The sequence below is a fragment of the Nicotiana tabacum genome, chromosome 1 (assembly GCF_000715075.1).
Source record: "Nicotiana tabacum cultivar K326 chromosome 1, ASM71507v2, whole genome shotgun sequence".
In the NCBI taxonomy this organism is placed as follows: domain Eukaryota; kingdom Viridiplantae; phylum Streptophyta; class Magnoliopsida; order Solanales; family Solanaceae; genus Nicotiana; species Nicotiana tabacum.
Window position 1 is genome coordinate 105,993,068 of NC_134080.1, and position 72,089 is coordinate 106,065,156.

A 72,089-nucleotide genomic window follows, 5' to 3' on the forward strand; every position below is an offset into this window, starting at 1 on the left:
CCAGATGACGTTATATACGCGTATATATGTATATTATATTTATATGGTATATATATATATGTATATATATGTATATGGGATATGGGAAAAGGTTACGACGTTATATACGCACCACCACCTGATCAATTGGTATACGTTGATGATTTGCCCACAATGGCCGAGATGATATGATGGGATGCCCTCAGAGGCTTGATGATGTTACGAACGCATATACCCATGCATGGTATGACATTTATACGCATATGCATGGCATTATAATATTAAATGATTCACAGAGATATTCAGATATACATGTTGAGTCTTTTACTCTATGTTTCTCTCATGTCTATTGTTTACTGATTTTCATTCCTAATATACTTAGTACATTATTTGTACTGACGTCCCTTTTGCCTGTGGACGCTGTGTTTCATGCCCGTAGGTCCCGATAGACCGGTTTAGAGTCCTCCAAGTAGGCTATCAGCTCAGCGAAAGATGTTGGTGCGCTCAATTTGCTCCGGAGTTGCTTATTTGGTCAGTATGATTTACACATGTATTGATTGGTATGTCGGGGCCCTGTCCCGACCTTATGATGTTTATATACTCTTAGAGGCTTGTAGACATATGTCATGTATATTAAAGATTGTATGGTCTTATCGGCCTATGTTCAATGTACGAGTGATTATTTGGCCTTATAGGCCCGTACGTCATATGTATAAGTCAATATATCAGGTTGGGCCGTTTTTGTGATGACCCAAAAGGTCATCACTCGTTTTGAAAGCAAATTCTATGTTCCGAGGCCTTAAAAACCTCCTTTTATCTTACCTCAATTTCCGTGCACGGTCCGGACGTATATCCAGAACGCTTTTATGTGAAAATTTGATTAAAATGCTAATTTTGCCTTTAAAATTGAATTTAAGTTGACTTTGGTCAATATTTTGAATAAACGGATCCGGACCCGTGATTTGACGGTCCCGGAGGGTCCGTAGAAAAATATGGGACTTGGGTGTATGCCGAAAATCGAATTTCGAGGTCCCAAGCCCAAGAAATAAAATTTTGAAGAATATTGTTTAACTGAAATTGTAAGAATTTTTAGAAACTTAAATGTGATTGAATTTAATTGTATCGGGCCCGTATTTTGGTTCCAGAGCCCGGTACAGGTCTTATATGGTATTCAAGTTGTGTCTGCAAAATTTGGTAAAAAAACGGACTTCATATGACGTGAATCGGGCCCTCGGTTGTTAAAAATTTGAACTTAAGAGTTATGGAGATTTTTATTTAATTTTGATGCTAAACTCGTAGTTCGAGATGTTAATTTGGCAATTTGATCGCATGAGTAAGTTCATATGATATTTTTTGAGTTAGTATGCATGTTTGGTTTGGAGCCCCGAGGGCTCAGGTGAGTTTCGGATAGGTTTTGAGGTGTTTTGGACTTAGAATTTTCTAATGTTTTGCTGCTTCTGGTGTGCTGGTGTATTGTTCTTCGCGTTCGCAAAGGAACTCTCGCGAACACAAAGAGTAATTTAGTCTGAGAGAGATTTTCTTCTACGCGAATGCGAGCCTCAGGTCATGAACGCGAAGCATTGGGGGTGTTACCTTTCGCGAACATGACCCGGCTATCGCGAACGCGAAAGCCGTTTGGCAGGGAACTGGGGGAAGGGATTTTACCCTACGCGAACGCGACATAGGTCTCACAAACGTGAAGGTCAGGGGGATTAGCCCTTCGCAAACATGACAGGCTTCTCACGAATGCGAAGAAGACCTGTCCAGTGAATTAAAAACAGAACCAAAAACGAGAATAAGCCATATTTTCATATCTCCTTCCCTAAAATCAGACCTTAGGCGATTTTTGAAGGAAAGTTCCAACACCAAATCATATATATGTATTCTTAAACTCATCTCCTTCATTTTTCATCAACACCCATTAGATTTCTAGGCCTAAACCTTGTTCTTCCATGGTAGAATTAGGGATTTTGTATAGAATTAGGGCTTTTTGAATAATTGGAATTTAGATCTCACTTTGGGGTCATATTTTGGAACTAATTGCATATTCGGGCTAGTGGGTGAATGGGTGATCGAGTTTTGGTCAGAACCTCGAGTTTTGACCAAGTGGGTCTGGGGTCAATTTTTGACTTTTTAGGAAAATTGATAGAAAACCTATAATTAAGCAATGAGTATGAATTCTTTAGCATTTATTTATGTTGTTAAATTAATTTGGACTAGATACAAGTAAATTGTAGGCGAATTCTAAAGGAAAAGCGGTGTTTGAGGCTTGAGTTGGCCTTGGACGTTCGAGGTAAGTGTTTGGTCTAACCTTAGCTTGAGGGAATGCGAGTCGTAGTCTTATTTGCTATGTCTTAATTGTTGAGCATGACGTATAGGTGTGGTGAAGATTATCTATACGTTGGTGTCAAGCATGCCCATCTGTCTTATACTATGATTGTTGCAACTCCGTTATGTATTGTCCATGCTTAATATGATGATTATCAATGTGGAACAAGGCTTATGGAGGTATTCTTAGTAATTGAACATTGTAGACCATTGGCTCAAGTTGAGATTTATGATGTGAAGTGATTCTGGAAATAAGGAGAGGTTTATGATATTGTTTTCCTTGCCGGGATGTTATCGCTTATGATATTGTTTCCCTTGCCGGGATGTTATTGTTTATGATATTGTTTCCCTTGACGGGATTCTATTGTGATTTTTATTGATTCCCTTGCCCGAATTGCTTGTGATTATTGCTTGGATAAGGATGAGTGGAAAGCACGAAGGATGATGCCGTGCGTGATGTTTGGGAGTGAGTGTTAATGCACGAAGGGTGATGCCGTGCTGATATTGTGAATATAAAAGCACGAAGGGTAATGCCGTGCCATGATATGTGTGATAATGTACGAAGGATAATGTCGTGCCATGATTATGTGAGGTAAAAGCACGAAAGATGATGCCATGCCGAATCTATTGATTTTATGGTGAGGATGAGGGTAAAAGCATGAAGGGTGATGCCATGCACTTTTTATTGTTCTCCTTATTCTTGCTTATAGTTGAGTTTTGGTGTTCCTTATGCTTCTTTACTGAATTTCTATTTGTACATGATATTCCCCGTAACATGTTTCCCCTTCCCATCTTTAACTGCTAGTTTCTGTTGTTATTATTTGCTGTATATGATATAACTGCACTGGTTTATTTGGTAGTCTTGTCCTAGCCTCGTCACTACTTCACCGAGGTTAGGCTCGATACTTACCAGCACATGGGGTCAGTTGTGATAATACTACACTCTGCACTGTATGCAGATCCCGGTGCTGGAGCTTTTGGACCATAGTGTGGTTGCTGCTTTTAGTCCAGCGGCGGAGACCCGAGTCCGCATGCCTTGGCATCCCCTTCTATCTTTCTATTCTATTTTTATGTATTTCAGGACAAAGTTGTATTTTCCATTCAGACCACTATTTGTAGTATTCGTAGATAGTCGGTGACATTGTGACACCAATTCTGGGTAGAGTTGTATTCTAGATTTTCATATTAGTATTTGGTTAAACTATTTGATATCGTCTTCCGCATTTTTGTTCATTATGATTATTTCGCTGTTGATCACATGTTAATTCGTAAATGTAAAAAGGTTAAGTAAAAAGGGTAATAAAATTTGTAACTCTCGGTTTGCCTAGCTTTCATGAGTAGGCGCCATTACGACTCCCGAGGGTGGGAAATCCGGGTCGTGACAAGTTGGTATCAGAGCTCTAGGTTACGTAGGTCTCACAATTCACGGACAAGCTTAGTAGAGTCTGAGGGATCGGTACAGAGACGTCTGTGTTTATCCCCTAGAGGCTATAGAGTTAGGAAAAACATCATATCTATTCTTTCCTATAGTGCGACTTGGTTTCTCAATACTAATTGAACTTCCACTTTGTTCTTTCGTAGATGATGAGAACACGTACCACTTCATCAACTGACCAGCAGCCCGATCCCCCAGTAGCAGCTCTTGCGAGGGGCAGAGGCTGAGGCCGTGCTTGGGCCCTAGGCAGAGGCAGAGCTCAGCCTAGAGCTCGAGCAACAGCACCAGCAGTGGAGCCTCAGGTTGAGTTTGACAATGAGGTTCCAGCCTAGACAGTTCCAGCAGGACCAGCTCAGGTCCCAGAGGGGTTTATCTCCACTCTGGTACTTCAGGAAGCTCTGGTCTATCTAATGGGCCTTATGGAGAGTGTCACCCAGGCAAGCTTGCTTCCTGTAGCACCAGCTATCTCTCAGGCTCGAGGAGGAGCCTAAACTCTTGCTACTCGCACTCCGGAGCAGATGGCTCCCTAGTTTCAAACTCCAACAGCTCAGCCAGTTGGGGTAGTTCAGCCGGGTGTTGTGGCACAGACCAGTGAGGGGCCAACTATGTATGCTGATGCCTTGTGGAGATTGGACAGGTTCTCCAAGCTTTTCACTACTACTTTTGGTGGTACAACTTTAGAGGATCCCCAAGATTATTTGGACAGCTGTCATGAGGTTCTGCAGAACATGAGGATAGTGAAGACCAATGGGGTTGACTTTGCTGCTTTTCGTCTGTCTGGATTCGCCAAGACTTGGTGAAGAGATTATTATTTGGTTAGACCAGCTGGGTCACCGGCTTTGACTTGGGATCAGTTTTCTCAGCTATTTCTGGAGAAGTTTCTTTCTATCACTCAAATGGAGAACTATCAGAGGTAGTTTGAGCGTCTCCAATAAGGTTCTATGACTATCACTCAGTACGAGACCAGATTTATTGACTTGGCCCATCATTCTCCTTTTATACTTCCCATTGAGAGAGAGAGAGAGAGAGTGAGGAGGTTTATTGAGGGACTCGTTAAACCTATGCCCCCTTTCTTTATTTAAGGAGATTCTATCCAATTATCAGCCCCGATGCGATTCGATTGCAGATGGCTAAGGAGACAGGGAGCGAAATTTCTTTTTAGGATGCGGCCAATGTGGCCAGGAGAGTTGAGATGGTTCTATCACAGGGGAGTGGTCAGGAATCTGACAAGAGGCCTCGTCATTCGGGCAGGTACAGTAGTGCCTCGTTTGGAGGCAGGGATTCTTTTGGTATAATTGGGGATCTTGAGACCCGAGTAGATATATTACTTTTGGATATGGTTGATTTTGATGTTATATTGGGGATGGACTAGTTATTACCTTACCATACTATCTTGGACTATCATGCCAAGACTGTAACCTTAGCCTTACTGGGGTTGCCTCGTTTGGAGTGGAGAGGGACTCCTAGCCATTCTACCGGTAGGGTTATCTCATACATGAAGGCTCGACATATAGTTGAGAAGGGATGTTTGGCCTATTTGGCATATGTTCATGATTCTAGTGTCGAGGTTCCTTCCATGGATTCTGTGCCTGTTGTTTGTGAGTTTCCTGAGGTATTTCCTTCAGGCCTGCCGAGTATGCCACCCGATAGGGATATCGACTTTTGCATTGATTTGGCTCCGAGCACCCAGCCCATTTCTATCCTGCCGTATCGTATGGCCCCACCTGAGTTGAAAGAATTGAAGGAACAGTTTCAAAACTTGCTTGATAAGGGCTTTATTAGACCTAGTGTCTCGCCTTGGGGTGCACCGATGCTGTTTGTTAAGAAGAAGGATAGATCGATGAGGATGTGTATAGATTATCGGCAGTTGAATAAGGTCACAATCAAGAACAAGTATCCATTGCCGAGGATTGATGATTTGTTTGATCAGCTTTAGGGTGTCAAGATATTTTCGAAGATTGATTTGAGATCTGGCTACCATCAGTTGAGGATTACGGCATCCGATGTCCCTAAGACAGCCTTCCGCACTCGGTACGAGCATTATGAGTTCTTGGTGATGTTATTCGGGTTGACAAATGCCCCAACAGCTTTCATGGATTTGATGAACCGAGAGTTCAAGCCTTAGTTGGATTCCTTCGTGATAGTTTTCATTGATGATATTTTGATCTATTCCCGCAGCCGGGAGGAGCATGAGAAACATCTGAGAGCGGTTTTTCAGACTTTGAGAGATAATCAGTTGTACGCTAAGTTTTCGAAATGTGAGTTCTGGTTGAGTTCAGTTGCATTCCTGGGTCACGTTGTATTAGCAGAGGGTATTCAGGTGGATTCAATGAAGATAGAGGCAGTTAAGGACTGGCCTAGACCCGCATCAGCTACAAAGATCCGGAGTTTCTTGGGTTTGGCAGGCTATTACCGTCGGTTTGTGGAGGGTTTTTTGTCTATTGCAGCCCCAATCTTGACCCAGAAGGGTGCCCAGTTCAGGTGGTCGGGCGAGTGTGAGGCGAACTTTTAGAAGCTTAAGACAGCTTTGACTACGGTGCTAATGTTGGTATTTCCCACAGGTTTAGGGCCATATACAGTTTATTGTGACGCATCTCGTATTGGACTTGGTGCGGTGTTGATGCAGGATGGTAAAGGTCATTGCTTATGCTTCGCGACAGTTGAAAATCATGAGAAGAATTATCAGATTCATGATTTGGAGTTAGCAACCATTGTACACGCGCTGAAGATTTGAAGTCACTATTTATATGGCGTGTCATGTGAGGTGTTCACGGATCACAAGAGTCTACAGTATTTGTTCAAGCATAAGGAGCTAAATTTGAGGCAGAGAAGATGGTTGGAGCTGTTGAAAGACTATGATATTACCATCTTATACCATCCGGGGAAGGCCAATGTAGTGGCTGATGCTTTGAGTAGAAAGTTAGTCAGTATGGGCAGTCTTGCGTATATTCTGGTCGGCGAGAGACCGTTTGCTTTGGATGTTCAGGCTTTGGCCAATCAGTTCGTGAGGCTGGATATCTTTGATCCCGGCCGTGTGTTAGTTTGTACAGTCACTCGTTCTTCATTATTTGAGCGTATAAGAGCTTGGCAGTATGATGATCCTCATTTGTATGTCCTTAGGGACACAATGCGGCACGGTGATGCCAAGCATGTTACATTAGGAGATGATGGAGTTTTGAGGATGCATGGTCGAGTTTGCGTACCTAATGTTGATGGACTTCGAGAGTTGATCTTAGAGGAGGCCCATAGTTCCCGATACTCTATTCATCCGAGCCCCGCTAAGATGTATCATGACTTGCAGCAACATTATTGGTTGAGGAGGATGAAGAAGGACATTGTTGCATATGTGGCTCGGTGTTTGAATTGTCAGCAGGTAAAGTACGAGAATTAGAGACCTGGTGGTTTGTTCCAAAAGATTGAGATTCTTGAGTGGAAGTGGGAGCGTATCACTATGGACTTTGTTGTTGGACTCCCACAGACTTAGAGGAAGTTCGATGCAGTGTGGGTTGTTGTTAATAGGCTGACCAAGTCAGCACATTTCATTCCTATGGCAGTCTCCTATTTTTCCGAGATGTTAGTTGAGATCTATATCTGGGAGATTGTTCGTCTTTATGGTGTGCCTGTGTCTATCATTTTTGATCGAGGTACACAGTTTACCTCGCACTTTTGGAGGGCAGTTCAGCATGATTTGAGCACACATGTCGAGTGTAGCACAACATTTCATCCTCAAATGGACGGGCAGTCCGAGCGTACTATTCAGATTTTGTAGGATATGCTCCGAGCTCGTGTTATTGACTTTGGAGGCTCGTGGGATCAGTTCTTGCCTTTAGTGGAGTTTGCCTACAACAACAGTTACCAGTCGAGAATCCAGATGGCGATGAGGCTTTATATGGTAGGCGGTGTCGGTCGCTGGTTGGGTGGTTTGAGCCGGGAGAAGCTAGGTTGTTGGGTACAGATCTAGTGCAGGATGCCTTGGACAAGGTTAATATCATTCAGGATAGGCTTCGTACAGCTCAGTCCAAGCAAAAGAGTTATGCCGACCGTAAGGTTTGTAATGTGGCATTCATGGTTGGCGAGCGGGTGTTGCTTCGGGTGTCACCTATGAAGGGCGTGATGAGATTTGGATAGAAAGGCAAGCTAAGCCCTAGATTAATTGGTCCTTTTGAGATTCTTGATCGAATGGGAGAGGTGGCCTACAGAATTGCATTGCCACCGAGTTTATCCGTCGTGCATCCAGTGTTTTATGTGTCCATGCTTCGGAATTATCACGGCAATCCATACTTTAGCACTGTCCAGTTGGACAAGGACTTGTCCTATGAGGAGGAGCCGATAGCTATTCTAGACCGACAGGTTCGTCAGTTGAGATCAAAGAGTTTTCTTTCGGTTCGTGTTCAGTGGAGGGGTCAGCCTATTGAGGCAGCGACCTGGGAGTCCAAGTCCGATATACGGAACCGATATCCCCATCTTTTCTCTGACTCAGGCACTTTTCTTATGTCCGTTCGAGGACGAATAGTTATTTTAGAAGTGGAGAATGTGAGGTCATCACTCATTTTGAAAGTAAATTCTGTGTTTCGAGGCCTTAAATACCTCCTTTTATCTCATCTCGATTTGTGTGCGTGGTCCGAGCGTATATCCGAAATTCTTTTATGTGGAAATTTGATAAAAAAGCTAATTTTGCCTTTAAAATTAAATTTAAGTTGACTTCGGTCAATATTTTGGGTAAACGGATCCGGACCCATGATTTGACGGTCCTGGAGGGTCCGTAGAAAAATATGGACTTGGGCATATGCTTAGAATCGAATTCCGAGGTCCCAAGCCCGAGAAATGAATTTTGAAGGAAATTATTTAATTGAAATTATAAGAATTTTTGGAAACTTAAATGTGATTGAATTTAATAGTATCGAGTCCGTATTTTAGTTCCAGAGCCCGGTACAGGTCTTATATGGTATTCAAGTTGTGCATGTAAAATTTGGTAAGAAACGAACTTCATATGACGTGAATCAAACCGTCGGTTGTTAAAGATTTGAACATAAGAGTTATAGAGATTTTTCTTTGATTTTGATGCTAAACTCGTAGTTCGAGATGTTAATTTGGCTATTTGATCACACGAGTAAGTCCATGTGATGTTTTTTGAGTTAGTATGCATGTTTGGTTGGAGCCCGGAGGGCTCGGGTGAGTTTCGGATAGATTTCGGGGTGTTTTGGACTTAGGATTTTCTGCAGTTTTGCTTCTTCTGGTGTGCTGGTGTATTGTTCTTCGCGTTCACGAAGGAACCCGCACGAACGTGAAGAGTAAGTTAGTCTGAGGGAGATTTTCTTCTACGCGAACGCGAGGCTCAGGTTGCGAACGCGAAGCATTGGGGGTGTTACCCTTCGCGAATGCGACCCGGCTATCGCGAACGCGAAGGCCGTTTGGCAGGGAACTGGGGGAAGGGATTTTACCTTACGCGAATGCGACATAGATATCATGAACACGAAGGTCAGGGTGATTAACCCTTCGCAAACGCGAAGAAGACTTGTCCAGTGAATTAAAAACAGAACCAAAAACGGGAATAAGCCATATTTCATGTCTCCTTCCCTAAAATCAGAACTTAGGTGATTTTTGAAGGAAAGTTCCAACACCAAATCATAGGTATGTGTTCTTATATTCATCTCCTTCATTTTTCATCAACACCCATTAGATTTCTAGGCCTAAACCTTGTTCTTCCATGGTAGAAGTAGGGATGTTGGGTAGAATTTGGGCTTTTTAAATAATTCGAATTTAGACCTTGTTTTGGGGTCATATTTTGGAACTAATTGTATATTCGGGCTAGTGGGTGAATGGGTGATCGAGTTTTGGTCAGAACCTCGAGTTTTGACCAAGTGGGTCTGGGGTCAATTTTTGACTTTTTGGGAAAATTGATAGAAAACCTATAATTAAGCAATGGGTATGAATTCTTTAGCATTTATTGATGTTGTTAAATTAATTTGGACTAGATACAAGTAAATTGTAGGCGAATTCTAAAGGAAAAGCGGTGTTTGAGGCTTGAGTTGGCCTTGGACGTTCGAGGTAAGTGTTTGGTCTAACCTTAGCTTGAGGGAATGGGAGTCGTAGTCTTATTTGCTATGTCTTAATTGTTGAGCATGACGTATAGGTGTGGTGAAGATTATCTATACGTTGGTGTCAAGCATTCCCGTCTGTCTTATACTATGATTGTTGCAACTCCGTTATGTATTGTCCATGCTTAATATGATGATTATCAATGTGGAACAAGGCTTATGGAGGTATTCTTGGTAATTGAACATTGTAGACCATTGGTTCAAGTTGAGATTTATGATGTGAAGTGATTCTGGAAATAAGGAGAGGTTTATGATATTGTTTCCCTTGCCGGGATGTTATCTTTATGATATTGTTTCCCTTGCCGGGATGTTATTGCTTATGATATTGTTTCCCTTGCAGGGATATTATTGTTATACCATTGTTCCTTTGCCGGGATTTTATTGTGATTTTTATTGATTCCCTTGCCCGAATTGCTTGTGATTATTGCTTGGGTAAGGATGAGCGGAAAGCACGAAGGATGATGCCATGCGTGATGTTTGGGAGTGAGTGTTAATGTATGAAGGGTGATGCCGTGCCGATATTGTGAATGTAAAGGCACGAAGGGTAATGTCGTGCCATGATATGTGTGATAATGTACGAAGGATAATGTCGTGCCATGATTATGTGAGGTAAAAGCACGAAGGGTGATGCTGTGCCGAATATATTGATTTTATGGTGAGGACGAGAGTAAAAGCACGAAGAGTGATGCCGTGCACTTGTTACTGTTCTCCTTATTCTTGCTTATAGTTGAATTTTGGTGTTCCTTATGCTTCTTTATTGAATTTCTATTTGTACATGATATTCCCCGCAACATGTTTCCCTTTCCCATCTTTAACTGCTAGTTTCTGTTGTTATTATTTGCTGTATATGATATAACTGCACAAGTTTATTTGGTAGTCTTGTCCTAGCCTCATCACTACTTCGCCGAGGTTAGGCTCGACACTTACCATTACATGGGGTCGGTTGTGCTGATACTACACTCTGCACTGTGTGTAGATACCGGTGCTGGAGCTTTTGGACCACAATGAGGTTGTTGCCTTCAGTCCAGCAGCGGAGAGTCGAGGTAGTCCTGCAGACGTCCACAGGCCTTGGCGTCCCATTATATCTTTCTGTTATGTTTTTATGTATTTCTGAGACAGATTTGTATTTTCCATTCAGACCACTATTTGTAGTATTCGTAGATAGTCCATGACATTCTGACACCAATTCAGGGTAGAGTTGTATTCTGGATTTTCGTATCAGTATTTGGTTAAACTATTAGATTTCGTCTTCCGCATTTCTGTTCATTATGATTATTCAGCTGTTGATCACATGTTAATTCGTAAATTTAAAAAGTTTAAGTAAAAAGGGTAATAAAATTTGTAACTCTCGGCTTGCTTAGCTTTCATGAGTAGGTGCCATCACGACTCCCGAGGGTGGAAAATTCGAGTCGTGATAGTTTTATGTTGAGTGTTCCCTTATGTTTTATTCTTATTACCTCATATGGCCCTTTTGGACCATTTAACCATGTTGGTGTAATAAGAAAAATACGTTACGTTGGTACTCAGTTTAGTAAGGAACCGGGTGCCGGTCGCGCCCATCGGTTTGGGTCGTGACAAAAGTGGTATCAGAGTAGTTCTGTCCTAGGGAGTCTACAAGCCGTGTCTAGTAGAGTCTTGTTTATGGGTGTGTTGTGCACCACACTTATAAACAGGAGGCTACAGGGCATTTAGGACTGTCACTCTTTCTTCTTAATGTAGATCGTGTGGTAGAGCTCAGTTGTAAAAACTCAATTTTCTAAATTCTATCTTATTCATAATATGACGATGCCTACATTCTGAAGGACGGTTGGTAAGAGATATAGCCGTGGAAGAGTTGAGTCAGAAGAACTCGATTTTTGCATCATGCTTATGATGAGTATATCTAAGGTCTTCAGTAGATCATGTGTGTATAAGCTTCTTGATAAGGAGCCTTAAGGCAAGGATATCTATCCACCAATATAGTGAAAAACAATGAGAGATTCAGAATATAGATACAAGTTTCAACAAGTAAAAGAAGCAAGGTGAAGAAGGGAATGGGGCACCCAGTTAGTGAAGATGATCATTACCTACAATTCAGGAAAAGAGATATAAGCATTTTGAGTTACCTTTGACAGTAACAAAGGTATGTACAATAGGCCACATCGATCTCAGTTATGCCCTGTGGGATGCAGATATGGTTTAAGACAGGAAGGGATATCAGGATCTGGCTGGGGTTAGAGTAACCCAAAATGATGAATGGATTGTTTTTGTTAGTTGACATTTCCGAAGAATATTACAAAGGTGCTAATAGAACACCTTGTGATACACTCAAATGGTGCACTCTAAAATAGTACAGCTGGATATGAGTACTACAAAGTTAGGCACTAGAAGCCTTGAAGGGATAAATATTACCTTAGTGTGGCTCCCGTCCTTAGTAGAGAAAGAATGTTAGGCAACCCGAAGAGCCAATAGATGGAGCAAGGGGCGCTAAAAGCAAAAGAATGTCTTATTTGATTTTTAGAATAAAGTGATAGACATAAATGTTAGCGGGAAATAAGAAGAAAGTTAATGAAGCATTATGAGTAAGATATGATACATGGATGACAACGGTAGATCAAAAAGATGACAGTATTACAAAGTCTATAGTCAAGTGAGGGAAGAAACGAGAGGTGACAGGCCTTAAGACAACAAAAGAGTATAGTCCATACAGTCATATCCTCATTTCGAGAAATACGTTCGTAACTCTACGCGATTACCAAAAGAAAAATTAGACCCCAGAGTAATAGAAATCAGTATGGACTGGTGAACAAGATAAACTAAATATGAATTAGGGATTGAGTAATTTGATGATATTTGGCATCATGAGAATTTCAGAGATTACGTTCCGACGATAATAGGATGGACAACAGAAGAATAACCCTTAAAGGTCATTCAGGAAGATACTTCCCAAGCAATGTGGGCAAAGCTAAGCTTAAGGGACTATATGTGCCAGTTACACTAAGTGTCACCCTCGTGAGTAAGGAATTTCGTTATTCTTGGTGCAGAAGGATTATCGTAATGCGAGTAATGATCATCAATGATGTGAAAAGACAACAAAGATAAAGATCTAAAACATCTATAGGTAGATCGTCGTAGCTCTAAATCTTAGTACTTCCCTAAAGGGGCAATATGGAGTGATGTGGCATGAAGTCAGAATTAAGTAGTTCTAGTAATCATGGAATAGTAAAGTAAGAATGCGGTAAAAATGAAAAAGGAATGAGATTACACTTATTCAGCTCCTACGTATATGCTACGATTCCAGAACATTAAGAAATAATGACGCCAAGGAGAGGAAGTAGAGGTTCCGGCCCAGGATGTTATAGATAAATAAAGAGCAGCGCAAGATGTAAGTTAAGACACATGAAATAACCCAAGAAAGATTACGCGGAGTATTGATACGAGAATGGAACAACGAGCAGTTAGTAGTTGATTCAGGAGGAGTCTAGTTATGGCTAAACAAGAGGTTACAAATAAATCAACAGATCACGCAGAATAAACATAGTGAACCCCAACATGAGGAGTTTAGTCTCTTAGATATGACATCGGAACCCTTGAGAAATATTCAGATAAGAGTTGGGGTAGTTAAAGGTATCGTATGAGTATTATAGAAATAAAAGAGAATGCCACTGGGAAGACAGTCAAAACTTCAGTGCAAAAGCAACCGCATGAGCACAAGTGCACAGAGGTATGTAACTACGGATATTTATAGGTGAGTAAGAACATCGAAAACTTCTTCGGGTATACAGTATAACAAGCTCGCAACTTTACAAAGTCAGAGGGTCATCCCTAAATACTACAATGATAGACTAGCTGAGAAAGTAAGGAAGAAGGTTTCAACCTAAGCTCAGTAACCTAAGGAGGAAATGGTCTTATAACAATAGTCTCACAATAATATTGTATGCACTCTATAAGAAAATGGCACCTACCGTGGCTAATTAATGAGAAGTAAAATCAGAAGTGATATTCAAGATCATATGAGTTATATGGAATTCCAATATGTGTGAGCACTAAGGTAAGCTAAGTATGCATGTAACAAGGGGGCAGAAAGACCATGAAAAGTAATTGCTTACATTTAAAGAAAGCTGAGAAGGAACAAAAAGAATTATTCGATTAATGATCCAGAGTTAGTTACGGTATGAATGCACTTAAGAGTTCGGAGTTTTATATATGCAACATATATGTTGACAATCATACAGACGTAGAAGACTCCGGTATAAGTTAAAAGAAAAGATTGAGTCCAGGTCATAGAGAAAGGATTGAATTGTTAGAAGATTATATTATGGATATTCCATAGCATCCATGAAGGGCTAAAGTAATAACTCATACCATGAGCCGCAGATCAGAAGATAGCTTAAGCCTATATAAAGGTTGATCAGATGGAAGAGGAAACTAAAGAATTACATCAACTAAGTAAATTAGGAGTCTGATTATTGGACCCAGAAAGTTATAGACATCATGATTGAGAACATGGCAGAATCACTCTTAATATCAGAGGTACAAGAGAGATAGTACAATAGCCATATTCTATAATAGCTCTACGATAAAGTTAGTTAGAAAAGTACCAGCCTTATAAGAAGTCAGTATGAAGCTTCCACCAGATTGTGTATGCACCAAAGATGCAAGTGTTATAATAAGAGCTTCAAGTTGTGGATGTGAATTGTATCTATGTGGAAGAGAGGTCATGAAAGAGATATAAGATATGATGCGAGATATTAAGGCAAAGGTAAACAACACACGAGATATTCAAATATAGAAGTTTATGAACAGTTCACACTTCGGATAGAAGGCTAGAAGCATGGGGGTTCAGTATCCAGGAATGATAGCGGCGTCGTTAGTGGCATATCTTCCAGCCTATGATTTTTAGGTATCGAGAGGTCTAGTTAAAAGAGTAAGAGAAGAGTTAGAGACGAAGTGATGTTTTGCTTGATGTTCCAGAATAACATAAGGAAATCTATGGTGCAAGCAAGTTGAAGCAAGGTTGCGAGTAATATAAATTGATATGTGTTGGTCGCAAGCTAAAGTATGGTAGAGCGAAAAGGTTTTAGGAAGACATGAGTAAGGATAAGAAAAGGCGAGTAATAAGGCAACGACAATGGATAAGTCCTCACGATTAAGCCCATGAAAACAAGAAGAGCTGATGGTTTCTCCAAGTTATACAAAGCTCAGTATAGTCTGAATGAACTCAAAGACTGATGGCATTAAGAAGAGATGGAATGTTACCCTAGTAGTGGAATGAGGGTGTGATTGTGATAGATAAAGGATGACATTTGGGCCTTCGATTGAGTAATGACTTGAAGAGGATTTTATGAATTGTACGAGATTAAAATACCCATGTAAGGTGAGTCATATTGGGATGCTATAAAATACGATTATGGAAGTATAGTATTGCCCCTAGGTGGATCAATCTAATTACTCCATATGTCCTCGATGAGACGTGAGCCCTAGCGGTAGTGTTACATAAGAGATCAAGTTATTAGTGGTAGATGATAGATCAAAATTAAGGTGAATCAACAATGCATGGACAAAAATCACAAAATATGAGGTGAGATTAGGCCATCATTTTAAGATGAACAATAATGAAGAAGAATTAAAGGACTTAGACTTATACATATAGAATAAGCAACGAGAGTAACCTTGAGTTCGGTAACAGACCTCCATAACGATAAATTGAGGTAAAAGTTATGGTATATTATGGCCTAATTAGATGCAGTAAAGCCATGCGGATAGATAACCGGGCCTATGAAATAAGATATAACAATATTCATAAGTTTGGCAAGTACCGAGCAAAAAACATCAGTATACCTAGAGTTGCCCAGAGAGACATCTTGTCAAGCTCTGTATATATTTACAAAGTAAGGCCTAGAGATGGGCTAAAAGCTGGAGAAAAAAGGAGAGAAGAGTCGCATAGGCGCACTTACAAGGTTAGCGTCGTACAAGCTGCATGATAGAAAGTAGCAACAGTTACGAGATTGGAAGAATTCCGACCATAAGTCATGGTGTGAGAAAGAGGCCTAAAGGGGGGAATGTCCTGGCCTTTGGATTTATTCATAGAGCAGTTTCCTAGATGGCAAGGAGAGTACCAACGTATTTGCAAGAGCCTAGGTTATAAAAATGATAAGTGCATCAGTCAATATTCGAGGAAGAATGTTCCAAAGGGGGGAATGATGTTACACCGCGTGATTTTGTACGTGAAAATACGCCATAAATAAATTGACGAAAGCTCGAAAATGAGATGTTGCATCCCGCATTTACGTACGTTAAAGTTTCATCGTAAGTTAATTGACATAAATTTGGGAATGATATTATTTTGAGATTATAAGCATTATGCTATTTCAAATAAGTGATGAGTAAATTCGTGAAGGTGAGAGGGTAAGCAAATTGAAGAAAATGAATTTCGTCAAAGTTTGATATTTTGGGATAAAATACGGCCCGAGCTAAAATACCCAATATTTATGGACTAGTACCATACAAGGTACCACATGACCACAATAGTAAGGTATACAAAATATGTTAAAAGTGAGTAGTACTTTAAGTAGTTTGAGATAATTCTTAATTATGTGGATAAGTGGGTTAATTAATGATTTTGGTGGGAATATTAACTAAGAAATTAATATTTTGGATAAGGCAAAAATGGCCCCAACGTGGCAGCCCACAACTCCAAGTTTGTCACTCTTAAGTCACCTTTCAATGTGGCACAAAATTGTGAAGCTTAGTAACATCAAGTCTTTAAAGTGGGGCCCACATCATAAGATATCTCAAAAACTTAAGTCATTCAAAGTAACGTGAATATTCAAATTCAACACACTTATAAGACTTCTCTAACTTGATAACGTGAGAACTCTAGCATCTTCAACAAGTTCAACATGATTTCATGGCAATTCAACAAGATTTCATAGCGTCTTAAGCAACATGAGATTTTGCAATTGTAAGGGAGCACAATGCAATCTTTTTCAAGAATATCATACGGATTGTTTCCTATTCCGATCTTGCTGTCACGTATTTTGTCACAACTAATGTGTCTTAGAGGGATTTTCAAGAGAATCGACTCAGGCATGTTAAGTCTATCCCTTCTTTCCTTTTGGCATGATCTATACGATACAAACGAAACGAGCAAATGCACAATTTCCATAAATGACTCTATTCATAGAAACACCAGAGATACTTATGTTCTTGATTCCCCATGTGTCATATTATTCTATGATCTGTTCATGGGTCTAAGAAAATATGTAAGTTGATAAAGTTTATTTCATGATATTAATCAAAGGCATAATGGTCTTATGACACTCCGAAAGATTTTATTGACGTACTTCTCATGCATTGCATTCATTTACATTGACCCATGACCAGATGGCGTTATATACGCGTATATATGTATATTATATGTATATGGGATAAGGAAAAAGGTTACGTCGTTATATATGCAACACCACCTCATCAGCTGGTATATGTTGATGATTTACCCATAGTGGCCGAGATGATATGATGGATGCCCTCAGAGGCTTGATGATGTTATGAACGCATATACTCATGCATGTTATGACATTTATACATATATGCATGATATTATAATATTAAATGATTCACAGAGATATTCAGATATACATGTTGATTCTTTTACTCCATGTTTCTCTCATGTCTATTGTTTTCTGATTTTCATTCCTTACATACTCGGTACATTATTTGTACTAACGTCCTATTTTCTTGGGGACTTTGCGTTTCATGCCCGCATGTCCCGATAGACAGATTGAGAGTCCTTCAAGTAGATCAGCTCAACGAAAGATGTTGGTGCGCTCCATTTGCTCCGGAGTTGGTTATTTAGTTAGTATAATTTAGACATGTAATGATTGGTATGTCGGGGCCTTGTCCCGGCCTTATGATGTTTATGTACTCTTAGAAGCTTGTAGACATATGTCATGTATATGAAAGATTATATGGCCTTGTCGGCCTATGTTCAGTGTACGAGTGATTATTTTGGCCTTATAGGCTCGTACGTCATATGTATAAGTAAGTATATCAGGTTGGGTCATTTCATGTCGAGTGTTCCCTCATGTTTTATTGTTATTACCTCATACGACCCTTCTGGCCCATTTACCCATGTTGATGTAATAAGAAAAATACATTACATTGTAATCAGTTGAGTAAGGCACCGGGTGCCCGTCGTGCCCATCGAATTGGGTCGTGACAATATAATTCATAAATAAAACTAAATAACAAATACCAATAATAAACAAGAATTAATATTAGCAACCCATAAGTTTTACACACAACCCTAGATAGAATCTAGCTACTGATGATAATTGACAAAAAAAATAAAAAGAAGAAGTAATTAAAGATATAAACTACAACTAAAGGATAAAAGTAGTTGGTCTTCTCCAATTTTAATTACAACTTTCCCAAAAAGGTAAAATATAATCACTAGAGCTGCTAGAAATACAAAAGTTTCCCTAATAAAGTATTTCCCGTATGTTTATAGCGTCTAGAATTTCATTGACAAAAATTCCCTTTGGGAGGTTTTGCGGCCGCACAATTTGATGGGCGGACCGCACTTCAGCTACTGCTCTTGCAACAAGAGAAAATTTGCGGTCGAATAATTATCTATGCGGCCACACATTTTGATTGTAGACCGCATTCTCACGAGGATTCTCACTTTGTCTTCTGCACCTTCTCTAAACTTTTCAATCTTTCTTAGTGCGACTAGATTTTACGGCCGCATAATTAGGTGTGCGGACCGTGCTTCTACGAAACTCCTTAGAAGTTTCAAGGCTTCATCTGTAGAAGCACTTCTATTTCTATGGAGCGCATGATCATCTGTGGCCGCAGAATTACTACTGCGGACCGCACTTCTGCTTGCATTTATCCTTTTTGCCTTGTTGAGCTGGAGTACTCCTTTTTTAGTTAGATTTCTTCATTAAGCTCCAATCCTCCAACATGTCTTCAATTTACACAATTTCATTAGTTTTGGGAACAAAAATTAATACTTTCAAACTAAAACTAAAGCAAGAATGTACTAATAAGTGGTTAAAATCCACACTTATCAACTCTCCCAAACTTAAGTCTTTGCTTGTCCTCAAGCAAATAGATTAGTTCCCACCTCCTCAAAGTGAAAGGTCATTTCAAAGAGTCAATTGTATGTCATTAGTACTAAGTTGGGACAAACAATTACCCAAAATACTCATGCATTTTAACCAAGGTGACAAAACATATGTTGCGTGCACATAACTCTAGTGTGACAACTTCAATAATTGACTTCACTCATCAAAAACTCCTGTTCTATCATGTAAATCATGATGGACTCCAAACGCTTTCTTCTCTACCTTCCAGTTGCCATGCTCACTACAAGAATTAACACTTAATTAGTTAATTTTTATAAAAATAAAGGATTCACTCTTCTCTCACAAAGGAATGTCACAAGTAAAGCTTCAAGTACCATATGCTTGCCTCTCATATAGATCTCCACTAATGTAAGCTCACTCGGTTCAAAATCAAGTAGGACTTCTTTCGGATTATAATGAAGGCTTTTGGATTGGGGTAGGATACCATATGGGATAAGTTGTTACATCCTTCCTTAAGTACTCCACTTTTTATTTCTTGGCTCACATTAACCAAACCCTTAGAGGTATTTCTTTTTCTTGGGGGCTAGAGAGACTTGCCATTATCTTTATTGTTCATTTCTTCTTTTTCTCCCTTGATTACTAGAGATAGTTGCCTCTTTTCAATTTCATCAGTCTCCTTTTTTTTTTGGCTTTTTTTCTTGCTTTCTCTTTTCATGGAGATCATTTCTTTTCTCTCTTTTTAGTTCCTTAATACCTCTTTTTATATTTCTCAACTTTCCCTCAAACTTAGGCTTTGAGCCACTTATTACATGTGAGTGTTAAGGACGGTTTGGATGCCAAGAGAGGATTATGAACAAAACGTGTTAAGACTTGTAGCATGGTTACCAACAAAGAAAGCTTAAAGGCTCAAAGGAGTTGACTAGGGATAACAATATAGGGTTGCAATAGAAAGCTCAATCGATCCAAGGAAAGCCTAAAATTATTTTTCAAATCAAGTGAACCTAGAATTTCACCGTGAAATACATTCGGGGCAAGTTCTAGATCATTCACTCAAGTACTTGGACTAGCAACAAGAATTCACCTCACCTTTTATGCAACCAGACCGTAAAAGAAGATAGAGTCTAAATCCCACAACGATCACAATAAAGTTAAAGATCACTATGGTCCAATCAACCACCTAATGATTATCAAAGTCAACTCAAGAACCTCAAAGTCACTACACTAGAGCTATTTTTATCCATAAAAAACCTTGTTTTAAACCATAAGCATGCAGTTAAGTATGTTGGTGCCACATGAAGCATGAATAACTCTTTTTAGAGAATGACTTAGTTAGGGATTTTATTCATTATTGCTTACTACTATTATTACCTAAACTTGAAATAGACTCATTCTCTTATGAAAATTGTCACACTATCCATCCTCGGAAAGAGTCACCCGGTTCACATAAAAGACCACCTTTGGAAAGAACCGTGACATTAAAAAACTCAAAGGCTTATTATCAATACTACTAAGAAAAACATAAAAGCTACTAAACAATCGCAATTAAAGATAAACAACTAAAGAAACTAATGAAAGTAACAACTACTAAAGATAAATAAAAAGTAGAATCATCCAATTATTATATTTCAAAGTAGTCATGTATCAAATCATCAAATATGCTCTACCCCTCCCCCCCCCCCCGAACAAAAAGAAGCACTGTCCTTAATGCTTAACAAAATAAGAACAAAAAATAGAGAGGGCGAAGAAAATCCCTGAGTGTCCTTAGTCATCAGTGTGTCACTAGCAGCATCAGTTCCAACCGCCTCAGTTAACTAAATATCATCATCAAGTGTGGGAGCAGCCTGAGAGCTGAACATATCACGCACTCGGCTCGACAGTGTTAGCGGTAAGGGATGACTCCTCAATTTGATCAGCGGGAGCAGCATGAGAAGATGGAGCAGGACGAAGCTCGGAGGGGCCTAATAGCACATCAAACGACAAATCTCTGGCCTTAGCTATTCGAGTCACCTCAGTTTGAAGCTCATCAACTAACTTCTTGCTAGTCTGGGACTTTCTCATTTTCCTCACCTACTTGGTCAACCGCTCGATCACAGCCCCAATCCATGATGACCTTATTGTTGTCTAAGACTTTGCTAAGCTTCTTATCAATGTCAAAGAAATCTAGAAGTGCCTGTGAAGATATCTGCCCTGCAACAGTACTGGAGATCTCAGACAACTTTGAAGTAGCTACCTGCATCCAGTTATTGAGATTCGCCAGTGTTTGGGAGACTTTCAAATCATATAATGGGCATGTAAGCATGGGCAATGGCTTTTGAGCTAGGGTAGGCACTATAGTAGGAGTTGTATTAGGATCTGAGGATGATGGCTCGGGTATAGTAGCTGTTGCACTGGTAGGAGGCTCACTTGAAGTAGATGGAATATCAGACAGAGCAGAAACTACCACATAGGCTCATCAGACTGGCCAACAATAGTAGAATTCTGAGCACTCTTCTTCAGGTTCCTTGGATCCTACAACTTGTACCACTCAAATGGCCTTGTCAGCTTGACCTTAGTACAAATGGCCTGGAACACCTTGGTATCTGTCATATACTCAGTAATAATGCTGGGATAAGGGTAAGAGTTGTTACCCTACTATGCCACAAGGAAGATGTTTGCCGACATTAGGGCACCCACATCGATCGGGTTCCCGGTCATAATAGAGGCCACCAATATAGCTCGCAGAATGGGAATTTTGTTTTCACTCAAGCACGAATCAAGTCTATTGCACACGAAGGTCATCCACTCTTTTGCCTCAAAGCTTAGAGTGTTCTAGAGGATCGGTACCCCAGCAGCAATGTAAGGAAGAGTGGGTCCTGGTGCTAGAATCTCTGCAAGCCACGGTCTAGCCTCTTCTTTCAGAGCCAACTTCTCTAAATACTCTTTCGGCTCCACATTATCAAACCTCAAGTGCACATTAAGAGTATGTTGATCAAACTTCACTTTCAAGTTGCGAACCTTGGTGAACTTTGTCCCTTTGAGAATATACGCTGTGTTGGCATAGAATTCCTGGACAAGATGCTCCTTTACATCCACTAGTTTCTCAATAAACAACATCCACCCCTTTCTTTTAGTAAACTGCTCCAGGATTGTGGAGTTGTATTTGTCAAAATCTTTGAGGAGGAACTGCCGCTCAGGAATCAAGGAGCTCTTCGTCCACCATATTCTGAAATCAGAAAATGCTCACCGACTTAGAAATATATCTTCACAGATAATTTTCTTCTTTATCACCTGTATGTGCACCTTCTCTCCCTTTCCGATCATCTGGGATATCATCAGAATCAGAGCCCTGGCAGCTGCATCAGACTCACGACTCTCACTCGCTGAACCCTAGGAAGTGTTTTGGGATGTGGAAGGCATATCCAGAGGCTCAGACTACCTCTGTGACCTGGATTGTTCCTCAGTGTGCTCCTCAGGTAATGATACATAATTCTCCTCAAAGGCTTCCCTAGACAGGGCATATAAGCTAGACTCTAAGAGGTCTCTACCTTTCCCTCGGCCTGCTGTTGATTTCTTTGAGATTACTTTCTACACACTCGGGGGCAAGGCACCTCTACCCCTACCCCTTGAAGATTATCCTCCTCCTTTGATAGATTCACTTCAACCTCGTGATTGTACAATTGTCTATATATGCACAGAGAGAATTGTCATTTGAAATTCATGTTACAGAACAATGAAGACTCATATAAGTGTATGAGGACAACATAGAAGCAGTTAAGGCTTCAGTTGGATAAGCATGCACAAGAAATGGGGGAAAGTGCGGTCCGCAGAAGTAGAAGTGTGGACCACATAATTTTAAGTGCGGCCGCACTTCTGCACATATGTGTTGGGGGCTCAGATGCACCCTCTACAGTTCGGATGTATTTTATGGCTGAAAAATTTATCTACGGCCCGTACTTAAGAAGCTTAGAGAGCAAGCCTCGGATACAGTGCGGACTAGTTCTGCAGCCTCTCACAAAATTCTGCGATTCACACAATTAAAGTGTTGCCACAAAAATATCACCTACCAGTTGCCCTAATTAGAAGATTGTGGACTGCACAATTCCAAGTGCGGTCCGCACAATCAAGGACATTTACGGGACATGTCTATTTGACCCAGGTCATGCAAAAACTTTGGTCATTTCTACTTAGCAACATGGTATAGACATGAAATTCAGTTAACCCACCCCAATCTAGCATGCTTTATCAATTACTCAGTACAAAACTAACCCACATAGATACATTGAAGGAATATAATAACAGAGGCCTAAAAAGAATTAATAAGAAAAAAAACAAAATTTAAAAATAAAATATTATTAAATATGAAATGAAGCATACCAGATGGTGTAAATGTGCAAAGATCCAAGAATGGCAAATGGTGGTGTGTGTTTGAAAGTGCAAAACCCTTAGGCAATTTCTCATAGCAACAGTAATTTGCAAAGTGGGAAAAATGTAAAATGATGCCTTATGTTCCATTTATACTTAGAGAATTTGGAAGGTTAGAGAGTCTAGTGTGGCCGCACAATTTCAAGTTCGGGCTGCATTCAGCTACATTGCCTTTAGTGGTCAACATACTTGTGCGGTCCGCACAATTTTAAGAGCGACCGCAAAATTCTCTAGAAGTCTGCATTTATGCTCCGGAATGACAGGTGAAAAGTTCAGAGGACCTTTTATTTGGCATCTAAGTTTACTCTTGCATTTGCGGTCCGCTGATGAAATTCGCAACTGCAACAACATTCTTTTTCGGCAGTCGCACAAAGAAAAAGTGCAGTCCGCATTTCCTGTTTTGATGACACAACCTTGTCTACCATTTCTCATCGAACACTAATCCATGCAGCACACTTCAAATCAAGTTAAAAATAGCAAATAACATCCAACTAAAAAAGAGAAAAAGGAAAATAACTTGGGTTGTCTCCCAAGAAGCGCTTTATTTAATGTTGTGGCACGATGCAATGTCATAGCATCCTCAAGTGAAGTAAATACTCTCTCCAACTTTTCTTAAGTAGTGAGTCACCCGGTGACCATTGAATCGAAATATTTCATGGTTCTTTTTCTTCAAATCCATTGCACTGAAAGGTGTCACACTAATAATTTCAAATGGACCGCTCCACTTTGACTTAAGCTTCCCGAAAAACATCCTTAACCTTGAGTTAAACAACATCACTAGATCACCAACCATGAACTCCTTATTCCAAATATACTTGTCATGAAGGTATTTCATCTTTTCTTTGAACAAGGATGAACTCTCATAAGCATGGTACCGTAACTCATCTAATTCATTCAAGTGTGTAACTTGCAAGTTAGCGGCTACATCCCAATCAAGATTCAATTTCTTCAAGGCCCATATTGCCTTGTGCTCTAGTTCCACTAAAAGATGACAAGCTTTCCCGAACACCAATCGATATGGGGACATTCCGATAGGTGTTTTGTAAGTTGTCCTATATGTCCACAGTGCATCATTAAGCTTTTTGGACCAATCCGTCCGATTTGCATTCACCTTTTTGAAAAAAATACTCTTTATCTCCAAGTTGGAGACTTCCACTTGACCACTAGCTTGTGGGTGATAGGGAGTCGTGATCTTGTGAGTAACACTATATTTGCTAAGTAAAGTATCAAAAGCCTTGTTGCAAAAATATGATGCCTCGTCGCTTATTATTGCACGTGGAATACCAAATTTTGTAAAAATATTCTTCTTCAAGAAAGGCACTACACTTATAACCTCATTGTTGGATAGGCAACAACCTCAACCCATTTAGACATATAATCCACTGCGGCCAAAATGTAGGTATTTCCACAAGAACTCACAAAAGGGACCGTAAAGTCAATGCCCCAAACATAAAAAATATCAATCTCCAAGATGGTTGTAAGAGGCATCTCATATTGTTTTGAAATTCCACAGGTCCGTTGACATTCATCACATCTTTTCACCAAGTCATTTGCATCTTTCAATACTACAAATAAGACCTTTAGCGGCAATACAAAATGGCTTTAGCGGAAACAATAATAGCCGCTATATCTTTTACAGGCCATTGGTCTTTTGCCACTGAAACTGGGGTCGGCAAAGCCTTAAGCGTCTATTCTCACAAAAGCTGGTAAACTGTATTTTTATTGCCGCTAAAAGTTATTATCTTTAACGGCAATTATTTGCGGCAATTATAATGGCTACTAAATCCAATCCAAAATGGCTAATTATACTTCTTTAGCGTCCATTATTATAGCCGCTACATTCAAAATAATTTCCGCTAAAAATAGCATCATTAAGGGAAATTGTTTGTGGCAATTATAATGGCTACTAATTCCAATCTAAATGGCTAATTATACTTCTTTAGCATCTATTTTTTATAGACGCTAAATTAAAAATAATTGCCACTAAAAATTCGCATCTTTAATGGCAATTATTTTGTGGCAATTAAAATGGCCATAATATCCCTTCTAAAAACATCTTAGTTTGCCCTTTTAGCTTCCATTCTAATGGCTAATATGTTTAACTAAATTGCCGCTAAACGTCAATATCTTTAACGATAATTTTTTTACATCAATTATAAATAATTTAGCCACAATTAATAATAGTTACTACATTCGTACAGAATATGACTCAAATAATAAAATATATTAATATTAATTAAAAAAACATAATGTATCTCATTAATCTTAACAAACAAAAGAAAGTACTAATCAAAAATATTAGTATCACAGTAATTTAAAACATAAAAATATATTGTTTATACCAAATAGCTAATGTCATTATATGACTAATCCAGACGAATGATGGTCTTCAAATGATTTTCGCAACTTTTCATGATTTTGAAATCTTTCACCCGCTAAATTATCCAATATCAGACAGTATGGCCTGAAATTATAAATAATTGTGTCAAAAGATAAAGTATAATGTGAAAAAACATCTTGAACATTCCATCAACTGTTAGAATAGCCAACTACCTCACCTAACATAATGGTGAACCAACAACAACCAAAGAAGATTACTACCAAGGGGAAAGAAATTGTGCAAAGAAAAAGTAGTACAACAATAGCTCATATGCAGATCAATGCCAAAGCACAAAACAAAGGAAAAGTGACCAAGCAAATCTATATACCAATCAATCAAGTTCCTAGACCACAGAGACAACCTACTACAAGAACAGCTGAGACAACTAACAACATGGGGGAGAACAAGGATAACAGAGGAACTAATACTATAACAAAAATTGTGAAGGAAAAGAATCTCCAGGTGATGAACATGGGAGATGAGTTACTAGCTAGAACAGAACAATTTCCTGAAAATCAGAGAAAACCTATAACAATTGCAGCTGAGACAAATAATACAATGAGCGAGAATAAGGAAAATGGAAGGGCTGATTCTGTAATAGAAGCTGAGAAAGAAAAGAATCTCCAGGATCCAGAATCACCTAGCATCTTCCAGATGATGAATAGGGGAGAAGAACTATTGGTTAGAATGTGATAGCATCCTAGGAAGTTCAACTCTATTCAAGGACATGGATGAAGCTTTTGAATCTCAAAGATGGCCTTTAATAAGAGTTCAAGCTAAGGAATTACAAAACAAGATCATTAGACTTCAAGTGCAAATGAAGAAGTTATTAATTGGGAGGAAGAGCTCAAGGATAAAGGATGTGAATTGGCTAGGTGATAGCATCAAGGACAAGGATAGAGTTTTGGAAGCTCCAAGGCCATATACAAGATCTCAAGCTAAAGAGTTGCAAACTAAGGTTGCTAGACTTCAATGGCAAATAAAGAAGCTTTCAATTGTAGAGGAAGAGCTCAAGACCAAAGGAAATAAATTTTCCAAATTTTACAATTATATGGTGGTCCAAATTGAAGTCCAAGAGGAGGAAGATCGGGTCACCAAATTAGCCCTTGAAATCCATCAAAAAGGGCTCAAAATAAGTTTAAAAGAGGTCCAAAAGGGGGTGTTTCAAAAGGAGCCCAATTGGAGTCCAAACCAATGGCCCAAACTAGTTGTTTTAAGGCCCAAATCTGCCCCAAAGGGTCTTGGCCGCCCTCACCTAATTTTAATGACTTTTCTTACTCCTTAGCAACCACCCTACCTAATTGTAATGACTTTGTATGCCTTAGCAACCACCCTACCTAATTTTAAGGACTTTTATGACTTAGTACTCCTATAAATAGGGAGTTCTTCTCATTCATAAGATACAACATTTTTGATTAAGTATATCATACTTTGAGAGTTCTTTTGAACCTTTGTTACTTGTGCTTTGAGATTTATCTTTCAACCTTTACTAGTTCTTAGTTCAAGGTAGTAAGATTACTTCTCTTTTATGATATCTTTGATTCCTTTGTGGTATTCTTAGAAGGCGATTAATACTAGTTATTAATTGTTGTCTCAAGTTACTCGTAAAGTGGTCAAGATCCGAATCTATTGTTTTGATTTGCTTTTTAAGTAAAGGCGTTTGATTTCTTCCATAAATCAAGACGTTGTTACTTTGATCTTGTCAAGGCTATAGAACTTACGTTCTTGGAAGTTCTTGGAATTCTTTCCTTGAATTCGTCCCATATCCTTTATTTTCATCTCTTTAATTCTAGTTGTTCAATTCCTTGTTGTTATTGTTTCCCCATTTACTTCTCAAATTCTTACTCTAATTTGGATTCCCGACCTAGTTGTTATCAAGTGGTATCAGAGCGGTTTTTATCAAGATTTCGTTCTTGGTAAGTCTTGGGATTTCTTGAATACTAAGAGCAAAGAAAAAAAAATTAAAAAAAAAAAGAAGAAGCGAAAATCAGTTTTTAGAACAAAAAAAATAGAATTGAGTGCTCTCCGGGATATTTTTTTGTATCTAATTTGTTACCAAAAATTAACAAAGGAAACAAGAAGAGGGGATCCTAGATTTTCTTACTCTTTCGAATCTAAACATATAATCCTTTCCTTTTTGTTCGCGTCATGTTTCAACCGAGCCTAATAGTTCTAGGATTTGGTTTTTCTTTCATTAGTTCCCCAAAAATCTGAATTTTACTACTAAGAACTTCATACGAGTTGGTTTAACTATAAATCTACAAAGTATTTTGTTCAAAGGTCATTTCGAGAGAAAAAAAGGATAAAGTGTGTGAGAGAACAATTGAAAAAAAAAACAAAGAAGCCAAATTAGAGAGATTCATATTTCCTTTAATCTATGTCAAGATATCTCAAATAGGTAGTTGCAGTGGAAGGAGTAGATCTATGACTCTTGAAAGGTCGATATTACAATATATCGAATGGAAAGAAGACAATGGTAAAGTTATTTTTCAAACAAGAGCTAAAGTGATGTCTACAATTTATACCCTTAGAATTGACAAAGCATTTAACTATAACTTAATTAGCACTTATATGGTTGAGAAATTGAACTTGCCTTGTGTTGAACATATTGATCCCTACATGTTGAAAGGAGTAAAGGTAGATAAAAGAGTGTTATTACCATTCTCTATTGGAAGGTATGAGGATGTGATCTGGTGTGATGTCATTCCCATGAATCGTTTTCATATCTTGTTGGGAAGGCCATGGAATATCTATAGAAGTGCTTCATATAGTATCGAAAAAAATAGATACTCTTTTGAGGTTAATGGGAAGAAACTCAGTCTTGGACCTTTGACTCCCTCACAAATTTGTACAGATGAAAAGATTGTTAAAAAGAATATGGAAAAATACGAGAGAGAAAAGAATGAGAAGAGTAAGGGAGTGCATGTTGACATTCCAAGAGAGGAAAAAGGAGAGGTTGTCTTGAGTAAAAAGAGTGGGATGTCAAGTGAGGTAAACAATGATCTTGAGAAAAAAGAAAAGAGAGAAAGCAATAAGAGAAACAAAGTTTGTAAGGTAGAGAGAGAGAAACAAGAGAGATTGAGTGAAGGAAAAGAACTCTTTAGTGAGAGAAAAGAGGCTAAGGGTGAGGAAAACATTAGTTTTGCGATAAAAGCCAAAGAGAGTGTAAGCAAGAAAAACGTTTCTTTACTTCCTAACCCATTAACTCTTTCTTGTTTTAGTTCTTGTGATTTTGTGCAGCCACGTGATGAAATACCTTTTGAAAGGAGTGGTGAGGCGCAAGAGATGGTGGCAAAAGATCCAATTGGATTCCAACATAAATTCGGCAATATCAATTCTTGTTGGATGGTGGAAGACAAAAGCTTGATTAAATTCTTTGTTATTAAACCTTTTGACTATTTCGATTCTTATTTACAGGGTTATGACATGGAGTTGCCTAAAAGCATTGCTAAGGTGGAGCCAATGCATAAAAGAATACAAGGTGATGATGTTCCATTGGTAAATAAGTCCAAGTATGGTATGTATAATTGGTTTATTTGCATTCTTGGTCTTTCTAGAACACCTAAGGTATTTTTGGAAGTAATGAATTACACTCTTATTTCTTATATTGGTGACTTTATAATTTTTGTAGATGATGATATTTTGATGCACATCAAGTCATTAACTATAATATCTAAGTTAATGTGTAAGAGTAATTCGCTTCCTTTTGAAATTGTGTATGACATAGATGATTACTTATTCCAACTTGGTGGAAAGAGGCATGGAATTTCTGTGAAGAGGCTTGCAAATGAGTTAAATATTTCTTCTTATCTTATTCAAGTGGCTAATGAGTTTTCATGTGCTAAAGAATGTGATCTTTGTTATGTGATGGGGAGTCATTCTTCAAGTCATGTTCATTGTAAGATTGTACAAGTATTTGTTTCTAGTAAAGAGGATATGCATGATTGTTGTAATACTGGTGATCAAATACTCTTTCATGTAGAGGAATCCATGAGATTTGTAATTGTAGTTAGTAGTCTATATCATGAATGTATCTTGTTTGTTAAATGTGGTAAAGGTACTTATATTAAATGGATGTGTAGTTACTCTCTTATAATTTCTTTATCATGTATACTCATGGACTGCCGTACCGACAAGATCGAATTGCAAGTTCCATTGCATGGTGCATCTAAGAGAGGTTTTTATTGTATTAATCTAGGTAGACATAAATTTTATTGGGATGATGATGTCCATATTCTTTATAAGGGAGTATTTATACCTATTAGGATTGATTGGGTTAAATGGACACATTGTCACTATCTTATTTTATTCCTACTATTTTTTCAGATTAGTGGATACCATTTACTAGTGCGTGTTTTCTTTTTCTTGCAAGGTCAAAATTCGAGGACGAATTTTCTTCAAGAAGAGGGGAATGATAGCATCCTAGGAAGCTCAACTCTATTCAAGGACATGGATGAAGCTTTTGAATCTCAAAGATGGCCTTTAATAAGAGTTCAAGCTAAGGAATTACAAAACAAGATCATTAGACTTCAAGTGCAAATGAAGAAGTTATTAATTGGGAGGAAGAGCTCAAGGATAAAGGATGTGAATTGGCTAGGTGATAGCATCAAGGACAAGGATAGAGTTTTGGAAGCTCCAAGGCCATATACAAGATCTCAAGCTAAAGAGTTGCAAACTAAGGTTGCTAGACTTCAATGGCAAATAAAGAAGCTTTCAATTGTAGAGGAAGAGCTCAAGACCAAAGGAAATAAATTGTCCAAATTTTACAATTATATGGTGGTCCAAATTGAAGTCCAAGAGGAGGAAGATCGGGTCACCAAATTAGCCCTTGAAATCCATCAAAAAGGGCTCAAAATAAGTTTAAAAGAGGTCCAAAAGGGGGTGTTTCAAAAGGAGCCCAATTGGAGTCCAAACCAATGGCCCAAACTAGTTGTTTTAAGGCCCAAATCTGCCCCAAAGGGTCTTGGCCGCCCTCACCTAATTTTAATGACTTTTCTTACTCCTTAGCAACCACCCTACCTAATTGTAATGACTTTGTATGCCTTAGCAACCACCCTACCTAATTTTAAGGACTTTTATGACTTAGTACTCCTATAAATAGGGAGTTCTTCTCATTCATAAGATACAACATTTTTGATTAAGTATATCATACTTTGAGAGTTCTTTTGAACCTTTGTTACTTGTGCTTTGAGATTTATCTTTCAACCTTTACTAGTTCTTAGTTCAAGGTAGTAAGATTACTTCTCTTTTATGATATCTTTGATTCCTTTGTGGTATTCTTAGAAGGCGATTAATACTAGTTATTAATTGTTGTCTCAAGTTACTCGTAAAGTGGTCAAGATCCGAATCTATTGTTTTGATTTGCTTTTTAAGTAAAGGCGTTTGATTTCTTCCATAAATCAAGACGTTGTTACTTTGATCTTATCAAGGCTATAGAACTTACGTTCTTGGAAGTTCTTGGAATTCTTTCCTTGAATTCGTCCCATATCCTTTATTTTCATCTCTTTAATTCTAGTTGTTCAATTCCTTATTGTTATTGTTTCCCCATTTACTTCTCAAATTCTTACTCTAATTTGGATTCCCGACCTAGTTGTTATCAGAATGGAACAGGTTCACATGGTCGAGGAGAAGCAGAACAATGATTTACAACTAATTACCAACCGTGAGAGGGATTCTGAGAAAGCACATGATCCAGAAACTGACAAAACAAGAAAGGGACAAGTACAAGTAGTAATGTGATCGACAATATGAATCAGAATTCCACCATCAGTCCAGATAACTCATCTTCTTACTCCAACAACTCCTATCAAAGTGCTAAAGCTAGAAAAAGGGATAATAAGAAGAAAAGAATGCTGGAAGTTATTAATGTGCAACATGGAATTCCTTTTGAACCTTGCCAATCTGCTTGCAAAGACAATGGGAATATCCGGGGGGAAGGAGTGAATGATGTGAGAGATTTTAATCTAGTTGTCGAGCTATACGGGGAACAAGTAGCATGTGATCTGAATTGTCAAATGAAACTGGTGGATGAGGAAACTGATCAAGAGACTGAATATGATAATCATATGCAAATAGCAACTAAGGAGAATGATTAAGAAATAGAAAATGAGGAAACAGATAGTGATAGAGAACTATACAATTGTAATGCTAGTCCAGAGGAAACTATAGAGATCCTAATTCAACCTTTTGGCATGCGGAAGAAGGTAGATCAAGGAATCCAAACGGAATTGGATAGAGTAATCCAGCAGGGACATCTTTCTCCTAGATATTTCAATAACAAAACCAACACCAAAGGAAAAGATCTCATAAAGGGATCCCAAAAAGTTCCTAAAAAGAACTTTTAATGATTAATATTCTCAATTGGAATATTAGTGGGATGAAATCTCAAGCATCAACAAAAAGAGTAATCTCACTCATGCAAAGATACATAATTTCTTTCTTGGTTTTCAGGAACCATTTGTTGGTGAACCAAATATTAGTAACTACATCAGGACCTTTGGGATGACTAACTGCTTCTCTAATAGTAATAACAAAATTTGGTTGTTCTGGAGTCATGATATCATCTGTGATATTCTGGACAATATGGATCAAATAGTCAACTGTTGACTATCCCATATTACCATTGATACACCAGTGTACATCTCAATTGTTTATGCTAAATGTACTGGCATCGAAAGAGAAGAACTATGGAATGATATGAGATATTTTGCTACTGGAGGGACCTACCCTTGGGCTGTTTGTGGAGATTTTAATTCTATCACTATGAAGGAAGAAAAAAAGGGAGGAAAACCTTTTAACCTAAGGAAGAACCTTCCTTTTATTTCTTGCATCGATGATTGTATGCTAATGGATGTACGTTTCAATGGTAACAATTTTACCTAGTGCAATAATAACAAAAAAAGTAGAAGAAAATTTGGAAAAGATTGCACTGGTAATTCTTAGTCTTTTACTTTATGCGGTTGATTTTAGGCTGAGTTGTCTCTAATCTTAACTTTAGTAACATAGTCTAACCTTCTAAAATACATATTTGACCCTATAACTTGAATGTGATCAGAATTAGTACATTAGTGGACATTACTGGAAATCCATTAGATTGAGTACAGTTCTCTTATGTAGTTTTGTTGATTCTGGGAAACAATGGTGCTGCCAATTAGCAGCATATCATTGAAGTCACTAATATTCTGGGAAACAAAGGTGAGCTGAAGGAACCACAGGAGGTTAAAGTATATTTCATCACTATGATTTCACTTTTAATTTTCATCTTGCAGGTCTCTTGAAGAAGATATTTTAGAAGATATGCAAATCAATATAAGCAGTAAGGGATGGGCGCAATTTTTCGGTGAATATCGTGGGCCTCGGCATTTAGCACTGCTTTGGCAACAAAATAAGGGAATTATGAAGGCATTGAGGTATCTCATCCTAACGCACTTCAGTCATTCTACATACCTACTATGGTGCCACACAAAGGACACATCAACCTATTGTTGGAATTCACAAGAGTTTCACAACAAACTGTGCATGATCAACTATGTGCACTTCTACTAGACACAAGAAGCAATGAGGTTTCTGGACAATTTTGATACCACAAGGAGAGAAAGAAAAGCTACAACTGCAATCTTGGACAATATGCTACTGGGAATATGATGGGATATCAAGAGAACAAGCATAGATCGCACACGAAAACTGGAAAAACAATAGCGACGAAGGACAAAGAAGAGTAGTACCATGAGAAGGTTGAGCATTTTCAGCAACACTAGGCATCCTTGATGTTTGTGGTACTCGTTCATGTCCACTATTAGCATCAGGGATCTAATAAATATTAACATGTTAGATAACAATACTTTTATATTATTAGAATTTCATTAAAAATGTCTAAAGCTTATGAAATGGAGTTACCTGTTCACCTGAGGTGCCATTGCTACTTTGAGGCATAGATGCATCAAGAGCATATTTGCGCATGAGTTATCTCATTTCGAGTAATTTTGATTGCATCATCTCCTGATTTTGTTTCATCATATTCATTTCTTTATTTTGTTTCTCCTTTAACTCGATTATCTTCTGTTCTAACCTTTGTATAACCTCATTAGAAGAATCATCTGCAATAATATTTCCTAAGGAAGACCTACTACCCCATAGAACAGAAGGAGTTGGACCAAGTCCTAAACCACGAACATACCCACTTTTTCATTTCCCAACACCTGTGAATACACATCGCCTTCCCAAGCAACACTATGAGGAGGTTGCTCAGTAGATCTCTCATTATTGCTCATCCTTTCATTTATCATTTCCTGACCATGGAATATACAACAAATCAATTTTGGAATGCATGAACAAGAAAAAATGCACATTGTTTGACGGAGTCATCAAACCAACAAAATAAAAGAAAGAGTAAATCTTACGATCGTCTTGACAAAATCATCATCCAATGGAAAAGAGTAAATCTTACGATCGTCTTGACAGAATCATCATCCAATGGCCGACCATCCTTACGTTTTTATGAGTTAATAAGAAAATTTCTGCTCGTGTAGGCTCAATACCATTTACAGCCTAATACAATAAATACGATATCAGATATGCGTGAAAAAATATTTAAAATATTATAGTTTGTAATTTTCACAAGTTTACCAGCTCATTCATCAAGGTAGCAATACTTTTGAATCCTCCTTTATGAGGTCTCATTTGCTTAGCCCTATTATTTCTATTTGCTTGTGTACGTCTCTGTCATTGAAATATTAAATGACATCTTACAAATTACAAAAAAAAATTGAACATAACTAAAATCAAAACGCTATAAAAATAAGCAGACTAGGAGTGTTTTGAAGGTTGATACCTTAGCTTTATCAGAAAGCCAATAAGAGACAAGACCACTCCCTTGATCCCTCGGTATGCGACTTGGTCTATTTTTTAGCAAAGTGTCTTTAGTCTTATATTTTTGCGCATACTCAGCCTTTAAATCGCACTTGTAATCTTTCCATTTCTTTTCTAGTGACTTTAAGATCCATGCTTCTCCACGTTTTGGGATAGAGAACTTCTTCTGAAAATATAAAAGCCAACATTTAGAAGATAACATCATGCATCAAAGATTGAGCTTTTTCACATAATAATAATGATAATAACTACTCCATACCCTCATAAAATCCACCAATTTCTTCTTTTTCTCCTTGTTAAAATTTCTCCAATCATCTACATGTAGAGGTGTTAGTTCTGGAGTTCTGGAGTTCTGGCAATAATTCCTAGAAAGCTAGCAAGCTTACGACCCTCTTTTCCAATAGCTTGGTTACGATTATTGAATGGTACATCAATTGTCTTTCTCGGCGGAAGTTTTCAAATATCTTTTAGTAAAGTAGGCCCACGAACCTTTCTTGCTTCCGAATTACCTAGAATGAAAAATATCTGAATCATCTGGTGATTTAAAGAATCCACAGTCAATCTACGTTAGCATTACGCTACCGGAAGAGACTAGTAAATCATGAATATTACTGTAAATGTCAGAATAACCAAAAAAACAACAACGTTCAATTTCCATAGATGACGAAATAAGAACCATGCACCTGCCAAAATTATTTTTCGTACAAACTTGGTTAGCCTCAAACTTCATTAAAGCAGAATGTGACAACTTCACCACTAAAAGTGTGAATTATAAAAGTGACAACTTCATTGATTGTTGGGAACATTCAAAATTTCACCAAAGATATGATTGTTGATTTCAATAATATGATTTCAGTAATATGAGCAATTCAACAATTAATAGATTACATCTCTATGAACAACAACAACTCCATAATGCTTGAATGGTGTGCTATAAGCCTCTGGTGTCCAAGGGAACACATAACTAACTCACTTCCAATTGGTTTATAAAATTAAAGGTATGCTAAAAATAGAGAAATGCTAATAATGTTGTGCCTAATAGTTATTCATATTTACTTTACTACCTTCTGAAAGTTATGGGTTCTTTCATTAGTATGTGCTTCTAATTTATCATGGTGTTCTGTATAGGGATATGTTGCATATAAGGGCAAGCAGTGGAACAAAGCCGTGAGATACTACACAGAGGCAATAAAATTGAATGATAAAACCACATACTATTGCAATACTAAAAAAACAACAGATTGCATACTAAAAAAGTATTACCTGAATCCTCATTATGTTGAATCTCATTGCCACCAGCAGAACGATTCGACTCATTAGATTGACCATCACGTGCTTGGGCTTCAAAGTAGTTCTGATCATCCATCAACTGCTCAATATATGGTTGGGCTCTAAAGTAATTTTGACCATCCATCAATTGTTCAATTACCAGTCGATTGCGACCTCTAGTTTGCATTGTTCCTTTTCCAAGATAAAAAAATTATCTAACTGCATTAAGTTATCACATGCAAAACACGAGGAAGCATCACCCTCATCTCAAGTTATGATAGAAATTCGTGCATACAAACAATGCCTTGCGATATAGATAGTTCTAGAGAAAATAGGTATTGATGCACCATAAAAAATAATTGTCCAATGATAATAAAACCTTAGCATATTTCAATACAAGGCTACAACCAACAAAATATAAGTAAAAAAATCACAAATAATTCACTCAAACATCCGATCATCAGCCAATACAAACATGGAAAATACAGAGATGACTAACAAGCATCTTTTATAAAATGACTTAAATTGAAAGAAAAAGATTTATTTATTAAAATTTCTGAATTAAAAAAAAACAAATTCCTATAAGTTCTTAAATAATGCTTGCAAAAAAAATATTTCATGAGTACCACCTATCTTATTAAGAATTATCATTTTCATTTTCAATATCATTTCCTCCCTCAACAATAGCTTCACCATCATTTGGAGAATCTTGAGATTGTATGTTCCTATCAATTAATATCCCATCGACTCCACTTCTTACCCAATCATTATACTCATCTTCTGGAATACGAGCATTTTCTAAGAGAGCTAAGTCAGTGACATCACTCTGCATTAATGACTCAAACTGATCACTATTTTCCTCTCCCATATCAAAAATATCTCGAGGTTTAATTAACCTAGGGACAAACCATTCATGTTCTTGAGGATCTTGCACAAATATTACTTGTTGAGCTTGTTCTGCAAAAATAAAGGGCTCATGATGTTCTCGATCGCCAGAGTCTGTCAAGCGCGAGAAGTTCACAAGTGTGAAACCCAAGTCGTCTTCCTTAACTCCTCTACCTTTGGTTATATCCACCCAATCACACTTAAATAAGACAACCTTAAATTCTTCATAGTAGTTTAACTCCACAATATCATTCAATCTGCCATAGTATTTGATATTTGCAGACTTTGGAGCATTGTCACTTGTACTTTCATAACTTTCAGTCTTTGAAACGACCATAACACCACTATTTTGTGTCTCCTTAAACTCTTCACTTTGCTTCATTCGAAATCAATACCCGTTATTTACATCGAACGCATTAAATTTTTTCGCAATAAAACTAGGCCCTTGTGCAAGGACTTTAACATCCTTTAAGATGTTAGATGTGGCTTCCTGCTCCTTTACCTAACCAAATAGAAAGATACAACTATAAATGTATATATTTCTACAAGGACAATAATTAACGTAGCCAATGATTTGATCACTTACTTTCTCCTTGAGCCACTCATGAAATGTATCGAAATGCACACGGTCAAGTTGATGTTGTGTCAAACGATGCTTACGATGTGATCTTTTGATTTCAACTATATGTTCTCTATTGATGTAACTCGCTTATATTATTTTGTTATCAAATAAATCATACATATATTCAATAGTAGATATAACACTTAATTTTTATAATTCTCAACCACCTCTGAATCGCAATTGAAAAGCACATGTCGATGTGCTTGCAACCATATTTTCTCATCCAACTCAAATACATCTACTCCACCATATGACTCCCCAACAGTAGGAAAAAGACATTTCTCTTTACTAGTAGCATGCTCAATGTCGTCATCGCATTTTCTTGAGCAATAAAATCTTGAATCTCCACCCTCCAGATATCGTGAGCAAAATGTCAAGCATTCATTTGCTATATATGCCTCTGCTATTGAACCTTCTGGGCATGCACAATTATGAACATATGATTTTAACGTAGCCAAGTACCTATATGAAATAAAGTAATGTTATTAGTTTGATATTATAATATTTAATAACTAAGTATATCTAATATAAATTCACTGATATTCTGCATACCTCTCAATTGGGTACATCCAACGATAATGTACTGGCCCCGCATGTTCAGCCTCAGCTGCCAAGTGAATAACCAAGTGTACCATAATAGTAAAGAATCCTGGGAGAAAGAGTTTCTCCATAGTAGACAATATTTCTGAAATTTTTTCTTCAAGTAACTTTAACTCATCTAGTTTTAGCTCTTTGCTACACAGAGCACGAAAGAATGTGCATAGCTTAATTATAACTGAATTGACTCTTTTATCTATTGATCTCCGCAAGGCAAGAGAAAGAAGTTCTTGCATTATAACATGGCAATCATGAGTTTTTAGCCCAGATATATTTCGTTTGCGAATGCAACGTGAGATATTAGATGCATAGCCATGTGGAAACTTGGCATTTTGTAGTACTTCAAAAAATAACTCTTTTTCCTTCAGAGACATTATGAAGAAAGTAGCAGGAAGATATGCTCTCCCACTAGCTGGATATTGAGGCCATAAGCTTGGTCTTATTTTCATATCCTTCAAGTCTAGTCGAGCTTCTAAGTTGTCTTTAGATTTTTTACCAAGACCTAATAATGTATAAATTAAGTTATCACATACATTTTTTTCTATGTGCATCACATCAAGATTATGGCGCACCAAGTTAGACTCCCAATAAGGAAGATTGAAAAAAATGCTCCTCTTTTTCCATGTATTTTTCATCACCCCACTTACCCCTTCACTAGACTGGCCGACAATAAACTTTATATCTTTAATTTGATTCAGCACTAGTGACCCAGATACTAGACAAGGTGCAAGTCTTGTTTCCTTAGTCCCATCAAATGATTTTGCATCATTCCGATATTTATGTCTCAACTTCAAGAAGCGTCGATGCCCCATGTAACAAAACTTTTTGCCATGTCTGAGCCTTCTAGATTGAGTGTTTATGTTGCAAGAAGGGCATGCAAACAGATCATAAGTGCACCATCCAGAGAGAGTACCATATGCTGGAAAATCATTTATAGTTCTCGTGAGAGCTTCTCACATTTGAAATATCTTCTTAGCAGAGGCATCATATGTTTCTACCCCGACATCACATAATTCATTTAACTCTTCTATTAAAGGTTGCAAAAAGACATCAATATTACTGCCAGACGCTTTCGGTCCAGGAATAAGTAAGGACAGAATGAAGAACTCTTGCTTCATGCATATCCATGGTGGAAGATTATATGGCATTAAAATAACTGGCCATGTACTATGAATAGTTCGCATTGCACCAAATGAATTAAACCCATAAGAACCTAATCCTAGGCGGATATTGCAAGGATCTCTAGCAAATTTGGGATATTTACTATCAAAACTCTTCCAAGCTTCAGAATCTGCAAGATGTCTTAGAACTCCATCTTTGTTTCGCTCTTCATGATGCCATCACATTGCTTTAGATGTTTCTGAAGACATAAACAATCTTTGCAGCCTTGGCTTTAAAGGAAAATACCTTACAACCTTGGCTGGAATTTTTTTAACATTATTTTTCCATCTAGAAGCCCCACAATTGCACTCATTGACATCCTTATTAGCAAACTCTTTCCTAAAAAGCATGCAATCGTTCGGACAAGCATGAATCTTTTTATATTTTAAGCCCAAGCTTTCAACTATCTTTTTGGTCTCATAGAAAGAAGGAGGCAATATTTCCCCTTCAGGCAACACATCCTTCAATAGTCCAAGGAAAGCATTAAAAGATTCATTTGACCATTTGAACATGCATTTTGTACGATAGATATGCAGCAAAAAGGACAGTTTTCAAAATTTCTTGCATCCAGGATATAGTTCTTCATTAGCCCCCTTCATGAGCCGTTCAAACTTATCCACCTCTGAATGAGGTTGATTTCCAGATGGATGAGCAGTATTTTCTTGTAGGTTTGGTTCCATCTGACCTCTTTCACTAACATAGTCTCCATGAATTGTGTAAAGCCTCCAAAGACATCATGTATCATTCCTCTCATATCATCGCCCCTTAAAGTTGATTCGCTGCAATTATTTACTTGAATATTATTTGATGCCTTTAGAGACTCCCCATGACAAAACCAAGTATCATATGAAGATATAATACCATTAACCGCAAGATGATCATATGCTGTAGCCCAATTTACTTGATGGATAAGGACACATTCACACAAGGACATAAAATTTTCTCTCCATCTTGTTTTTCAGAAAAGGTGTGGTTTAAAAAATCTTCTACCCCATTCAAGTATTCTTTATTAACTCTGTCACAATACATCCATCTCTTATTTCTAGGAACGCCCATGACATTCAAGATATTTTTTTCTTTTCTGTAATTATTATAAGAGCTAAAAATACATTAGTAAAAAGAGGAGAAATTCTTAGTGAATTAAGAAATGAGGAAGAAGAAGACAATATAATAGATAATCGAGGTTGATTCCATCATACATAACTAAATGCAAATAACAAATGCATGTAACTCCTTTGAATTGATTTAAGTTAACAAATTTGAATGAGTTATTTATTCAAACAAAGTATTAAATCGCAAAATCCTCATTCATATTAATAGCAAGGATGAACTCACGGAGAAAACGAACTGATTTTAGTAACGAGAATCTAACAACTATAATGTCTTTGCATTAGAAGGATTTATAAAAATAAAACTTATATTCTCTTGCTACACATGTAATTCAAGTAAATAAGAGTTTTCCTCAAAAGTATCACTTCTAATTTATAAAGTGAGACACTTTAAACTGCTAACTTAGATTCGGTAGTTTGGACATGCAATATAACTCTAGTTTTAATTCAAAAACAACGACTGAACCTATGAACAAGATACGTGAGACATAAAAAAAATACATATTAAATTAACATTTGCATTACTAACTTACGGTAAGTGAGCGAACAGAAACTAACTTATCATTCCAGCTAGAGAGTTTAATATTTAAACGAGTAGATTTAAAATTGATCATTTTTTTTTCTTAACAAGTAGAAATCTTAAAAGACATTCACCTAGCACAACAATCATTGAGTAATACTTTCGTGATTTAAAGTGCAAAAGGCGAAACTAGAACTAACGATATTTTTATAACAGAATCCAAGTAACAAATATATCTGGATAAAATTAACATAGTCAAATCAATAGAGCATTAACACAAAGAGATCTCGAAAGCTAACAAACCGAATAGTTCACATCCATTCAAATCCACAATTCAAATAGAATTACTTTATGCTTAAATTAACAGGATTATCTTTAAGTATAGTATGCTATAAATAACTTTTAACAATCGAAAGTAAACATATAACATTAGGAAAAACAAAGGAATCAATTCAATCAGTTGCCCGTCAATGTAACAACATTCAATCATAAATCACAACATAGCTGACACAAAAAATTATTACACAAACTGCCATAGTTAGACATCACACATCGGCTTAGGCTTTTGGGTACCTGCTAAGCAGAATACTTTAACGATGAAGATAAAAAAGTGAACGAGAAGATCAATTTCACCAACAATCTCAAAACCTACATAAAAAGAAAAGATTGAGAGTTAAACAACAGCGATGTCTCAATAACTTTTAAAGCAATAGTACAAAAAATTAGACATTTGACTGATTAGAAATAGTTGTTGGAACCAACAGATGCACTATGCAGATATTAGCAGAGAACTACCAAACATTCAGATTTAGAAATTACATAAGCACTATGGGAAGTTTTTATTTTTTATAATCGAATCGAATGTCTTGGAAGGGACAGTTCACATCAAAGTTTCAAAAACTTGACGTTTCTCTAAATATGACATGACATGTGGACAGAATTGGCATCCATGAAAATCATCTTCTTCTTTTTTTACTATCACTGTGGAATTAACATTAATTTTTACTTATCCATCTGCACCGGAGAGGATTGGTATTGCAATTTCTATCCTCTTGGATAAGGCCAGTTAGTTCTTTTTGCCCCCTGTCACTCTTTCATATTCCATTGAACCCACATTTCTTTTTCTTTAATAAAGTTTTAGTTATTGACCATTTTTGTCAGATTTGTGCTTAATATAGGTAGTAAAATATTACTTATTGATCGCAAACTGTTCCACATCCCAAAATAATCTAAGATAAAGCAAAATTCTTGACAAGCTTCCCATCTACAAGCATATTTTTGACACACTTGTCATATTTATCTATTTCGTAGTTTCTTTTCGTTCGAATATATATTTTAACATCCCAAAAGCTAGTAATATTAGCAAGAGCAAGAACATAATTTCTTCATCTCACTGACCTCAAAATCAGAACCAGAAATAACATCAATTTTCAATCCTTTAAGCAACCCATTATTGGTTTCTTTGATGTGATTTCCATGAGCACTAGAACCTATCAACAAAGTCTTCCTTGACACCACTTTATATGTTTCTTCCAATAGTTTCAAGAATGCTGACTCTACATTGTGGCCGCTAAGAGCTGATGTCTCAGAAAAAAATAGCCCTTGCCTCTATGCAAATTCGACTGCATCTTCAGTTGAAACTGCCCTCAAGTCGACTAGATCGTCTTTGTTACTGATCAATGTGATCACAATAGAACTATCGGCATGAGCCCTGAGTTTATCATCCCAAAATATAGGTTCTTTACATGAAATCTCATAATTAATTAATCTTAATGTCTGTGTAAGATATTATTTCATAAACGCGACTCAAAGCTTTTGGAGCCAACAAATGCACTATGCAAATATTAGCAGAGAACTACCTAACAATTAGTTTTAGAAATTACAGAAGCACAACGCTCTGGTTCAGATGGTCCTCCAACTACAAGGAATCTCAAGAGTTCGGAAAATCATGTTTTAGGCAGTTTTGATACAGTCAAAACTCAAGCACGAAGGAGCAATTAGATTCTTGAATCTAGAAAATTATACAAACCACCAATACCAAATTAGAAAAGATACTAAGAAAATTCTCATTCAAGAATTAAATATTTGGCAATCAAAACCCTACACCCAGAAATTAGAAATTTTCATTAACTCATAGACCTACCCAACTAAAAACCTAAAGATAAATAGAAATACTTACAAAGAATTTTGATGGTAGCCAGAAATTTCATTTCCGATGGTGATTTAGAGAGCAAAGTGATGCTGGCCGAAAATTTAATTTAGAGAGCAAAGTGATGGTGGCCGTATGAATTGTTTTCTTTAATCTAATTTCTAGGTATGAGAGGGTACGAGAGGGTATAACATTTTTGCGGGAGAGAATTTAGAGGAAAAATTAGAATATGGAGGGAATACAAAAATTAAAAAATAAAACTTTACCGTCTATATTCTTGAATCGCCACTAAAACTATAATATTTACCGATTAATATTCATTGGTCGCTAATATTTTCCTTCTACGAATAAATTAGCAGCAATTGATCTATTGCCGCTAATAATTGCCGCTAAAGCCCCTTTTTGTTGTAGTGTTTTCAGAGAGTAGGCCAATCAAAACACAACTTAGAACATTAACTGTCGTTCTTGTTCCACCATGATGACCACCATATGACGAAGAATGATAAACTCCAAGAATAGCACCGGCATACACCCCCTAATCACCCCATCCATGCAATATGGAAAAGGTATGGATCATCCCAAAAGTAGCCGTAACAATTCCATTTAGACTTATTCCTTTGGTTTGAGGATAACTCATCCGGAATGATACCACTCACAAGAAAATTTACCAAGTCAGCATAACACGGTACCTCTTTCGTTGAAAGTGCCAAAAGTTGCTCATCGGGGAAAGTCATTGATTTCAAGGACATCATGTGTCCTCCCTCCTTCTCAAAACGAGACAAGTGTTCTGCCACTTGATTTTCACTTCCCTTCTTATCTTGGATGTCAATGGCAAACTCTTGTAACAAAATAACCCATCTCATCAACTAAGATTTAGATTCCTTCTTGCTCATAAGATAGCGAAGTGCCGCATGATCCACGTGGATAATAACTTTGGCACCCATCAAGTACATGTGAAACTTCTCAATAGCAAACACAATAGCAAGGAGGTCATTTTTCGTAACAGTATATTGACTTGGGCACTATTTATGGTCTTACTAGCATAGTAAACCAAATGAAAAACCTTGTTGACACGTTGCCCCGAAACAGCCCCGACCGCTACATCACTTACATCACATATTAGCTCGAATGACAAACTCCAATTTGGAGAGGTAATGATATGAGTAGTTGTCAACTTGAGCTTCAATTGTTCAAAATCTCTGATACAATCATCATTGAAATGAAACTTAGCATCCTTCTCAAGGAGCTTGCACAATAGATTCACTACTTTAGAGATTCCTTAATAAAGCGCCGGTAGAAACCCGCATGGCCCAAGAAACATCTCTACACACCCTTCATCGAGGTGGGGGTGGAAGCTAGAAATAACCTCAATCTTCGCCTTGTCAACTTCTATACCATTCTTTGAAATATTATGGCCAAGGAGTCTTCCTCAACCATGAAATAACATTTCTCCCAATTGAGCAATAAATTTGTTTCCTCACATCTAGCCAACACTTCGTCCAAATTTGCAAGACAATCATCAAAAGAGTCTCCAACCACCGAAGAGTCATCCATGAAGACCTTAAGGTAGTCTTCCACCATGTCCATGAAAATAGCCATCATACACCATTGAAAAGTCGCTGGTGCATTGTACAACCCAAAAGGCATCCGTTTGGAAGTGAAAGTACCATATGGACATGTAAAGTGGTTTTCTCTTGATATTCTAGAGCAATAAGAATTTGGTTGTAGCCTGAGTACTCATCAACAAAATAATAGAAAGCACGGCCGACCAATCTATCAAGCGTTTGATCCATGAAAGGAAGAGGAAAGTGATCCTTCCTAGCGACTTTGTTTAGCTTATGATAATCCATACAAACTATCCAACCAATGACCATTCTTGTAGGAATCAACACATTCTTCTCATTGGTAACAACCTTCATGCCCCCTTCTTCGGGACACATTGAACCGGTGAGGTCCATGAATTATCGAAAATGGGGTAGACAACCCCAACATCCAACCACTTGATAGTCTCCTTTTCGACCACTTCTCACATAGATTCATTAAATCTTCTTTGATGTTCAATGGACGGTTTAGTACCATCCTACAACTTGATCTTATGCATACAAAATGCGGGGCTTATACCCCGAATATCCGCCAAAGTCCACCCAATTGCCTTCTTCCTCTTTTGCAACAATGCCAATGTGGAATCAACATGCACATTAGTCAAACAATAGGAAAGAATAACCGGTAAAATAGAACAAGGCCCGAGAAATTCATACCAAAGTTGTGGTGGCAATGGTTTCAACTCCAAAGTAGGTGGCTCTTCAATAGAAGGCTTTGTAGGAGGAGTCTTCCTATTCTTAAGATCCAAAGATAATTTACGGGGTGCATAGTTGTACGAATCCATTTCTTGCAAAGAGTTCACACATTTCATGAAACCATCCATTTCACCATCATAAAAGTTGAGCAAAACGGCTTCCAACATATCACCAACATTGATTGTAGCACTTGTATCATCAATAATAACATCGGTCACCACGTCTACAAAAGAATACACTTCATTGCTATTTGGTTTCCGCATAGACTTGCACACATTGAATACCACTTGTTCATCACCAACCCGAAAAGTGAGTTCGACGGCTTTCACATCACAAAGAGCCTTACCCGTAGCAAGAAAAGGCCTCCCAAGAATAATAGACACTTCATAATCAACCTCACAATCTAGAGTAACAAAGTCCGCGGGAAGAATAAAGTTATCAACTTGGACCAACACGTCCTCAATCACTCCCAATAGCCTCTTCATGGTACAATTGTCCATTTGCAACCCATAGATGTAGGTCTTGGTTTCCCAATTCCCATAGTTTTAAACACCAAGTTGTGCATCAAGTGTATACGCGCCCAAAGATCATAAAGAGCTTTAGCAAACTCGACACTCCCAATAGTACAAGGAATCGTGAAAGTACCAAGATCCTCCAACTTAGGAGCCATGGAATGAACATTTGCACTCACTTGATGAGTGACTTTGATAGTTTCAAAATTAATCGACCTCTTCTTGTTCAAAAGGTCTTTCATAAACTTGGCATAACTGAGCATTTGTTCTAAAGCTTCTACCAATTGCATATTAATAGAGAGATATTTCATCATTTGAATGAACTTCTTGAGTTGATTCTCACCATTTTTCTTGACAAGTATTTGAGGGTAAGGAGGTGGAGGCTTAGGCACAGGTGCCTTAGCCTTATGCACTGATATCAATCCGAACCTCATCATGTGCTTGAACATTATTTCTTGGGATTTCCGCCTCTTGGATCACTTGGTCATCATCCACAAATTTCCTTTCATTTGAGGTGGGTGCATTCCTGCCTCTTCCACTTCTTGTGATAACTGCCATGGCATGCCCCGTGTTGTTACCTCCTTTTGGGTTTACCACTGTGTCACTTGGTAGTTCACCCTTAGGATGAGTATTAAGAGCTTGAGATATTTTCCCCATTTGAATTTCAAGATTATGAATATATGTGGGACGTGAGGCAAGTCGGGCATCCTAATCCGCATTCTTCTCCATCATTTGCTTGAGCATATTTTCAATACGGCTTATTTCATTATTTAAAGAACTTGAACCGTGGTAGAGATAAGGAGGTGGGTTGCTAGGTTGTTAGTACATTTGGGGCCTTTGAAAACCCAATCCGCAATTTCCATGGTTGTTATTGTTTCCCCAATTTTCTTGATTATTACCTCCCCAATTTCCTTGGTTGTTGTTGTTGTTGTTGTGCCAATTTCCTTCATTGTTGGAACCCTAATTGCCTTGTTTATTTTAAGAACTCCATTGGTTTTGATTGGAGCCTTGGAAATTGCTCAATTGCCCTTGGTAATTATTCACAAATTGTACCTCTTTTTCTTGCTCTTAATAGGAATCATCTTGATCGAAGCTACCATCATCTCGTGCATAATTCTTCACTCGGGATTGAAATTGTGGACCCTTGATCCTATTCTTGTTGACCAAATCATTTATTCCTTCCATAGCATGACTTGCTTAGGAGCTTGTACTTGATTAAATTGGGCCTTAGCAAGCTGGGTCATAGTACTTGTCAATTTGGAAATGGCTTGTCTATGGTCTTGCAACTCTTTATGAAGATGAATCATGTTGGGATCACCTTGGGGAACATTAGCTTGGGATTTCCAAGCCAAAGAAGTTTCCTCCATCTCATCAAGAATCTTACATGCCTCCGCATAAGGTGTTGTCATAAAGTTGCCTCCGTCCAATTGATTGACAACACATTGGTTCATAGTATTAATACCACGGTAGATAGTTTGTTGGATCATCTTGTTGGTCATATCATTGTTCAGGCACTCCTTCACCATTGTCCGATAATGATCCCAAATTTCATGCAAAAGTTCATTGGGCTATTGCTTGAAAGCCAATATTTCATCTCGAAGAGTAGCCATGTGCCCAAGAGAGAAAAACTTTGAAATAAACTTAGCCGCCAATTCATTCCAAGTATGGATAGAATGATTAGGCAAGCGTTCCAACCAATCCAAAGCCTTTCCCCTTAGTGAAAAGGGAAAAAGCCTTAACCTCAAATCATCTTCAGAAATATTTTTTTGTTTGCTCCCCCAACACATATCTACAAAACCCTTTAAGTGTTTGTAAGCATTTTGACCTGGCGTCCTGGTGAAATAACCTCGCTGCTCAAGCAAAATAAGCATCACATTGGTAATTTGAAAATTTCCTGCCCTAATGCGAGGGGGGACTATGGAACTTGCTTCATTGGGAAAATCCGATGTTGCGCCGCGCCTGTTTATGGTGGTGGTGGAGGTGGGGGAGGTGGAGGCACATTGTCTTGTTGACCACGGCCTCGGTGATTTTGTTATGGAGCTTGAGGCATTTCATCAAGTTGCTCCTCTCGCCATCCACCTCTCCCAATAGCAAATATTCAAGTTCGTTGTTCGCCATCAGGTACCTACGATCACTTCAACAAATTAGAATCACAAAAGTAAAGAAGATATTTCGAGAAACAAAATCAAGTATCTAGCTAACACCGTAAAAGCTCCCCGGCAACGGCGCCAAAAATTAATGAAGTCCAATCTACACTTAATAATAAGTAGGAAATGATCGTTGCAATTATAATACCTAACTTGAGTCAGGGTCGAATTCTACAAGGAGTTTTAAGATCGGTATTAGAATAAATACTCAAGAAGAGAATGTGAAATAGCTTAATTATACTTCCAAACAAAGAGAGTAATTGTTATCTAATTTAACAACTAAGAAATTAGACTAAGTAAAAGAAATTAGAGAATGCAATATTTTTTGTGTTTTAAATCAAGTAAGAGAAAGCCTAGGGATATAACCTTTACATAGGTGTAAACCTAATGGGTATACTAAGTTAATTCTTGTTTGGTAGATCGAGAGTATTATGATCTCATGTACCCACTCAATACCTTTCGGTCATAGAGTGGTTATGCCCAAATTGACTTTCTTAAGACCAACTGGGCATCTAAGCAATTGATATGAGTCCAAGTGGGATTATCCCTATCTCTAGTTCAAATCCTTTAGTCAAATTAGTGAAAACCTTAACTAGCTCTATTTCTTATTAGCTAAGTTTTCCTAGACTAGGTTCCTCTTTCTTAATAATAACTAAGTCAAATAGGCATGAATCAATGTTTACAATCACTAATTCTAGATATAATGCATAAACAAGGCTAAATAACAAATATCTAATCATAAACAAGCATCGGTATTAACAATCCATAAGTTTTACACAGTAGGATTTGGTCACAACCCTAGATAGAATCTAGCTACTCGTGATAATTGACATAGAAAAATAAAAAAGAAGAAGTAATTAAAGACATAAACTATAATTAAAAGATAAAAGTAGTGGGGCTTCTCCAATTTTGATCACAACTTTTCTAAAAAGGTAAAATTTAACCGATATGGCTAGGAATACAGAATTGCCATAAAAAATCTTCCCCATATGCTAACAAAAATGCCCTTCGGGAGGTTTTCAGGCCGCACAATTTGATGTGCGGACCATGGTTTATCTTCGGCTTTTGCAACAGGTGGAAATCTACGGCCACATAATTATATCTGCGGCTGTACTTTAGCTTCTGCGACCGCACATTTTGATTATGGACCGCTTTCTCACGAGTCTTCTTACTTGGTCTTCTGCGCTTTCTCTGAACTTATCAAACTTTGTTAGTGCGACCAGATTTTGCGGCCGGACAATTGGGTCTGCGGACTACACTTTTACAAAACTCCTCAAAGGCTTCAAGGCTTCATCTACGACCACACTTCTATTACTGCGGATTGCATGATCATCTACGGCCATAGAATTACTTCTGCAGGTTACACTTCTTCTTGCATTTTTCCTTTTTGCCTTGTTGAGATGGTATACTCCTTTTTGAGTTATATTTCTTCAATGAGCTTCATTCCTCCAACATGGCTGCAATTCACACAATTTCATTAGATTTGGGAAACAAAAGTTACTACTTTCGAACTAAAACTAAAGCAAAAAGGTACCAATAGTAGTTAAAATCCACACTTATCAGATTTGCGTGTGTGGTTCATTTAATTTTTGAATGGTTCGGGAAGGACATGATAGAGTGATTCTCAAGCTGGAAGCTTTAAGTTGGAAGAGTTGATCAAGGTTTGACTTTTGAGTAAACGGTCCCGAATTAGTTATTTGATAATTCCAATAGGTTTTTATGATAGTTTTAGACTTAGGCATTTGTTCAGATTTGAATTTGTATGTTCCTAGAATGTTTTGGGTTTATTTGTCAAAAGTTGGCAATTAGAAGAATTGGAGAGTTCATAGGTTTGACTGGGAGTTGCTTTGGTGTTATCAAACTTTGATTATGGTTTTGAGACCTTATATAGGTTCATTTGGTGAATTATAACTTATTTACAAAGTTTGATTATAATCTGGAATGTCTAAGCGTGGTTCGAACACGTACGACGAAGTTTGAATGTTTGAAAGTTAAGAGAATGAATTGATCTTTGATTCTTGTTTTGATATTACTTATGGTGGTTATAACCTTTAGATAATTTTAGATGATGTATTTGAACTTATTGGTATGATTGAACGGGGTCTCTAGGGGCTTGTATTTCGGGATGGTTTCAGACCATTTTCATTTGATTCGCATAGATGATCTTCTGGCGTCTCTGTTATGCTTCGCGTTCACAGTCAGTGGGTCAAATTCGCATAGAGTAAGTTTAGTCGCTGGAGTTTTGTTCTTCGCGTTCGCGTATATAGGGTCGCGTTCAAGTAGTTTTGGAGGTGGAGTTCGCGGAGTAGTTGAGGCAGGCTGAAGCTTGGTATATGCGTTCGCGATGGACAGTTCGCGTTTGCGTTGGAGGGTGGCCCTTTGGTCATATGTTCTCGATGATTTTCCCCCATCCATGATGAAGTCTTTCTAGGCGGGTGTAGAGTGGTGCTTCGTGATCGCGAAGGATAGTTCTGGGCTTACCCATAAGCGTTATATTTTGAGTTTTTTACCCATTCTTTTATATTTTGAGTGCTAGACTTGGAGAGAGGCGATTTTGCTTGGAGATTTTCATATATGACTTCGGGGTAAGTGATTGTTTCTACTCATTTTTTTTATTATTTCAATAATTTACATGAATTATTAACACCCACAATATGAATTTTGATATGGAATTTAGGGTTTGTACTACACTTTAAAAGAGTGTATTTTGAGAATTTGAATACCGATTTTGACTAGGTTTTGAAATCTAATCATGTATTTGGACTCAACATGTTATGAAACAACAGATTTTGGTGTTGGTTCTAAATTATGGGCATGTGGGCCCGAGTTGATTTTTATTAACTCTTTGGAAATTCATCAAAAATTGAAGCTTTATGTATTGGGTTTGATTTTTATGGCATTGGTTGACTTCATTGGATGATGTATTTCTAGATTTGAGCCGGTTAGAGGTAATTTCTCAAGGAAAAATAAATTTGGAGCTTTGGACTATCCCGAATAAGGTAAGTGTCTTGCTAGCTTTGCTTGAGGAAAGTTTCCTAATAATTGGTATTGTTTGCTACATGCGGGTCATACACACACATAGGCATACATCCTACCTAGGGATCATATCTTGTATACATGCATACATTTATGCATTGTTATTTATCTATCCATGTGCATTATATATACTTATCTTTCATTCATATGCATGCATCACTGCATATAGTACACATATATGGAGTGAGGCGATGGCACGAGGTTTCTACCGTACGGATATTGGGATATTGTTATTTATTGGGAACGAGGTCTTTGTCGTACAATGACTGTAATGTGATATTAATTATGGCACCTGAGTTGTTTGTGCAACATGTGAGTTGTCTGTGCGGTTGTTATGATTATGGAACATTGAGTTATTCGTGCAACAACTGAGCACATGAGTTGTCCATGCAACACTTGAGTTATCCATGCAATTGTTATGATTATGGCACGTGAGTTGTCCATACAGCACGTGAGTTATTTGTGAGGTTATTATGATTATGGAACGTGAGTGGTCCGTGCAGCACGTGAGTTGTTCGTGCAACTGTTATTATTATTGGCATGTGAGTTGTCTACGCAACACGTGAGTTGTCCGTGCGGTTGTTATGATTTTTGGCACGTAATCTATCTGTTTAGCAAGTGAGTTGTCCTTGCGGTTATGGAACGTGAGTTGCCTATGCCACGTGTTGATATGGCTCCATCCCCCTAGGGTCTCCCTCTCATATTTCTCTCTTGATGGCATACACGCGGGTTGTGAGAAACCGACGTGTTTCTAGTTGATTGTGATGTGGGATCCTATGTGATGAATTATTGAGCATAAGGTAAAAGCTTGGCCATTCACGTAATCCTTTGTACATATTCATGCATTTAAATGCATATTTTGCGCATATCATCTACCTATGCTAGTTGATGCATTTTGCACATGTACGAGACTTATTAGTGAGTTGTTGGACACTTGGAGTGTCAGATTGATGTAAAAAGAGAGTTATCATCATACATGGAAACGTTAGACTCATAAACATGGTATTTTGAAAAATTGATACAGAATTAGATCATTGTTATGTACAGACTTTACATTCATGTATGAGTATTTGAGCACATACTACTTGGTGCATATCTCTTTGTGTACGGAGTTGGTGCAAGTTGTATTTGCTTGATATGTTTAATTGGCAAAGCTTGTTTATTACCCCTACCCACTATGCACCTTTATTATTGATGTCCGTTATTCTGTGACTGTCTTTTTTGGATACTTCTCTATATTGTACATGTTATTGAGCTGCACATGTTATTTAAAGTGGGTATCTGTTTGACTTAAAAACCTCGTCACTACTTGACCAAGGTTAGTCAGGATACTTACGAGTACATGGGGTCGATTATACGCATACTATACTTCTGCACCTAGCATGCAGACCTAGGAGCTGAGCTGTTGTGGATGATAAAGCCTAGCATTAAAGGCGCACCAGCATTCCGAATGCAAGTTACTTCTTGTTCATGGTAGTTTAGGACTTAAGATTTTGTTTATGTAAATAACAAATAGATGTTGTACTTATTCTTCATACTAGCTTGTAAATATAAGTGTTAGTGGATCCTGACTTATATTACCAGTACTTGAAATAGTTGTATTGATTATTCACATTCTTAATTATTATTAATGATAACTTCTCATTAGAGTTGAATCTTATATTATTGGGCTTACAGTAATGACCCGAATAGTCGTTTTGAGTATTTTAGCTCTATTTCCCTTATTTTATGCCTTATATATGTGTATTTGTAGTTACATGACTTGGGGTGATGGTTGGTTTGGTTTCAGAGAGGTTTTGGATTCATTTCGGGCACTTAGTCCCTTGGTTGAAGGATTAAGTTGTTAGAGTTTACCAAAGTTTGACTTTTGTGTAAACGACTCTGGAATGGTATTTTGATGGTTCCAATAGCTTCGCATGGTAACTTTGGACTTAGAAGTATATCCGTATTTGGATTTGGAGGTACGTAGGCTGAATTGGTTCTATTTGGCGAAAGTTAGAAGGTTAAAGATTTGGAAGATTGATAGGTTTGACTGAGAGTTGACTTTATCGATATCAGGTTCGAATTTCAGTTCCGAGAGTTCGAATGGGTTCCTCGCAGCCGAGAGGAGTATGAGCAGCACTTGAGGATCGTGCTCCAGACTTTGAGGGAGAAGAAGCTATATGATAAATCTCTAAGTGCGAGTTTTGGATTGATTCAGTGGCATTCTTGGGCCACGTGGTGTCTAGTAAGGGGACTTAGGCAAATCCGAAGAAGATTGAGGGATCTCAGTTGGCTCCAACCTTCTACTGCTACTGGGATCTGGAGTTTCCTTGGGTTGGCTGGGTATTATTGCCATTTTGTGGAGGGGTTTTTTATAGCATCCCTATTGATTGGATTGACACAAATGGGTGCCCTATTCAGGTGGTTCGACAAGTGTGAGAAGAGCTTTCAGAAGCTCAATACTACCTTGACTACATCTCCAATTCTAGTTTTGCATTCAGCATCGGGTTCATATAGTCTATGGTGATACTTCACGGATTGGTTATGGATGTGTGTTGATGCAGGAGGGTAGAGTGATTGTGTATGCTTTGCGTCATTTGAATCCCCACAAAAAGAACTACCCAGTGCATGATTTGGAGTTAGCAGACATAGTTCATATGTTCAATATCTGGAGGCACTATCTCTATGGCGTATCATGTGAGGTGTTCATGGATCACAAGAGTCTTCAACACTTATTCAAGCAAAAGGATCTGAACTTGAGGCAATGGAAGTGGTTAGAGCTACTAAAGAACTATGACATCACCATTATTTATCATCCCAGGAAGGCCAATGTGGTGGCTGATGCTTTGAGTAGGAAAGTTGAGAGCATGGGGAGTCTTGCATTTTTTCCAGTGGGGGAGAGACCGTTAGCTTTGGGTGTTCAGGCTTTGGCCAATAGGTTCATGAGTTTGGATGTTTCGGAGCCTAGCTGAGTTCTTGCATGCGTGGTTTCACTATCTTCCTTGATTGAGTGCAACAAGGAACGTCAGTATGATGATCCCCACTTACTTTTCCTTAAGGACACGGTGCGGCACGGTGATGCCAAGGAGGTGACTATTGGTGTTAATGGAGTGTTGAGACTTCCGGGCTGGATTTGTGTGCCCAATGTGGATGAGTTGCGGGAGCTGATTCTTGAGGAAGCCCATATTTCGCGGTGTTCCATTCATCCAAATGTCGCAAAGATGTACTATGATTTGAAGCAGCACTACTGGTGAAGAAGGATGAAGAAAGATACTGTAGAGTATGTGGCTCTGTGTTTGAACTATCAGCAGGTTAAGTAAGAGCATCAAAGATCGGCCAGTTTTCTCCAGAGGCTTGATATTCTGGAGTTGAAGTGGGAGCGTATCACAATGAATTTTGTAGTTAGACTTCCACTAACCTTGAGGAGATTGGATGCAATGTGGGTCATTGTGGATAGACTGACAAACTTTACACACTTTGTTCCAATCACAACTACCTACTCTTTAGAGCAGTTGGCTCAGATTTATCTTCGTGAGATTATTCGCCTTCATGGTGTACTGGTGTCTATTATCTGCAATTGGGGCATGCAGTTCAGATCGCATTTTTGGAGGGCCGTGCAATGTGATTTAGGCACACAAGTTGAGCTGAATACATCATTCCATCCACATACAGACGAGTAGTCCGAGCGCACTATTCAGATCTTGGAGGACATGTTACATGTCTGCATCATTGATTTTGGGGGCTCATGGAATCATTTTCTACTGCTAGCAGAGTTCGCCTACAACAACATCTATTAGTCGAGCATCTAGATAGCTCCTTATGAGGACTTATATGGGAGGCAATGTCGTTCTCCAGTTAGTTGGTTTGAGCATGGGGAGACTAGGTTGTTGGGCACTGATTTAGTCTGTGATGCTTTGGAGAAGGTGAAGTTGGTTTATGAGCGGCTTTGCATAGCGCAGTCCAGGTAAAAGAGTTATGCTGATAGGAGGCTCATAATATGGTAGTCATAGTGGGTGAGTTTCACCCTGAATGATGTGATGGGGTTTGGGAAGAGAAGAGAAAGTTGAGCCCTCGGTATATTGGTCCTTTTGAGATTCTTGAGAGAGTGGGTGAGGTGGCCTACAGACTTGCATTGCCATCCAGCTTATCGGGAGTTCACCTGGTGTTCCATGTTTCCATACTTTGGAATTATTATAGTGATTCGCCATATGTGTTAGATTTCAGCTCAGTACAATTGGACAAAGATTTGACCTATGTTGAGGAGCCGGTGGCTACTTTGGACACGCAGGTCCAGAATTTGAGGTCGAAGAACATTGTATCGGTGAAGGTTCAGTGGAGAGGTCCACTGGTTAAGGATGCAAATTGGCAGACCGAGCATGATATGTGGAGGCGATATCCTCACCTTTTGGCGCTTCAGGTATGTCTCTATACTCGTTCGAGGATGAATGTTTGTTTAAGAGAAGGAGAATGTAACGACCCGACCAATTTTTTGAGTATTCTAGCCCTGTTTCTCTTATTTGATTCCTTACATATGCGTATTTGTGGTTACGTGACTTGCGGGGATGGTTGGTTTGGTTTTGGGGAGGTTTTGGATTAATTTGGGGCACTTAGACCCTTGGTTAGAGGCTTAAGTTGTTAGAGGATGCCGGGTGAGTGGTGTCACGCCCCGAACCTGGGCCTGGACGTAACATGACACTCGGTGCCTGACTACATGTGACCGAGCGAACCAACTGGCTGGCTGAATCAACATGTAATGTCATAACATACTAAATGCGGAAGATAAACTAACACATGCAGATATACTGAAAGTCTGGATGATATAAATCAAAGTGCGGAAATACTAATACAATTCTGAAACATATTTGCAGCCAACATGGCTTAAAATGAAAAGTCTAAGACTCTGTCTAACTGTTACTCTAGTCTATGAAGCCTCTATTGAAGTACTGAAAACACTGACTATCTATAAATACTGAAAGGCTGTAAAATAATGATAATGCCCCGAAAGAACTGGGGATCACCAAGTAGCTGGTACAAGAATCCGAGCGCTCTGCATCATCGACCTGTAAATCATTACCTGCATTGTGAGATGCAGGCCCCGGGCAAAAGGGACGTCAGTAAATTTGAATTATACTGGTATGTAAGGCAACTGAAAGAAAGAATTATAAATGTTGAAACTGAAACTAAGCTGATAACTGAGAATTTATAATTGATAACTGAAATGATAACTATTGAAACTTAAACTGAAATGATAACTGATAACTGATAACTGAACTGATAACTGGTAACTAAACTGATAACTAATAATTGAACGATAACTAATAATTGAACTGAAAGGAAGTAAGGATATGAATACTCCCTCTTCTAAATGATGAACAACCTGTTTATCTGAATATTAAACTGCGGCCTCAGAACCAATATATATATATATATATATATATATATATATATATATATTAAACTACGACCTCAGGCCCAATATATATATGTGCACAAACTGCGGCCTCGGGCCCAAGTATATGTATACATAACTGCGACCTCAGGTCCAAAATGCATAAAGCATAAACTCCGGTCTCAGGCCCAAAGATGCATAAAGCATAAACTGCGGCCTCAGGCCCAAAGATGCATAAAGCATAAACTGCGACCTTAGGCCCAAAGATGCATAAAGCATAAACTGCGGCCTCAGGCCCAAAGATGCATAAAGCATAAACTGCAGCCTCAGGCCCAAAGATGCATAAAGCATAAACTGCGGCCTCAGGCCCAAATACAAGTGTTAGTATATTTGGTTGAGATCCCGGGGGCCTCGGGTGAGTTTCGGGTGGTCAATCGGACAATTTCGGGGTTAGGATGTGGAGTTGAAGGTTTGGCATTCGCGTTCGCGAAGGGCTGGGATCTTTGAACTATGCGTTCGCGATGGGTTGGGAAGCTGAGCCTTCGCGTTCGCGAATAAGGGGACGCATTCGCGAAGAAGGAAAAATGGTCAACGTCAATTTGTGCTTCGTGAACGCGAGGCTTTGACCGCGTTCGCGAAGAAGGATTTAAATGCCTGGGCAGAATAATTTAAAAGGCCTATTCCGTGATTTTGAGCCTAAATTACTCCATTTTTGGGTGATTTTGAAGTTTTTTGAAGGGCTTGAAGAGGGATTCAAGGGGAGTCACTTGGAGGTAATATTTTTGACTCCATAACTCGTTTATATGTGATTAAAGACCTAATTAGTGGTGAACAATTTGGGAAAAATGGGTAATTAGGGCTTGAGATTAAGAGACCTTAAAAGGGGTAATTGAGAGGACAATTGAACTCCAATTTCAGTGTTTTTGTTATGTATAGACTCGTGAGAGTACGAGATTCCAAAAAGGTAAATTTCTTCGAGACGTGGGCCTGAAGGGCGTTTTGGTCATATTACCTAATTTCACGTATTAGCTTAGAATTAAATTGTAGAATCAGTTACTTGAAATGTTATTTACATTATGAAATTGAATTGAATATATTTGGGCCATTTGGAGTCGAGTACTCGTGGAAGGTCTCGGGTTGATTTTGAGCCGGTTCGAGGTAAGTGGCTTGTCTAACCTTGTATGGGGGACCTTCCCCTTAGGATTTGGTATAATTGATAATTGAAATGCCTTGTACGTGAGGTGACGAGTGCGTACTTGAGCTAATTGTTGAAAATCCAGTTTTCTTTACGAAATTTCAATTGTGTTCTTTTTCCTGTTTTATACTACCTGCAATTTTAGCTTGTTCTTAGCTTAGAAAAGCATGTTTAGTTGACTTAAGTACTTATTTTATTAAACTGCCTTAATTGCATTATATAAAGCATGTTAGGCTAGAATTACATGTTTTACTTGGTACGAAATTGAGCTTATTGAACATTCCTTGTGTTGTTGCTGTCTGTTTTACCTTGGGACTACGGAACGGTATTCCGTAGATTCCCCTGCACTTTTACATAGGGACTATGGGACTACACTCGGTAGATTCCCCCCCCTGTACTGAGTATTTACATTGAGGCTACGGATCGGTATTCCGGGAGACCTCCTTGCATTATGAGTTGGACTACAGGACGGTATCCCAGGAGATCCACCGGATATTTACATTTGGGAATACAGGACGGTATTCTGGGAGATCCCCGGTTGTTATCTTTGTACTGAGCTGTACTTTCTTTTTGTGTTTACTTTGCCTCCATAGTAGTTGCTGCTATCTTCTTATTCGTGTTACTTTTACTATTGTATTTATTAAAAACTGCTCTGTCTATACTATCGAACTTTATATTTTCATTTAACCTCAGTAGGGCCCTGACTTCCTCGTCACTACCCGACCGAGGTTACGCTTGGCACTTACTGAGTACCGCTGTGGTGTACTCATGCCCTTTTTGCGCATGTTTTTCATGTGCACATCCAGGTACCTCTACTCAGGCCTACCACTCTTGAGGCGACGTGATTCTACGGAGACTTCAAGGTATATCTGTCTCGTCCGCAAGCCAAGAAGTCTCTCTCTCTCTCTTCTATCTTGTAGTGATAGCCCTTCTATCTTTACTGTTGATGTAGACATTCCGGAGTTAGAGTATTTTTACTATGTTTCGTAGCTTGTGATTCATGGGTTTTCGGGTTTTCGGAGTATGTATTGGTTTTGAGAAGTTAAATGTTGTGTATGCTGAGCGGCACCTTTAAAGCGCCGTTTCATTTTCTCTATTTCTGTTTTAAATTGTTTTTCTTTTCTTCCGCAAGTCTGGGTTAGTTTTCCGCATTTTAGGTTTACCTAGTCGTAGAGACTAGGTGCCGTCATGATGGTTCACGGAGGGCAAACCGGGTCGTGACAAGTTGGTATCAGAGCTCTAGGTTCATAGAAGTCATGGATCACAAGTCAGTTTATTAGAGTCTCATTGATCGGTACGGAGACGTCTGTACTTATCTATGAGAGGCTATGTAACTATTAGGAAAATTTCCACTTCATTTGATTTCCTTGTCGTGCGATATTTTGACATCACAATTCTTAACTTTTGTCTTCTATTCTCTCACAGATGGTGAGGACACGTGCTTCCCGAGATGATCAGGCACTCGGGCCCCCTACTGCAACTGTTAGAGGCAGGGGCCGGGGTAGAGGCCGAGGACGCGCACGTGGTATAGCCAGAGCACCTGCACGAGTTGCCGCCAAGATACCACCAACAGTTCCAGCCGGAGTCCAGGCACTTGATACGCCTACTGCTACTACTATTCCAGCACTTCAGGAGACTCTGGTGCAGTTCATGAGCATGTACACCACTTTGGCTCAAGCAGGGTTGCTTCCCCTTGCTGCAGCCACATCTCAGGCCAGGGGAGGAGCAAAGACTCCCGCCACCCGCACTCCTAAGCAGCGAGTGCATGTTTATCAGGTCCCATGAGGTTATTCATGTACCGCCTGCAGTGCCAGTCCAGCCCGAGGACATGGAAGCGGCTTCAGAGGATGAGTAGCGGAGACTTGAGAGATTCAAGAAGTATGACCTTTCGGTGTTCAGTGGGTTAGCATCAGATTATGCCTTGGGATTTCTAGAGGAGTGTCACTGTATCCTCTGCACTATGGGTATATCAGGATCGAGTAGGATTTCTTTCACTACCTTCCAGCTTCGAGGAGCTGCCTATGAGTGGTGGCGCACCTATGATTTAGACAGTCCGGACGAAGCTGCTTCACTGACTTGGACCCAGTTTTCAGATCTGTTCTTGAGAGAGTTTGTTCCTCAAAGCCTTAGGGACGCATAGCGCCTAAAGTTTGAGCATTTGCGCTAGGGTGCTATGACTATCTCAGAGTATGCTGTCCGTTACACTAGCTTGGCTAGACATGCCCCAGCTCTGGTTTTTACTGTTCGCGGGAGGGTTTGCCAGTTTATTGAGGGGTTTATTCCCAGCATCAGGTCTAGCATGGATCATGAGTTGGAGATGGATATTTCTTATCAGCAGGTAGTGAGAATTGCTAGGAGGATCGAGGGTATGCATGCTAGGGAGAGAGAGGAGAGGGAGGCCAAGAGGTCTCAAAGTCGGACCATTTCTCTGGTGCCCGTGCCCCAGCTGTAGGCCGTTATGGTAGGGTTTATTTGAGTCGCCCTGTTCATTCAGCTCTTCCAGCAGCCAGTGGTATTCCAACTCCTCCTAGACCTCAGAGCCTTATTATGCACCACCAGTATCAAGCGTGCCTCCTGCATGGGGTGCTTTCAGAGGTCAGTCCAGCAGACCTGGCCCGAGCCAGTCACAGCCACCACGTCCTTCCAAAGCTTGTTTTGAGTGTGGTGACACATGCCATATGGTGAGGGATTGCCCCAGACTTTGGAGGGGTGCACCTCCACAGACTTCTCAGCCACAGTATGCCTTGCAGAGTTCTTAGGCTATGGTTACAGCTCCAGTTACTACCCCACATGCTCATCCAGCTATAGGTGGAGGTCGGGGAGGTAGAGGTCGCCCTAGAGGGGGAGGCCAAGCCAAATACTATGCCCTTCCTGCCCGTACCGAGGCTGTTGCCTCCGATTCTGTCATCACAGGTATTATACTAGTTTGTCACAGAGATGCATAGGTTCTATTCGATCCAGGCTCCACTTACTCTTATGTGTCTTCTTATTTGGCTCCACATTTGGGTGTACCTCAAGATTCTTTGAGTTCCCCTATTTATGTTTTTACTCCTGTGGGAGATTCCCTTGTTGTGGACCGCGTTTATCGGTCGTGTTTGGTTGCACTTAGTGGTTTTGAGACCAAAGCCGATCTATTATTGCTCAGCATGGTAGATTTTGACATTATCTTGGGCATGGACTGGTTGTCACCCTATTATGTTATTCTTGATTGTCACGCCAAAACCGTGACGCTGGCTATGCCAGGTGTACCGTGTGGTGAGTGGAGGGGTGCTTTAGATCACACTCCTAGTAGAGTTATTTCTTTTCTTAAAGCTTAGCGTATGGTTGAGAAGGGATGTGATGCGTATTTAGCTTATGTGAGAGATGTCAGTATTGATACCCCTTCAATTGATTTAGTCCTAGTAGTACGGGATTTTCCCGATGTGTTTCCAACTGATCTTTCGGGCATGCCGCCTGATAGAATATTGATTTTGGCATTGATCTATTGTCGGGCACTCAACCCATTTCTATTCCTCCATATTGTATAGCTCCTCCTGAGTTGAAGGAGTTGAAGGATCAGTTACAGGAATTGCTTGATAAGGGTTTTATTCGGCCTAGTGTATCACCTTGGGGTGCTCCTGTCTTGTTTGTGAAAAAAAGGGATGGTTCTATGCGCATGTGTATTGATTATCGCCAGTTGAACAAGGTTACAATGAAGAACTGTTATCCTTTGCCTTGTATTGATGATCTGTTTGACTAGATTCAGGGCGCACGGGTGTTTTCTAAGATTGATTTGCACTCAGGTTACCAGCAGTTGAAGATTCAGGAGCCAGATATCCCGAAGACTGCTTTGGTCATTACGAGTTCCTTGTTATGTCATTTGGGCTGGCCAATGCCCCAGCAGCCTTTATCCATTTGATGTGCAGTGTGTTCAATCCGTATCTTTACTCGTTCGTCATTGTCTTTATTGATGATATTCTGGTATATTCCAGGCGTCGGGAAGATCATGAGCAGCACCTGAGGACTGTGCTTCAAACTCTGAGAGAGAAGAAGTTATATGCTAAGTTCTCGAAATGTGAGTTTTGGTTGGATTCAGTGGCATTCTTAGGCCACGTGGTATCGAGTGAGGGTATTCAGGTGGATCAAAAGAAGATAGAGGTCATGCAGAGTTGGCCCAGACCATCCTCAGCTATCGAGATCCGCAGTTTCCTTGGTTTGGTGGGCTACTACTGTCGTTTTGTGGAGGGGTTTTCATCGATTGCAGACCTTATGACCAGGTTGACCCAGAAGGGTGCTCCATTCCAGTAGACGGAGGAGTGTGAGGCGATTTTTCAAAAGCTCAAGACAGCTTTGACTATAGCCCCAGTTTTGATATTGCCTACAGGTTCGGGGTCTTATACGGTCTATTGTGATGCCTCGAGGATTGACCTCGGAGCGGTGTTGATGCAGGATGATAGTTTGATTACCTACGTGTCCAGACAGTTGAAGATACATGAGAAGAATTACCATGTTCACGACCTTGAGTTAGCTGCCATTGTTCATGCCCTGAAGATTTGGCACTATTATTTATACGGGGTTCCCTGTGAGATTTATACTAACCATCGGAGCTTGCACCACTTGTTCAAGCAAAAGGATCTAAATTTGCGCCAGAGGAGGTGGTTAGAGTTGCTGAAAGACTATGATATCACTATTTTGTATCACTCGGGCAAGGCCAATGTGGTGGTCGATGCCTTGAGTCACTGGGCGGAGAGTTTGGGGAGTTTACCATATTTACCAGAATCAGAGAGGCCTATGGCTATGTTTAGACCTTAGCCAGCCAATTTGTGAGATTGGATATTTCGGAGCCCAGTCGGGTTCTAGCTTGTGTGGTTTCTCGGTCTTCCTTATTTGATCGTATCAGGGAGCGGTAGTATGATGACTCTCACTTGCTTGTCCTCAAGGACAAGGTTCAGCATGGTGATGCCAGAGATGTGACTATTCGTGATGATGGGGTATTGAGGATGCAGGGTCGGATTTGTGTACCCAATGTTGATGGGCTTCGAGAGTTGATTCTAAAGAAGGCCTATAGTTTGCGGTATTCCATCCATCCAGGTGCCGTGAAGATGTATTAGGATTTGAGGCAGCACTACTGGTGGAGGCGGATGAAGAAAGATATAGTTGGATTTGTAGCTTAGTGCCTCAACTCTCAGCATGTGAAGTATGAGCACTAAAAACTGGGTGGGTTGCTTCAGTAGATAGAGATTTCGGATTGGAAGTGGGAACGGATCACCATGGACTTTGTAGTTTGGCTCCCACGGAATTTGAGAAAGTTCGATGCTATTTGGGTGATTGTGGATCAGCTAACCAAGTCCGCTCATTTCATATCTGTGTACTACTTATTTTTCAGAGCGGTTGGCAGAGATTTATATCCGGGAGATTGTTCATCTGCATGGTATTCCAGTGTCCATCATTTCAGATAGAGGTACACAATTCACATCACAGTTCTGGAGGGTCGTTCAGCATGAGTTGGGTACTCGGGTGGAGTTGAGTACAGGATTCCACCCTCAGACGGATGGACAGTCCGAGTGCACTATTCAGATTCTTGAGGATATGCTCTGTGCGTGTGTGATTGAGTTTGGAGGGTCTTGGGATCAGTTCTTGCCATTGGCGGAGTTTTCTTACAACAACAGTTATCAGTCTAGCATTCAGATGGAACCGTATGAGGCTTTATATGGTAGGCGGTGTAGATCCCCAGTGGGCTGGTTTAAGCCGGGTGAGGCTAGATTATTGGGCACAGACTTAGTTCAGGATGCTTTGGAGAAGGTTAAGGTGATTTAGGATAGACTTCGTACAGCCCAGTCCAGACAGAAGAGTTACGTGGACTAGAAGGTTTGTGATGCTTCCTATATGGTTGGAGAATGGGTTCTGCTTCGGGTATCGCCTATGAAGGGCGTTATGAGATTTGGGAAGAAAGGGAAGTTAAGTCCGAGGTTTATTGGCCCTTTTGAGATATTGAGGCATGTTGGGGAGGTTGCTTATGAGCTTGCCTTACCTCCCAGCTTGGCAAGAGTTCATCCGGTATTTCATGTTTCGATGCTCCGGAGGTATCACGGTGATCAGTCGCATGTGTTGGATTTCAGTTCAGTCCAGTTGGACAAGGATCTATCCTATGTTGAGGAGCCAGTGGCAATATTGGATAGGCAGGTTAGAAAGCTAAGGTCAAAGAACATTGCGTCAGTGAAGGTTCAGTGGCGGGGTCAGTCGGTCGAGGAAGCGACCTGGGAAAGCGAGCAGGATATGCGAAGCCATTACCCTCATCTTTTCACTACTTCAGGTATGTCTCTATGCTCGTTCGAGGACAAGCGAATGTTTAAGTGTAGGAGGATGTGACGACCCGACCGGTCGTCTTAAGAATTTATGCCCAGATCCCCTATTAATGGTTTTCCCCGAGTTTATTTCTGCTATTTTGATTTGCGGGACGTTCGGTTTTGAGTTTCGGAGAGTTTTGGGACACTTAGTCCCTAAAAGAGAGCTTAAGTGTTGGAAAGTTGACAGTAGTCAGAACAGTATGAAGACAGCCTCGGAATGGAAATCCGATGATTCTGTTAGCTCTGTAGGGTGATTTCGGGCTTAGGGGCATGTTCAGATTGTGTTTTAGAGGTCCGTAGCTAATTTAGGCTTGAAATGCCGAAAGTTGACTTTTTGAAGTTTCCGGTTCGATAGTGAGATTTTGATTCGAGGGTCAGAATGGAATTCTGGAAGTTGGACTAGCTCCATAGTATTGAATGTGACTTGTGTGCAAAATTTCAGGTCATTCGGACGAGGTTTGGTAGACGTTTTGATCAAAAGCGTGTTTTTAGAGTTTTTGGAATTCTTAGGCTTGAATCCGATGAAATATAGGTGGTTTGATGTTGTTTTGTGCGTTCCAAAGGTTGGAGCGAGTTTGAATGAAGTTATAGGATATGTTGGTATGTTTGGTTGAGGTCCCGGGGGCCTCAGGTGAGTTTCGGGTGGTTAATCAGATTATTTCATGATGTTTGAAGTTGTAGAAAACTATTGTGTGTGTTGCAGACCAGTTGTTCTTCGCGCTTGTGAGTGGACCCTCGCATTCGCGAAGGATTAGGATGTGGAGCTGAAGGTTTGGCCTTCGCATTCGCGAGGGAGATCCCGCGTTCACGAAGGCCTGGGTTCTTTGAACTACGCGTTCACGAATAAGGGGACGCGTTCGCGAAGAAGGAAAAATGGTCAACGTCAATTTGTGCTTCGTGAACGCAAGGCTTCGACCGCGTTCGCGAAGAAGGATTTAAATGCCTGGGCAGAATTATTTAAAAGGCCTATTCCGCGATTTTGAGCCTAAGTTTCTCCATTTTGGGGCGATTTTGAAGCTTTTTGAAGGGGATTGAAGAGAGATTCAAGGGGAGTCACTTGGAGGTAACATTGTTGACTACATAACTCGTTTATATATGATTAAAGACCTAATTATTGGTGAAAAATTTGGGAAACTTGAGACTAAGAGACCTTAAAAGGGGTATTTGAGAGGTCAATTGAACTCCAATTTCAGTGTTTTATTATGTATAGACTCGTGAGAGTATGAGGATTCCGATAAATTTTGCCCGATTTCGAGACGTGGGCCTGAAGGGAGTTTTGGTCATTTTACCTAATTTCGCGTATTAGCTTAGAATTAAATTGTAGAATCAGTTACTTGAAGTGTTATTTACATTATGAAATTGAATTGAATAGATTTGGCCCATTTGGAGTCGAGTACTCGTGGCAAGAACGTGGTCTCGGGTTGATTTTGAGCCGGTCCGAGGTAAGTGGCTTGTCTAACCTTGTGTGGGGGACCTTCCCCTTAGGATTTGGTATAATTGATAATTGAAATGCCTTGTACGTGAGGTGACGAGTGCGTACTTGAGCTAATTGTTGAAAAATCGGTTTTCTTTAAGATATTTCAATTGTGTTCTTTTTCCTATTTTATACTACCTGCAATTTTAGCCTGTTGTTAGCTTAGAAAAATATGTTTAGTTGACTTAATTGCTTATTTGCTTAAACTGCCTTAATTGCATTATGTGAAGCATGTTAAGCTAGAATTACCTGTTTTACTTGGTACGAAATTAAGCTTATTGAACTTTTCTTGTGTTATTGCTGTCTATTTTACCTTGGGACTGCGGAACGGTATTCCGGTAGATTCCCCTACACTTTTACATAGGGACTACGGGACTGCACCCGGTAGATTCCCCCTCCCCCCTGTACTGAGTATTTACATTGAGGCTACGGATCGGTATTTCGAGAGACCTCCTTGCATTATGAGTTGGATTACGGGATCGTATCCCGGGAGATCCACCGGATATTTACATTTGGGACTACAGGACGGTATCCTGGGAGATCCCCGGTTGTTTTCTTTGTGTTGAGCTGTACTTTCTTTCTGTGTTTACTTTGCCTCTATAGTAATTGCTGCTGTCTTCTTATTCGTGATACTTTTACTGTTGTATTTATTAAACTGCTCTGTCTATACTGTCGAACTTTAAAACTCCAGAGCTAGAGCATTTTTACTATGTTTCGTAGCTTGTGATTCATGAGTTTTCGGGTTTTGGGAGTATGTATTTGTTTTGAGAAGTTAAATGTTGTGTATACCGAGCGGCACTTTTAAAATGCTATTTCATTTTCTCTATTTCTGTTTTAAATTGTTTTTCTTTTCTTCCGCAAGTCTGGGTTATTTTTTTGCATTTTAGGCTTACCTAATCGTAGAGACTAGGTGCCATCACGATGGTTCACGGAGGGCAAACCGGGTCGTGACAGGTACGCGTTTGCGAGTGGGGCATCGCGTTCATGTAGAAGGATTTCCAGGTCATAGACAGTGGTGCTTCGCGAATGCGAGGTCACTACCCGTTCACGAAGAGTAAAATCTGGGCAGCAGTTTTAAATATCAAAATCGAGGGTTTGAGCCCATTTTTCATATTTTGAGTTAGAGACCACGGAATTGGGCAATTTCAGAGAGGTGATTGGGGTAAGTGTCCTTCACTTGATTTTGGTTAAATTCCATGATTATATCTTGATTTTCATCATCCAAATTAGGAATTGGGGTGTAAAATTGAGGGGGAAATGGAAAAGAATTAGAGAGATGATTTAGGGAATTTGAATGGTCATTTTATGTCGGATTTTGATGAATTTAGTATGGGTGAACTCGTGAGTAATAGGCTTTCTTGTTTTGTGATTTTTGTCAGATTCCGATACGTGGGCCCGGGGGCCGGGTTTGAGTGGATTTCGGGATTTTGGTCTAAATTGATAGTTTTTCGTGTGGAATTCATTCCATTAGTGTATATTAATGGTGTTGTACTGATTGTGAATAGACTCGGAGCATTTGTAGGTCGATTCGAGGGGAAAGAGCATCGCGGAGTAGGGATTTGACCGGTTTGAGGTAAGTAATGATTGTAAATCTAGTCCTGAGGGTATGAAACCCCGGATTTCACACTGCTTTACTATTTTGATGTGACGCACATGCTAGGTGACGGGAGTGTGGGCGTGCACCATTGGGGATTGTGACTTGGTCCGTCCCATAGCAACTATAAAGTTGTGTATTTGATTTAAATTATATGATACTTATATGTTTTAGAAAGAATATCCTATAAATTGGACTGAATGTCATATTTAGGCCTTGTGCCAGAGCTGTTTGGACCCTTAGTGACTTTTTCTTATCATCCTCTCACTATTTTTGATTTAAGATCTATACTCAGTCATGTTGTGTTTACTGATTTCATAACTCAGTCTTTATTACTCCGTTTTGATGCATAAAATAATATTTTGGGCTGAGCACCCCGTTTTACTGATAGCCCGAATGGCTTGAGAGGTTTTGGACTGAGTTAGGTTGAGGGCTTGTGTTGTGAGGATATTATGGGATCAGGCTGCATGTCACAGCATGTTGTTATTGATTCATGATTTTTGTGAGGCCGCGGGCCTGATTGATTTATGCCACGAGGTGGCTTGTTATAGTGCTTGGGCTATAGGAGCCCCTCCGGAGTCTGAACATCCCCAGTGAGCGTGGGTACCCAGAGTGAGTGATATGTTGTTGCCCAAGGGGCTGATTTTAATGCATGTTATGCCCGAGAGGCTGATTACGAGTGATTGTGAGGTAGCCCGAGAGGCTAGTTCTGTTGATATTATGCCTGATGGGCAGTTTATAATACATGTCTTGCTCGGAGGATGTTTGTGATTTATGTTGCCCGATGGGCTGTATACAAGTGAGTTTTGCCCGAGGGGCTGATTATGTTTTCATTGCTTTTACTCACTATTTTATCACTTCATTTTGAAAAATTGTTGAAGGACAGTTTCAAAGGATATTTACTGAAATTTGATTTTAACGGGATAACTTGATTTATATACTGTTTTGGAAACATCTTGTATTTATTGTGGTGTTATGACGTGGATTATGTGTTTTCTTACTGCTTAGTCTTTATTTACTTTTATTACTTACTGAGTTGGCGTACTCACATTACTCCCTGCACCTTGTGTATAGATTCAGGTATATTCTAAACCCGGTAGTGGGTGTTAGTTACTCAGTGCCAGGTCCATCGGAGTTAGCAAGGTATTTGCCTAGCGTTCGCAGCCTTGCTCTTCTCCCTCTCATCATCCTTAGACTGTTTTAGTATTTTCTAACTGTGGTAGTCGTCGTTGTATTCAGACCTTAGTAGATGCTCGTTAATTGTGACACCCCGATGTCGGGATTGTGTTCTTTTCTTATGTACTGGTTATTTAGACCCCTGCTATGAGATATTGCCAATTAACAACTCTTTTATGAATTAATAGTTTGATCTGTGATTTGTGTCAGCTGACCTAGTTTTACGATAGGCGCCATCATGAGTGGTTCGGTTTTAGGGTTGTGACAAGTTGGTATCAAAGCCTAGGTTACATAGGTCTCACTAGTCATGAGCAGGTTTAGTAGAGTCTCATAGATTGGTATGGAGACGTCTATACTTATCTTCGAGAGGCTGCAGAACCTTTAGGAAATCCCATATTCTTGAATTCTTATCGTGTGTCATTGATTCAGCCTTAAGTGTAACTCTTGAAATTCCTTCCACACGTTTGTATGAGTGCATGAGCACTCGGTATCAGCTGTGCATCGACGACTTGTGATTCCCTAATCAAGGGGAGAGATGTGGTTTCTGTGTGATGATGTTGGGCTAGTCTGGAGGATTTGAGGCCAGGCTTTACCTGTATCTTGAGCACTGAGGTGTTGATTGTGTGAGCACGTGCTTTTGGAATTATATGTTCGATAGTTTCCTATTCGTGGAAGTGATGACTGGATAGCTACGTGATGAGTATGAGGTGACTGTGAGATGTGTTCATATGATCTGAATGTGACGGGAAGGGTCTGCTTGAGGGTAGAAAGAACTATCTGGTGCTTGATTTCCAACGTGATTTAATGTATAGCCTCGAGTTGTGGGTGTGTTGAAGGATCTTTTCATGTTGTCTAGTTGGGAAGAGAAGTAGATTTTATGTTGTGATATTCAGACTCAGGAATATTAAGTGATTGCGTGATGTTTGTGACAGTGTAATGGTATGTAGAGATGCTAGTTTGAGGCAAGGTGGGTGGGTTATCTCCTGCGAGGTGTTTTGAGGTTTGTGTGATCCCTATGTTATTTATTGGGAGCCCTCTTTTACTAGTGAAATATGTGTGTTGCAATTTGAGTTTGGATTGCTTATGAGAGTAGGCATGACTGTTACGAGGTTGAATGCGAGATTACAGATGATTTGAAGTACTAGATGGTCTGTGTTGCACGAGCTTATGAGGAATTGAGTTTAATCTCACTATGGTATTATGGCAGTAATAGAGTATAGGCATTGTGAGTTAATGTGTGTTTTGATCTATGGCTTTGAGCCAAGTGGGGGAGTATGCTGCTGATCAGTTTATTGCACGGTTATGTGCTATGTTGGTTCCAGTTTGAGGCATACTGGTGAATCCGTTATGGCTTACAGAGGTTGATATCAAGGATGACTCGAATAAAAGAAATTTTGGATAGGGGTTATGTTATGCTTTATGGGTGTATAAGAATTATGGAATGACTTGAGTTATTACTGGTGAAGGATGTAATGTACATGGAGCAGGAATTTATTTGGTTGTATTAAGGTGGGGCTACTTTCTAGGGTGTTAGAGTGCTAAGGGAGTACAGGTCATTCGGTCCGTTTGATCGGTCTAATCCAGGTTTGAGCAGAGTGGATGACTCTCGAGAATGGTTCTAATGGATTCAAGATTTACATGTAACAATTGGGAATTCTTCAGGATGTGTATTTGTCTAGAAACTGAGGTTTACATTGGAGGGTGTCAAGACTCATGGCATTTTTATATCTTATGGATTCTGCATATCAGTATCGGGAAGGTGAAGGTAATAGTTTTGGATTCGTAGGAAGTCTCTTTAGGGTAAGCATTTTGAATGAGGTGCTTTTGGGGAAATTTAAGGGAGTATTCAGTGACTTAGGAGCCTTAGACGTGTGTTTTTATGCTTGGGTCTCGTGTGATGAGTCTAGGTTTAGGATTGCGGTATTATGGCGAGGGGAAAATATCAATTTGAAGGTAATTCAGAAGGAACTTGGATAAATAGGGCAGCTTGGTAGTATTTCGGATCGGCATGGTAATGGGTATGATTAGTCCTTTGGGTGTTTATGAGGTAATGAGGTTCTACAGGTATTTCGTGGTGATGCTCTTAGGTTTCTGGTGACCTGCGTAGCTTGGTTGATCTAGAAGGATTCAGTCCTGGCGGTTTGGTTTTGTGCAAAATGGGATTCAGAGAGTCCTTAACGGCTTCTACCACGGTTAGAGATGCATATTTTCTATTAGCGTGAGGAGCATGTGATGTATAGCAATTTTCTTCTAGATTGGATCAAATGGAAAGTTCTTGGCTAGTGGAGTACGTAGTTGCTTGTGGCTCGGAATGGATTATGAGGTTCTCATATTTGTCATAGGACGGCATGGTATATGCGGTATGTTGTGTAGGGTTGAGATTTGCATGTGTAAGGTCACAGTTCAGTTCTAAAAGGAAGGTCATAAATTCTTAGGCAGCACGGGCAGTTTCAGATGACTAGGTAAATAATATTATGAATTGGTGCGACTTGATGAGGGTAAATATTTTAGAAAAGGCGACGTGTGTGAGTCATAGATACTTTATTGGTATTGTGGTACTATCTTGTTTGATCGACTGCTGATATCCAAGTTTGCTTGGTGGCACGGAAGGATTATAGAAGTATTCCTCGTGGAATGATCGAGTATTAGAGGTGTGTTAGGTATCTAGGCAGTGGAGTTGGGATCGAATATGGTGATTCGTGTGCTTTATGAATTTGGGGACTGGGAGTTCTCATAAACAGGTTATGTCATGATTGTGGATCGCGTATATCGATCTTGTGTGGTGGCTATTGGGGGCTTGGAGACCGGAGTGGATCCTTTGTTGCTTAGCATGGTGGATTTTGATGTGATATTGGGTATGGATTGGTTGCCTCCGTGTCGTGCTATTCCAGATTGTTACGCTAAGACAGCGACGTGGGCCATGCTCTTTCCGGACTGAGTGGCGAGGTTCGATGGATTATGTTCCGAGTAGAGTGATTTCATTTTTGAAGGTCCAACGGATGGTTGGGAAGGGTGGTCTTTCTTATTTGGCCTTCGTGAGGGGTGCCAGTGCAGAGACTCCTGCCATTGTTCAAGTCTCGGTGGTGAGGTATTTTTCGGATGTGTTTACTGTAGACCTGTCGGTCATGCCGGCGGACAAGGATATTGATTTCAGTATTGAATTGGTGCCGGGCACTCAGCCCATTTCTATTTCACCTTATCGTAACCGAAGGAGTTAAAGGAACAGCTTTAGGAACTCCTTGATAAGGGGTTCATTGGTAAGCCAATATGGATGTGTGTTCTGCATTGAGTCGGCTTTATTGATTCCGAATTCCTATTGTTGAGGGATGTGTCGTTCGATTGTCATTGAGTTATTCGCGTTCGGGAGTGATTTATGAGTTACCCTTCCGTGTTGTGAGGAGTTGTGATTCATTGATTTTATGCACAAGTGATAGGGTTCTATTTAGGGCTTTATAGCGAAAATTGAATAAGACAGGTATTTGGGTGTTACATGATTAATTGCGCATTGGATACGTTCTTTTGGGCTGGTATGTAATTGCATCATTTTCTTCTCCGTGGTTACGGTGATTCACTTTTTGTACTAAACATCAAATGGCGCGTGGTTGATGATTTTGAGCATGGTGACTTGAGGTGATTCAAGTGGACCAGTGTTTGGATAGGGTCACGCATTGCAGCGAAGTTATGTGGAGGTATGATCCTTCGGGTTAGATTCGTGTGTTCTGGTTCTACGACGTGTGATGGGTTCTCAGCATTGTGTTGTGGTGGTACTGGTGATCTTGCGGTACAACTCTCTCATTTGAGTCATTTTTCCATGATTTGAGTACATTTGGACTGTTGCTTATTGGTGCACGGGTTGCACGAGTTGTGGCTTATGATTGTATCGATATGTCATGTCACTAGAGTAGTCATGTTAGATGAGATGGGGTCACTAGGATCTAGAATGAATACTATCGGATTCGATTTCAGCATGTTGGAAGGATAATATCGATGTTCGACTTAGAAATTTACTGTGGTCCTTGCCGAAGGAGAGGGAGCTTCATGAATGGTTGATCTGAGGAATGGTTATGATTTTTTGCATGTTTCATTCAT

At 39.2% G+C, this 72,089-nt stretch overlaps 1 protein-coding gene across 8 annotated transcripts; it reads right to left on the bottom strand.

Moving 5' to 3' along the window:
- Positions 1-25,519: 25,519 nt before the first annotated feature.
- LOC107803178 (uncharacterized) lies at positions 25,520-43,114 on the bottom strand. 8 transcript variants are annotated; one of them, XM_075252666.1, is made up of 11 exons: positions 42,903-43,076; positions 42,122-42,434; positions 41,297-41,371; positions 35,824-36,021; positions 34,820-35,069; positions 34,523-34,726; positions 34,318-34,410; positions 34,139-34,239; positions 33,589-33,980; positions 33,417-33,501; positions 25,520-25,776 (listed from the first exon to the last, which is right to left on the bottom strand). In XM_075252666.1, exons 5-9 carry the CDS (start codon positions 34,823-34,825, stop codon positions 33,974-33,976), a joined length of 411 nt encoding a protein of 136 aa, XP_075108767.1. In that variant the 5' UTR covers positions 34,826-35,069; positions 35,824-36,021; positions 41,297-41,371; positions 42,122-42,434; positions 42,903-43,076; the 3' UTR covers positions 25,520-25,776; positions 33,417-33,501; positions 33,589-33,973. The 8 variants fall into 8 exon arrangements, with proteins under 8 accessions (XP_075108767.1, XP_075108773.1, XP_075108765.1 ...); XM_075252672.1 differs by lacking the exon at positions 42,122-42,434 and having other exon boundaries at positions 34,092-34,239; positions 42,903-43,079; XM_075252664.1 differs by lacking the exon at positions 42,122-42,434.
- Positions 43,115-72,089: the final 28,975 nt, after the last annotated feature.

What these genes read in the sequence shown, in the direction of transcription:
- LOC107803178 (XM_075252662.1), bottom strand. Translation starts at nt 38,745, where the DNA reads ATGGGGCATCGACGCTTCTTGAAGTTGAGACATAAATATCGGAATGAT. An exon ending in TGGATGTACCCAATTGAGAG is followed by an intron (nt 37,799 to 37,888) that starts GTATGCAGAATA and finishes TATTTCATATAG; the next exon opens with GTACTTGGCTACGTTAAAAT.